The sequence below is a fragment of the Benincasa hispida genome, chromosome 10 (genome assembly GCF_027475165.1).
Source record: "Benincasa hispida cultivar pf3 chromosome 10, pf3_genome.v1.1, whole genome shotgun sequence".
Taxonomy (NCBI): domain Eukaryota; kingdom Viridiplantae; phylum Streptophyta; class Magnoliopsida; order Cucurbitales; family Cucurbitaceae; genus Benincasa; species Benincasa hispida.
The window spans coordinates 14,960,061-15,032,149 of NC_143487.1; the positions used below are offsets into that span (position 1 = coordinate 14,960,061).

At 32.6% G+C, this 72,089-nt stretch overlaps 5 protein-coding genes across 6 annotated transcripts in view; 2 read left to right on the forward strand and 3 right to left on the reverse strand.

Moving 5' to 3' along the window:
- The first annotated feature begins 14,826 nt into the window (after window positions 1–14,826).
- On the forward strand, window positions 14,827–21,821 carry LOC120088323 (Neutral/alkaline non-lysosomal ceramidase). Its single transcript, XM_039045540.2, has 9 exons — window positions 14,827–15,467; window positions 15,874–16,082; window positions 16,366–16,710; window positions 18,173–18,437; window positions 18,512–18,779; window positions 18,863–18,988; window positions 19,206–19,269; window positions 20,021–20,190; window positions 21,139–21,821. Exons 1-9 carry the CDS (start codon window positions 15,127–15,129, stop codon window positions 21,685–21,687), a joined length of 2,337 nt encoding a protein of 778 aa, XP_038901468.1. The 5' UTR covers window positions 14,827–15,126; the 3' UTR covers window positions 21,688–21,821.
- A 1,990-nt stretch (window positions 21,822–23,811) lies between these two features.
- On the reverse strand, window positions 23,812–25,388 carry LOC120088579 (DNA sliding clamp PCNA). Its single transcript, XM_039045975.2, has 4 exons — window positions 24,972–25,388; window positions 24,357–24,509; window positions 24,167–24,264; window positions 23,812–24,064 (listed from the first exon to the last, which is right to left on the reverse strand). The coding sequence occupies exons 1-4, from the start codon at window positions 25,288–25,290 to the stop codon at window positions 23,834–23,836; spliced, it is 801 nt and encodes a 266-aa protein (XP_038901903.1). The 5' UTR covers window positions 25,291–25,388; the 3' UTR covers window positions 23,812–23,833.
- A 13,839-nt stretch (window positions 25,389–39,227) lies between these two features.
- LOC120088061 (mitochondrial uncoupling protein 2-like) lies at window positions 39,228–43,274 on the forward strand. 2 transcript variants are annotated; one of them, XM_039045094.2, is made up of 9 exons: window positions 39,228–39,951; window positions 40,136–40,354; window positions 40,446–40,524; window positions 40,636–40,769; window positions 40,840–40,938; window positions 41,046–41,150; window positions 41,790–41,906; window positions 42,226–42,312; window positions 43,097–43,274. In XM_039045094.2, exons 1-9 carry the CDS (start codon window positions 39,871–39,873, stop codon window positions 43,118–43,120), a joined length of 945 nt encoding a protein of 314 aa, XP_038901022.1. In that variant the 5' UTR covers window positions 39,228–39,870; the 3' UTR covers window positions 43,121–43,274. The 2 variants fall into 2 exon arrangements, with proteins under 2 accessions (XP_038901022.1, XP_038901023.1); XM_039045095.2 differs by having other exon boundaries at window positions 41,832–41,906.
- A 200-nt stretch (window positions 43,275–43,474) lies between these two features.
- On the reverse strand, window positions 43,475–48,418 carry GIL1 (glucose-6-phosphate isomerase, putative (DUF641)). The gene is made up of 4 exons (XM_039045092.2): window positions 48,241–48,418; window positions 47,892–48,038; window positions 44,881–45,608; window positions 43,475–44,585 (listed from the first exon to the last, which is right to left on the reverse strand). Exons 1-4 carry the CDS (start codon window positions 48,285–48,287, stop codon window positions 43,819–43,821), a joined length of 1,689 nt encoding a protein of 562 aa, XP_038901020.1. The 5' UTR covers window positions 48,288–48,418; the 3' UTR covers window positions 43,475–43,818.
- Window positions 48,419–68,292: 19,874 nt separating this feature from the next.
- PHS2 (alpha-glucan phosphorylase 2) overlaps window positions 68,293–72,089 on the reverse strand; it is a 9,983-nt gene continuing 6,186 nt past the window's right edge. Inside the window, exons 12-16 of the mRNA XM_039045461.2 lie at window positions 71,913–72,089; window positions 71,078–71,236; window positions 70,269–70,532; window positions 69,245–69,435; window positions 68,293–68,634 (exon numbers count right to left, since the gene is read on the reverse strand). The exon at window positions 71,913–72,089 is cut by the window's right edge and continues 27 nt beyond it. Of these exons, the coding sequence (XP_038901389.1) occupies window positions 68,508–68,634; window positions 69,245–69,435; window positions 70,269–70,532; window positions 71,078–71,236; window positions 71,913–72,089 (918 nt within the window). The 3' untranslated portion in view covers window positions 68,293–68,507. The remainder of the gene's footprint in view (window positions 68,635–69,244; window positions 69,436–70,268; window positions 70,533–71,077; window positions 71,237–71,912) is intronic.

Consider the following 72,089-nt stretch of genomic DNA (forward strand, 5'->3'; position numbering starts at 1 on the left):
TCGCTTGTTTCTTCAATTAATTTCTAACTCCAGTGACTTCAAATAAATTACAGACTCTTGCTAATATATAAAAGCTCATCAAACAAGAGCCAATTATAAATTTAATTGAGAAATTAAAGAGAATTAAAATGCCAAAACAGAGAAAACCATAGTAATGCATCAGTTTCATATATCTCATGAAAAAAACACCCATCTTGCCAAAATTAGACCAAATTGAAAGCTTAAAAGATGCTCTGATGCCAATTGAAAGAGTTAAACAACATGCAGCGGAAGTATCAAGGATCCAAAAGCATTTTAATTCACTAATTTTGGCAAAAACTAAAGCATGCTCTTCTTAAAAAGTGGGTTTTCAGAAGATACCTTTGATGAACTCTCCAAGAAAATGTCTGTTCAGCTGCTGTCTTCACTTAATATCAATGTGAACCACCTCAAAGTCTTTCCTACTATACTCTTGGAGCTTTAGGCAGAGTTATGGGACTCAAGAACAGCTTGAAGATGTGAAGAAACAAGAAAAACTCACAGCAGCCCAACTGAAGAAGACAATTTCTTCTTCATAAAATTTTCTCTCAAATTTTGTATCTCTTCTTCTCCAACAACTCCAATCTTCTTTATATATAATAGATGAACATGCAAAGATATGGAGTGCATGGCTTGCAGCTCATGCTTGGAGAATCAAAGTAGAGAAGATAATGCCTTTTGTGTGAGCATAAAGATGATGGTAATGGAGAAAAATCATTTTCCATTTTGTGCAACCATGCAAATAATTTTTCCATTTTCTTTTTAAAACATAAAATGATTTAAAACCATTTTTCAAAAATTGATTTTCTTAAATTAATTTCATAAATTAATTTTTTTAAAAAAATAATTAATTTAATATCAAATATTAAATTAATTTTTGCATAATAATCATCTTTATATATTTAATCATATTTAAATATTTATTCTCTTGTTCCATTTAATTTAAACGTTTCAAATTAATTTCTCAAGCTACCCTAAAGCTTATCCATTTACGAGCTAGAAGGGGAACCTCGCAGACCTACAGATCATGGGCTCCAACGATTCGAGATTAATCGACTAAACTCATTAGTCTGATCTAACCCCATTCATTAACTAATGGGACACTCCACTATAGCCCATAGTTGAACTCCCCTCACTGTAGATATATTATGTCCACTTAATAACCATAATCAATAAATCGATCCTTCACAGGTTGTTTGTAATCACAGCTAGGTAAAAAATACCATTTTACTCCTATGACTACATCTTGTTTCTTAAGTTCTTACTGATCCTCTAATGAACAATTCTGATTCATAATCTCTATGAATCAAATCATTTCTCTATCATGAGAAGGCGGGGCCCCGATTGTTCAAGACCTATAGTCAGTACTTAAGAGAACAACCTATCTGCTAACCCTAAATAGGGTAGAAGTGAATTCCATCTTGCAAGGCTATGTCCCCAGCTATTCATTCGGTCTTATCCCCAAAATGGTAAGCTTATTGAGCAGTGTTGTTGAACTACTCTCACCGTTTGCAGATCAAAGGATAATCCCGAACAAACAGGAGTTCATAGCTAGCTCAGGATTAAGATCGAGTTAACCTAGGTTATATAATAAATGAAATAGTCAATTTTAACAGTAAACAGTCGTTATAAAGAAAAGTGACTATTTTCGTGGTCCAATCTATATGCAAACTCATTGCATAGGATGCTTCCACTCTCATGTCTCAACATGAATGATTTATGGATCACATCGTTTGTAGCACCTTACAACTTCTTGTAACAACTACAAAGTGGGCCGCATCCAATAGTGTTACTAGGATGAGATACCCAATTTCATCCATATACTCATTACACCATTTAGGCTATATACTATCAACTTGATCCTGTTTATGTCACTACATAAAGTTACAACATTCAGACTATATCCAAGGATGCATTTATTGGATTTTCATAATAAGATGCAAAATCAACAAGTCATTGTTATTGATAAAATAGAATGTTTAACACGAACTGCGAGTTCTAGGACATTCCCAACATCTAATCCTTTTCGTACGCTTGCAGTTTGATTAATTCGAGCGGTTTGGGTCCGGTTCGGAGGCTGGATAGTTTGGTTCGAGTGGTTCAAGACCTAGTTCGCTTGTTTTGAACCGGTTGAGCAATATTTATGTAATAGATAATTATTTTGATTAATTAAATTAATATAAGTATTATATTAATTTAATTAATTTTTAAATTTTCCAATCCTGATCCATTAATTGTTTTAAATTATGCATATGATGTATGATTTTTTTTATTATATATGTGTCATAATGTATGAATATAGTATAAAATCCCACCATAGATTCTGCATTTAATTTCATGCATCATTTATATTATAAGTGTTATAATATATATAGTTGCATGATTTAATTTGTATAGCATGCTCATGTATCATATAATATAAATGTTATAGTATATATTTGCATGCATTAATAATATTGCCATGCATCATTTATATAATAAGTATTATAATATATAGTTTTATGTTTGTATGGATGAATGTTATTAATTATTTCAGTACCTTGTTATATAAGTGTTATATATAGTTAGTAAGGAAATGGAATTGCATGAAGTATGACACTACCTTAGATAATTTATAATTGTTATAATTTACTAAGTCTGTCAATGAATGCAACTGTATGATTTTAATTTATTTCATTTATTTTATAAAAATCTATAATTAAACGAATTTGAAATTAAAATCAACAATTCAGAATTGTATGCAAACCCTTAAGTTAAAATCATTTTTTAAAATAGTTTTAAAATATCATTCACATAGACCTAAGATCACTTTTCTAATAAGATTAGAAATTAAATTTAATCCTTTAATCATTTTAATAGGACTAAATTAATTCTTAATTAAAATATTAAATTTGTAACAAATGTATCTATAAGGAACCTTTTGTCTAAGGTCAGTTATGTCTAGGCTGAGGTATTTAAGTTGATGAAAACGTAATACCCCTACCTGGGAACTTACCTGGAAAGGTAAATTAGATAGATTTGTTACAAGCATGCAATGGTTGAGTGAAGTTTATTAAAGTGTTTAATAAACATTAATCAAAGTTGTTTAACTATCCAAAGTAAGTGTTACTTTTGGGCAAATTAAATAAACACTTAGTTAAAAATCAGTAGTTGGATTTTTCTAAGTTAAATAACCCTAGGTATAACACTCAATGGGAGGAAATGGGTATATGATACTTCATTTTACCTTTTCACGTTTCTCCCTAAAAGTTCACACCGTGAGATGAGATCTATACTCGGCATCGAGGCACCTTTGTTTGTGCCCCCTACGGATGGTGTTTATATAGGTCAATATCAAGGTGACTGAAGAGAGTGTTTATAGTAAGTGGGAGTGGGACGTGTGTCAACATATCCTACGATCTCTCTCATTAGTTGATAGTAAAGTTTCATGCTCAGTCTCGAGGCACCTTTGCTTGTGTCCCCCTACGGATGGCATTTGTTTGATTCTTTACCTTCGATTTTTCCCTATGGTTGGCTCATTGGGGCGGAAATCTAGAATCTAAAATGAGGGGTTACACTTACAAGAAATGTTAAGCGAGTTTAACAATTTCTGGACCGAGCAATGGTGACTGATAGTTACAGTAACAAGGAGTTGTTCTATCTATTGGTTGAGATAGTCTCATTTCAGTGAAGGGGCACCTGATCACCCTACAGTGGCTTTTGTCCTGTCTCACTGAAACATCATTGGAAAATAGATGTCACTTAGGGTGCAATAGATTATTTTGCTAAATTTGATTGGTTTTTCCAAATGGGTTAATGCACAATATACTAATATAAATAATTTGTATGGTTTCAACAATTTATTAATCATGACTTCTGCGACTTTAAATTTGCTCGCTACCGAAAAACTTACGAGCAAAAATTATACAACATGGAAAAATACAATCAACACAATACTGATCATCGATGCCTGCATTTTGTCCTTGTAGAGGATTGTCCCCCTGTTCTTGCTCAAAATGCCCCTTAAAATGTTCGAGAGGTACACGAGTGCTGGACACAGGTAAACGAGAAGGCCGAGCATATATCTTGGAAAACCTTTCAGAAGTATTGGCCAAGAAGCATTAACCCATGATCATTACCCGTGAGATCATGGAATCCCTACGGGGGATGTTCGGACAACCGTCCGCACAACTCAGGCACGACACTCTAAAACACATCTTCAATACCCATATGCAAGATGAGGCATCTATTAGCGAACACGTTCTCAACATGATGGTCCACCTCAACGTGGCGAAGATGAATGAGTCAGTCATTGATGAAGCCAGTCAGGTTAGCTTCATTTTGGAATCTTTACCTGAAAGTTTCCAACAATTCCATAGCAATGTTGTTATGAACAGGATTGATTGTAACTTGACCATCTTGATCAATGAGCTTCAGACTTTTCAATCCTTAATGAAAAGCAAGGAATAAATGGGAGAAGCAAATGTTGCCTCGTCCTCAAAGAAATTCATCTCATCTGAGAGATTGTGCATTGAAGGGACGTGATCGTCACGGATAGCTTCAGAGCACAACATTGCTGATCCATTTACAAAGACCCTCACAGCTAAGGTGTTTGAGGGTCACCTGCAGAGTATGGGTCTACGAGAAAAGCCACATTTAGTCTAGGGCAAGTGAGTGATTTTGTACTGGGCACGTTTTATGCCCTAGTTTATTGATTTGTGTACTTGTTGAATGAACTCATTTACAAGAGCTCCATGAGCGGAAGCAGATCGTCCAAATCCCATTTCGATTGAAAACCCAAGTTTACAGTAAATTACAACATGCTTTTAAACTAGAAAAAGAGTTCGGAGATTATACCTTTGAAGAACTCTTCTTAGTGTAAATCCCTCCTATCACGAACTCTTCGAACAGTCACGAACCCCTCAAACAGAAACAGAACTCAAACCAAAAGAGGAAGACACAACCATTGGTATCCTTAGTATTCTTAGGGTGAGAACCCAGGAGTGGTAGGCTCTGACTATTTTGGTTAGGAGGGAGCTTGTGAGTTTGTAGGAGGAAGACGATTGAAGAAGAAAGCACTATCGTATAGAGTCTCTGCTTAATCATTTAGCAAAAGAGTCTATCGTATATGCTCTGTGTGAATCGTGTAGATCACTCTCAAAACGTGTAATTTAGATATGGAATAATAAAATAATATTTTATTTATTCCATTTTGCCATGAAAACCACCCACTAAGGTGGCTAGAGAGAAAAAGGGATTAATTATCCAAATAATTACTAATATGATAACTAACTTATCATATTATATTTATAACCTATAGTTTTAATATTACATCATATACAATATAAACTATAGTTTTTTTTCTCTATTTTATGGCATTTAATATAAATTATATTTATATTAAATTTAACAACTATGAATCTCATTCATAGAAAATATAATCGAATCACATTCAAATATTTATTCCTCCAATTAAACTATAATGTATCAAATACATTATGTCAATTATATCATATATAATTGAATTAATTTAATTATATCACATATAATTAAATTCCCGCTTATTAATTTGGACATTTCAAAATAATCCAAAAATTGATTTTCAACTAAATCTTTTTGAGCTACAAGGGGACCTTATGGACTTGTAACTTGAAGCTCCAACGGTACGTGAACAATTAATAAATAAACTCTTTAATTACATTATCCACCATTCGTTAACAGTCAGGCACTCCATTAAAGACCGACAACTGTACTCTTCGCACTACAAATATATTTCTGTGTCCATTGGATATAACTAGTCAACAGTACGATGACCTCTCACAAATTGCTCATAAGTACAGCTAGGCCAAATTACCGTTTAGCCCCTATAGTTACATCTAACTCCTTAAGTACTACTGATTCCTCTAGTGAACAATAGATCATAGTCCCACTATGACTAAACCTCTCCCGAGCTAGGAGAGGATGTGGCGCCACATTGTTCAAGACCGGGAATCAGTCCTTTCAAGATCCACAAGATCCCAAACTAAATTGAAGTACATAGACTCCATTTCGAGATCCATGGCTTTGATCCATTCATCTTTGTCAACATCCTCCATTGCCTTCTTGTAAGACAATGGATCCTCAACCTCGCTATCAGCTACCATAGCTAAGATTTCAGTTAAACTCATATAGCAAATAGGTGGGTTCATAACCCTCCTACTACGTCGAGGTTCCCTCAACAGTTGAGATGGATTTGACCTACTAGATGAACCTACTTCAACAACTCTTATTGAGGTACCAGGCTCTTCAACAACTCTTGTTGAAGATTTAGTAATTTCTTTAGAAAGCTCATTCAACACGATTTTGCTTCTAGGTTTGTGCTCCCTTATATGATCCTCCTCAAGAATAGTAGCATTTGTCGATACAAATACTTTGTTTTCTTTAGAATCATAGAAATAACCACACCTCTTTCCCTTGGAGAAGCCTACAAATAGGCACAACCTTAAACGTGGTTCCAGTTTCTTAGGATTAGCCTCAAGTACATTTGCTGGGCAATCCTAGATTCTAAAATAACACAAACTAGCTTTACGACCATTCTACTACTCCAAAGGTATTCTAGCAACACTCTTGGAGGGAACACAGTACAGGATATAAGCTGCAGTTTCTACTGCATAACCCCAAAACGAGTCAGGTAAGAAAACGTAACTCATCATAGACCGAACCATGTCCAACAGGGTTCGATTTCTCCTCTCTGATACACCATTTTGCTGAGATGTACTAGGTGCTGAGAATTGGAAAACTATTCCATGTTCTATCAAATAATTCTGGAAAGATGAATCCAAAAACTCTCCACCTCGATTAGATCAAAGTGTTTTAATCATTCTATTTAATACGTTTTCAACTTCAGCCTTGAATTTTTTACCTTTTCAAAAGACTCAGACTTCTGCTGAATTAAATAAATGTACCTATACCTCGAATAATCATCAATGAAGGTGGTGAAATATTCATAACCTCCCCTGGCTCTTACATTCATCAGACCATAAAAGTCTGAATGCATTAGCTCTAGAGGTTTTTTTGGCCCTATGACCTTTTCCAATAAAAGGCCTTTTAGTCATTTTGCCTTCAAGGCATGACTCACACATAGGTAAAGAATTTTCTTCTAACTCGCTTAGAATTCCATTCTTTACCAACCTCTCAATCCTATTGAGATTAATGTATCCTAATCTTAGGTGCCAAAGTTGGGCATTTTCTTTAGGATAAATTTTAAGTTGCTTATTTTGAGTTACAACAGTTTTAAACATCTCTATGTTATGGAGGACATTTATTGCTAACGGCCTTAGCACATACAAATTACTTTCCAGTTCAGCAGAATATATATCAACACCATTCTTAGTAATAAACACTTTATTAAAAGAAAATTATAGTTGATATTTACATTCTAGCAAACACTTTACAAAAACTAAGTTCCTCTTTAAATCAGGAACTACAAATACATCATTCAAAATGAGAAATTTGTTATGTAAAGTTAACCGGAGACCTCCCACTGTCACAGTTGAGACTACGTGCCCGGTTCCAACTTACATCATCATCTCACCAGCACCAAGCTTCCGCCAAGAACTAATTCACTGAAATGAAGAATAAACATGGTTAATGGTCTCAGAGTCAATAATCCAAGCAGAATCATCATTCTCCACTAAACAAAGTCTCTAAAACAAGCAAATCACATTTACCTGTTTGGCCTTCTTCATTTTTCCAAATATCTGGGGCAGTTTCTCTTCTAGTGCCCATTCTAGTTGCAATGGAAACACTTTCCCTTGTCAACCCTTCTAGTTCCCCTTACCACCCTTCTTCTTCTTCCACTTTTTGGTGCAAGAAGAAGAAGGTGCAGACTTAGTTCCAGAGGTCAAACCTTTATGGAACTTTTTAGATGATGAAGCAACATTTGCTTCACCCTTCTTCTTCTTGCTTTTCAGCAAAAATTGGAAAGTCTGCAACTCGTTAAGTAGAGTTGTAAGGTTGTAGTCAACCCTGTTCAGAACAGCATTGCTAACGAAATGAAGGAAGCTATCTGACAAGGATTCCAAAATAATACTAACCCGGTTGGCCTCATTGATGCTAGACCCATTCATCTCAGCCACGTTGAAGTGGATCATCATGTTGAGAACATGTTCCCAAACAGATGACCATTCTTTCATCCATGAGTTGAAGATGTACGTAAAAGTGTCATGCCTGAGTTACATGGATGGTTGTCTAAACATCCCCTCCAAGGACTCCATGATCTCGCGTGCAATGGCCATGGGCTTATGCTTATTGGCCAAAACTTCGTTAAGGCTAGCCAAGATGTACGCTCGGGCCTTCTCGTTCGCCTATGTCCAACGTTCATACGCGTCTCGAATGTTTCAAGCAGTAGTAGAAGGTGGAATAGGAGGACATTCCTCCGTAAGGACGAAGGGAGATCATCGATGATCAAAATCGTGTTAATGGTATTTTTCCAACTAGCGTAATTTTTGCCAGTTAACTTATCAACGACAAGTAAACTTAAGGTCACGGTAGCCATATTTAAATTAATGAAAAATGAACAAACTTAATTAAGTTTACTTGCATTAAATCACTTTTAGAAAACCAATCAAGTTTTAGCAAAATAGTCTAGTGTACCCTAAGTGACATCTATTTTGCAATGATGCTTCAGTGAAGTAAGACAAAAGTCATCGTAGGGTGATCGAGTGCTCCTTCACTGAAATGAGACATTCTCAACCATTAAATTTGCAACTCCTTGTAACTGAATCTAATAATCACCATTTTTCGGTTCATAATTTGTTAACATCCTTAACAATTCTATGTAAGTGTAACCCCTCATTTTAGGTCCTAGAGTCCTGCCCTAATGAGCCAACCTTAGGGAAAAGTCGATTAGGACAAGAGACTAAAGCAACCCTATCAATATCTGGAAATCAAATAAAGAGTTATGCAAAACTGCCATCCTTTAGGGGGATGCCCACGATGCCACGAGGCGATGCACAAAAACTTTATCCAACCTAATAAGAGAGACCGAGGGATATGTTGTCACACGTCTCGCTCTTACTCTCTCCATTCACCTTGGTATTGACCCACCCAAATGCCACCCGTAGGGGGACACCCATGGTGCCTTGAGGCCAAGGATAGATCTCACGGTGTGAACTTTTAGGGAGAAACATGTAGAGGTTAAAGTGAAGTATCATATACCCCATTTGCCCCTGTAGTTACATCTAATTCCTTAAGTACCATTGATTCCTCTAATGAACAATAGATCATAGTCTCACTACTGGTTCCAAGGTTCACTAACTATTTATGACTAAACCTCTCTCGAGTTAAGAGAGGGTGTGGCACCACATTGTTCAAGACCCAGAATCAGCCCTTAAGGGAGCAATTTTAGCTACTTACCCTTGCGTCGGGGAAGGAGTAAATTCCATCTTATTTAGCTGAGTTCTCAGCTCCCCAATCAGACGAATCCCCAAAATGGTAGGCTTGTTGAGTCGGCGATCTGGCTACTTTCACCCATACAAATCAAAAGACCGCCCTCATAGGCAGAAGTTTCAAGATTAAGGTCATGTTACCCATGGTCATCCTAGTGAAATGAAAGTTTCTATTATGAATGGTGTTACATAACGATACTAAGCATTTCGTGGTCCAGTCTTATACAAACTCTTTTGTATAGAATATCTCCACTCGCATGTCTAATACATGAATGATCAGAATCAGATCATTTAGCGGGCCATACTCGTAGTGTTACCAAGATAAGGTACCGAGCTTTATCCATATACTACAGACCATTTAGGTTATCACTTAAACATGATCCACTTATATGTCTCTACATACATGTTTAAGTTACAAGATAACCTTGGATGTTAGTTTATTGGTTAGTGGTTAATACAACAAAAAGATTAAATAAAATATCATATATTTTATTAAATATACAATGAGTTTGTTCAATACATTTACAAACTATAGGACCCTACGAGATTTAGGGCTTCAACCCCTAAAATTCCGTCGTAACTTGCTTTACCACTAATTATGAATCACTCAAAATTAAAAAGTTAGAAATACCTATCTCTTTGGCAATTTTTAATCCTGCAATGAGTGCTTCATATTTTGCCTCATTATTTGATGCTCAAAAATTGAATCTAAGGGCGTACTCGTACCGTTTACCATCGAGGGATACCAACAAAATCCTTGCACCACACCCTTTTATGTTTGATAATCCATCGATAGAAAGGGTCCATTGAGGGTCAAAACTCATGGAATGTAATGAATAGACCTTTGCTTTACTCCCACCTGGTCGACCCTAAGCTCAACCTTGGCCTCAACATTAGCCAGTGTCAATTCCACTAAGAAGTATACCACTACTTTTCCTTTTATTGAAGTCCTTGATTTGTAGTGAATATCATGTTCGCTTAGTTATATTGCCCATTTCATTAATTGTCCTGACGTCTTGGATTTTTGCAATAATTTCTTTTAGGGAAAGTTAGTTAAAACAATAATTCTATGTACTTGAAAGTAGGGGCATAGCCTCCTTGTTGAGACAATTAGTGCAAGCACAAGTTTTTCTACGTGTGGATATCTAGTTTCAACTCTACCATTATTATACTTGTATAGTAAATTGGGAGTTGATTCCCTTTTTCCTCCTTGATCAGGATTGAGCTCACCATTGTATTGAATGCTACTAATAGAAAAGTAGTTTGTCCCCTCGAACAGGCTTGGCAAGAAGTGGAACCTTACTCAAGTATGCCTTCAATTCTGGAAAGGCTTTGTCATATTCTTTTGTCCATTTGAACTAAGATCCCTTTTTTAAAATCTTAAAAAAGGGTAGACACATGTTGGTTGCTCTGCTGATAAATCTATTTAAGGCTATTATCTTGTCATTAAGATATCGAAGTTGCTTGAGATTGGTTGGAGAGGACATATCGATGATTGCTTGAATGTTTTTTTTTTGGTTGACTTCTATTCCTCTCTGATGAACCATAAAGCCTAAGAACTTCCCTGTTGTTGCCCTAAAAGTACATTTGGTAGGATTTAACTTCATATTATACATGTGAAGGATTTGGAATGCTTTTTCAAGGTCAGCTTCATGTTGACTAGCTTTAATACTTTCCACCAATATATCATCTATGTACACTTCCATGTTTTTTCCAATAAGCGGAGAAAACATGTTATTTACCAATCTTTGATATGTAGCTCCTGCATTCTTAAGCCCAAATGGCATGATCGTATAGCAGTATGTTCTTTTATTTGTAATAAAGGAAGTTTTATCTTGGTCTGGTCCATTCATCTTATTATAGTTGTATTCCGAATATACATCCATGAAACTCAACATCTTGTGACCACCTGTTGTATCTACTAATTGATCTATCACAGGAAGAGGAAAATTGTCCTTTGGACAAGCTTTATTAAGATCAATAAAGTTTATACACATTTGCCACTTACCAGCTGCTTTTTCCACCAAAACTTCATTAGACAACCATTAAGGGTAATGGATCTCTCTAATGAATTTGGCTTTCAACAAATCATCTATCTGGCTTGTTATACTTTTGTTCGGCTCTTGATTAAACATTCATCATTTTTATTGTACTGGTTTGAAATTTTTATCCACATTAAGGCAATGCACTATTATGATAGGATCAATTCCAGGCATATCCTAATGTGACCAAGTAAATATGCCAGCATTCTTCCTCAGAAATCTAATCAAGCTTTCTCTTTTCTTTGCTCCTATTTTGGTTCCGATATTTACCTTTTTATCCTCTGTGGTGATTGAGATTGATTTCAAAGTTCCTACCAACTGGTTTCCTTGATTGGCCTCAATGTCGACCTTGACCTCTCCCCTTCGATTAGGGAATTGATTATTCATTTTTTCTTTTGAGGATTTGAGATTTCTTTCTGATCGGGGTCTTTCTTCCTTGGAACTCCAAGGGTCAGCCTCAGCCTTTTTATCTTGGTTGGGAGATTGAGTATTTCCTTTTTCTTTTGAAGGCTCGAGGACCCCTTTCGACCCATGCTCTCTCCTCTTGAAACTCCAAGAGGCCTCGACCGAACAAGCTTTTTTTTTAATCCACTTTGTTCCCTTCACTGTCTTTTTTGTCCATTGCTTTGGCACGTAGATTCGAAAGCTTCAATTCCTCTAGTTTAAGGCCGTGGGATCTAATTCGTTCTTAGGTTTTAAACGTTTCCTTAGGTCGACCCTTATTTGGTCAAGGCCGAGGAGACTCTTCACCTTGGATGCTCAACAAGTGATGATCTTGATCGATACTATTTTTACATTGGTTGATACCTTCCATTCTTTTATTTATTCCTTTAGGGAATCCAATGGCAAATTTGATGTATGATATTTTCTTCTCCACAGACGATGTCAACTGTTGATGTCAAATTTTGGCCAAGAGAAAAAACACTTGATCTCCACATAACAACAATAGTACATTTTTATTTTTCGGAGAAGAAAGATTGCCTATAAAAGAATAGAAAATTGCACACCGGTAGGGTGTAGGCTACACACGCTCCGATGCTTAAGTCAGAAAGAGTTAGAAGGTTTTCGGTCTAAGTTTTATTCAATTGATTAGCTTACCTTGCTTCTTTCCCTTCTTTTCTATTTATAAGCTCCTACCCTCATCCTTTTCCTTCTTCCTTTTCTAATCACCTCTTCCTTATTCTTTTAGGATTCTACTTCGGATTAAGTCTGTACAAATCATGCCCGGATCGAGGTCAATCTACTCAGTATTCCTCCCTGGTTAGTCTGATCTTCTTCCTTGTAGTTTTGGCCTTTTGGGTTTCCGACCAATGGGTCTACCTTAGTGGCTCACCATCGACTTGAATAAGGTCGACCGGACCCATTTGATTTCCAAACCATTTCTTTAATCTTTCTTTCTTACCTGATTGACGCTTTTGTCCTTGGCTCTAGAATCCACCTATGACAGTTTCAATTTATATTCTTAAAATTTAGGTAAATTTCAATTATGCTCATATTGTAGATTTAAATTGGTTTCAAAACAACTACTTCATTAACTTATTAGTTACACTTAAGATGGATATATAATTTGAGAGTGGAGAAAGAATTTGGAAATTATAGTAAAGTATTGTTTTTCTCTTTGAGGATCAAAATCATTTGGGATTAACAAAATTTTGAGGATATAAGTTCAATACACAACAAAAATTTAGAACACTTTTCATTGATCGACTAATAATAAGGTAATGGCACGAGTGAAGAAATGAAAGAGAGTAAAAAAAAACTCGAGATAACCAGGCTTAGACTTAGTTTGTGATTGTTATAGATTTTAAAATAATTGCTAGCCACTGTCCTTTTAGAAAAATTAGTAAAATAGTGTTCGACAAATTTTAATTTTAAATTAAAAAAACAAGTTATGATGTTTGGTAAATGAATACTAAATTGGTGTATTTTAGTTACATGAATCAAAGTAAGCTTATTATTTTAATCATTTTTGTATTAATAGTTAATTTATAGTTTAATATAATATTTTTTTTATATATATATGATTTGGATTTAAATTAATTTTGTTTAATCTAAATCATTTGATAAAAATTTAAGAAAAGAAAGTTGTCATAACAAAAATTGAACCAATTGAAATTTGAAAATAGATGTGACAAAATATATTGTTATGGGAGGATGATAATTTTAGGAAAGTTAAATCTAAGCGTTAGTATTTATGTTTGTTAAAATATATATATATATAAAAAAAAAAGTGATTATAGTAAATTAATAAATACTTTTTTTAACCAAATGAGGTACGTAGTTAAGTTTAAGAGAGAAATTTTTTAGTATTATTGATAATATGAAAAATTTGTCATACAACCTTAATTCATTACTTACCAATAAAATATAAGTTAAGAAGGAAAAAATTTAGGTGTAGTTCAATCTGAATAACACCCAATAGAAATATGTCACTTGATATTTTTTTTAATAGTTTTCTTTTCATTTCTCTCTGTATGTGAAGGAGATTGAGAAAATGTTGCACCTAATCATTACTCATTTAAAATTTATGTGGAATCCATGAAATAAATGAATAATAATATATTATATAATGACGTATCAAATTATGAACGAAAGTAGTAAGTATTATCGTAATATTGAAAATTTTTGCATAGTGAAATTTTTCCAAAATCACTTTTATCATTTTCTTTCATGTCCAACCCACTCATCCACTCTACTTTTTTTTTCAAACATATTTCTCTTAAGAGGCTCTCTCTTTTTTAATTGTTTTGACGCTTGTTTTTTGAAGTTATTGATTTAGTCTTACATACCTATCCTTATTTTGTTGTTTCATTATTTAACTCATTTTAAAGGTTAAAAAAACTTGAGATTTAAACATCTAATCTCTTGTTTGAGAGTTTATACCTAATCAATTGATCTTAAATATATTAATATACTCTCTTCATCCTTAGGTTTCAAGATTTATGTATGTTATTATTAATTTTTCACTCAATACGCACATAAAGTAATAGATGTTTGTGTGTATCGATTAATTTAAAAGAGTTAAATTACTTACAATTAAATTAGTCTCCACTTATTTTTCAATTTAGATTCTTAGAGTTAATATCTACTAAAAAGTCACTTTTTTTCATTCAACAAAGAGCAAATACAAGATTTGAAGCTTTTGTCTTTTGATCGAGAATACATACTTTAAACTTAATAAGTCATAGTGGTTTTTGCATTTTTCTCCTTTACCAATTGCAATCGAACCCAATTTTCATAAGTGTTTATGTTGACGTTATCATAATATATAACGAGTAATGATTAAATGTAGTCTAGACGATGTGCTCCCACTCTCTCCCAAAAAAAAAAAAACAATTATTGCACACTCTCCACCGAGAAAGAGCATTTTATTAGATCATACATAGACGCAGAAAATAGATACATACATCCAATCGATCACCCCAAGTTTCCTCCTCGTTCTCCCCCGAGTTCACTCGAGAGCAGAATTTTGTATATGCTCATGAGAAATTTGTATTCAGTGCGCATGCCGAACCGTGTCTCGAGCGTCTTTGAATTCCCTTTTCATGTAAATTTCGTTTGATTTCAGTTTCAAAGTATGGACATATCGATGAAGAACAACGGAAAAAAGGATTAAAGAATTCGTTGATGTCTATTTCTACCTGATTCAATCGACAGCTATGGAGTTCGCTTCTCTGTTTAATTTCAGTATTCAGAGACCATGTGAAGCTCTGTTTTGGATTTGTGCCTTTCTATTGGTGCAGAATAGTGAAGGCTCCTCGTCGGATTCCAATTATTTGATCGGACTTGGAAGCTATGACATCACTGGACCGGCGGCGGATGTCAATATGATGGGATATGCTAATATGGAGCAGACTGCGTCTGGAGTTCACTTCAGATTGCGAGCTCGTACATTTATTGTTGCGGAGCCACAAGGAGAAAGGGTTGTATTTGTTAATCTAGATGCTTGCATGGCCTCGCAGCTGGTCACAATCAAGGTGCTTCAGAGGTTGAAGGCAAGGTATTTGAAACATTGCCTTTCGACCTATAACTAAGTTTATGTAAGTTAAGATACTAGCTAGAAAGCTGTTTGTATCATTGAAATAGAAATGTTAAGATATCTGCTGTTTTACGGAAGCATCATGAGTTGACCTAGTGAGAAGTAAAGAGTACGAGTTTGATAAAGGACTCAAAGTGAATGAGTTCATTCAGGGTGGCAACCTATTTATGATTTAATATCCTACGAGTTTTTTAACACCCAAATGTTGTAGTTGTCATGTGAGATTAGTCAATGTATATGTAAGTTGGTTTTAGACACTCATGTATATCAAAAGAAAATATGTTGTTTTACTGATAAAATTGGTGTAATAAGGGAAGGAGATATTGTTTGAACTTTGGATTCATCTCCTAATGTTGTTCATTTTCAGGTATGGAGACCTTTACACTGAAAAGAATGTAGCTATTAGTGGAATTCATACACATGCTGGACCAGGTGGTTATCTCCAGTATATTATATACATAGTAACATCTCTAGGATTTGTGCGACAGTCATTTGATGTCCTTGTAAATGGTATTGAGAACAGCATTATACAGGCTCATGAGAACCTGCGCCCAGGATCTATTTTCATAAACAAGGGTAAGGTATAGGACTCTTATTCATTTCACTTTATTAAGTTGAAGAGCTACATTTTTTTTTTCTCTCTTTCTCTTCCTTGGTGATTTAATCTTGTTGCAAAGAGATGCACAAATTTTTGCGATGACATAGACCAGATTTCGAATGTTGGGTAGAATGCTTTTGTTTGTATTTACGACATATGGATTGGATCTGATGACTGCATGAAGCAATCTATTGCACAACTGGATCCTTTTGCGAGTAAGAAATATGAATTGCCTACTGTTTTTGGTTTCTCAACTTGCAGGGAAGCTTTTAGATGCAGGTGTGAACCGCAGCCCTAGTGCATATCTCAATAACCCTGCAGCAGAGCGCAGGAAATACAAATACAATGTTGACAAGGAGATGACACTACTGAAATTTGTGGATCTAGAATGGGGCCCTATTGGGAGCTTTAGTTGGTTTGCAACTCATGGAACTTCTATGAGTCGTACAAACTCATTGATTAGTGGGGATAACAAAGGTGCCGCTGCACGATTCATGGAGGACTGGTTTGAGAAGAAAGGTGGGATCGGCTCAGGTTTTGATATATCTGTAGATGACAGAATCCCTCGAAGAGTTTCAAACATAATACCTAACCTTTTCACCAATCGTAAGTTATTTGGCTTTACATTGAAGCACTGTTTCGATAATTCAACTCTCTAAAACTGATCGGCTAGGGCAGGTAATGTGGATGCATGTTTAGTATGGCTACAACTTAAGTTCTGTCTTTGCTATAGCTGCTTGTCCTTAAATCTGTATCAAATAGCCTTGACAAATCTATCTACATATCAAGTGAGTTCAAAAAAGAATATATATACATATATCAACTCTTCAATAATTTCTTTATCAACATCGATGGAGCCAGAAAATCAGTAAAGGTTTGAACAGCCTGTTTTTGTTCAATCGTTTCTTCTGACTATATTATGTTAGGCGAGTAATATATTTTTGAGTTACAAGTAGTAGATGCAAGACCACTATGTTTCTCGACGGATTTTAAACATATATTTTAGTTGGTAATCTCTTTTCCTCAGATACTTTATATGTAGGGACAAGTTGTTAACCTCTCACAAATTTTTCAACATCACACAAGCAATTGGGTCTACTACTCTCTTGCCTGAATTTACATTGCCCGTAAAAGTCACATCAACCAACTTCCAATGCCCATACCATCGTTCCATGGTATAGGCATTGGAAGCTGGTTGAGGTGAATTTTAGAACTTTTGTGGTGCATTTGGAAAGAAAGGAATAGTAGAACTTTTGAAGATAAGCCTGTTTCTTTTATTCTTTTTGGACTGTTGTTCAGCATACAGCTTCGTGGTGGTACACAAACTGCACCAAATTCTTTTGTAATTATAGTCTTTCTATGATTTATAACAATTGGAAGGCTCTTATTCACTAGCTCTTTGGGGGTAGCCTTGACCCCTGCCCTTAGGATGTTCTTCTTTGATCTCCAATGAATATGTGATTCTGTTTCTTGTAAAAAAAGAAAAAAGCCTATAACATTGTTCCAATATTCTATCTCAACCAGTGAATTAAAAAAATTGTTCATTAAAATTATCGCCACATAAAATTATAAACCACCTTAAAACAAGATCCAAATAATTATTCTACAGCTTTATGTAACATGCATTTATTTGACTTTTGTCAATTTCTTCATTCCTCTTCTGGTCAAGCTGTTTGGCAAAACTAAAACATTGCTGCGACTGAGATTGTTGTTAGAGTACTCGATGATTTACATGATTTGATCAACTTCTTATAATATTTCATCCAGCGTGTCTATCCTGGTTTTCAATGAAGTATTGACCTGCAGAAAATAGTTTATAACTGCAGTAGAAGGTGTAAATATATTTAAATGAGTTTGGTTGTCAATTCAAATGTCAAATATGCATGTTGCATATAGTTTTGATGACAGAATACTTGGTCAAGCTGCGTACATGGAGCAGTTATTTGTAAAGTCGATAATGTGAATTTGTTTTTTTTTTATAATAAATAAATAATTTTAAAAAAAAAAACCCGGAATGTTGAGAAAGCAAACAAATCATTCTTAATTTCCTGGTATTTTTTTGACACAGATCATGAGTTACTTGAGCTTGCTGCATCTTTCCAGCGTCCTTCTGGTACATCAGCAACCAGGATTCTAAGCTCTTCAAGACGTGTCAGGGGTGCCCTCACGAATGCTGATAAACCTCAATTTGTGTCCGCATTTTGTCAATCAAACTGTGGTGATGTTAGCCCAAATGTTCTTGGAGCCTTCTGTGTAGATACTGGACTTCCATGTGATTTTAATCACAGTACCTGTGATGGGAAGAATGAACTATGCTATGGCCGAGGACCAGGGTAAGTGTCCTGCCCTTGAAGATCCTTACATAATTTCAGAGAAGCTATAATTAATTGTGGCGTCAACATGCCAGTTATCCTGATGAATTTGAAAGCACACGGATCATAGGAAAGAGACAATTCAGAAAAGCAGTTGATCTATTTAATAATGCATCAGAGCAGTTAAAAGGAAAGGTTGACTACCGTCACTCATATGTTGACTTCTCTAAGCTTGAGGTCACTCTTGAACGTGGAGGAACTACTCAAGTGGTGCAAACATGTCCTGCTGCAATGGGGTACTCATTTGCTGCTGGAACCACTGATGGACCCGGTGCTTTTGATTTTAAGCAAGGAGATGACAAGGTAATAATTACATTAATAGGAAATGTTAAACCCATCTCATTGACTCTCGCCATACCTCAACCTTAATGATATTAATTTATCAGGGAAATCCTTTTTGGAGGCTCATACGTAATTTTTTAAAGAAACCAAAGAAGGAACAAATTGATTGTCAACATCCGAAGCCCATCTTACTGGATACTGGTGAAATGACAAAACCATATGATTGGGCAGTAAGTTTCAAACTCCAATTACATGCGCGTAATGAGCTTTCTTAGTAATGATAAATTATTTTGCCCCATTATATTAGAACTATCTAAAATTTGAAAATACAGTATACTGTATAGTTATTTTCCCGGTTAATATAGATGTAAGTGTATCTTCCATATTACATCTACTTATCCGACCCTGTCCATGTATTATGGAATTCATTTTTCATTATTTCTACAGCCTTCAATACTTCCCATCCAAATCCTCCGAGTAGGGCAGCTAATCATTCTTGGAGTGCCAGGAGGTATCAGCTTTCCTTATTGCTTCTACTTTCTCAGCCAGCTTATATTTTGCACATATTGAGAAATTCACCTTCATTTTGCACATCCATATTAAAGCCGTCTTAAAATTTTATATGAGAAACTGTACATGTTGCTTTCAGATCTTTTTATTTGCACATGCAGAAATTGCTTGTTGAAGTTGTTAGATTTGTCCATTTAAACAAAATCGTCTTCGACTGTGTGCAAACCTCAAGCGTGACTGGAGTATGTAGGTCATACTATGCATTTATTATTATGTCTGAAGTGCATTGCATTGTTGTATGTAGTTGCAAAGAAATTGACGAATTTTTCAGAACGATGGAAGACCAGTGGTAACACTGGGAAGATATTTGAGACCTCGGAATTTTTGTTGCTTCCTCGTAGTTTATCTTCAATCTTCCTCTTTTTCTTTATTTCCTTATTTATTATTATGTCTTTTCGGTTGCAAAAAGCAACTCTCTTTCTTCTGGTAATTTTGTTTAACCATTGACATTGCACCGTTCTAAATTGCCAAGTTACATCAAGCAAACTGTAGATCCAGTTTAAGAGTGCTTCTGTTTGGTTATGGGGAACAATTAGCTGGTTGATGTTCATTTTATGTTCGCAATCTTTCAGTTTTCTAGAATATTTATATATCTGCTTACAGAGCCGCTAACAATTCCGGAAAAAGTGTAATTTCATTATCACGTTTGTTGCATTCACTTTGAACATCTTTTGGAATTCTTTTGCTACCAGAATTTTCAACAATGGCTGGGAGGCAACTTCGTGATGCTGTAAAAACAGTGCTAACTGATGGAGGTAAAAGTGAATTGAGTGGCGACATTCATGTTGTTATTGCTGGATTGACAAATTCTTATTCACAGTATGTCACCACTTTTGAAGAGTACCAAGTGCAGAGATATGAGGTTAGTTCTCCATGTAGAGAGTTGCTTTGTGGAATTGAGTTCCTTCTAGGCGATCTAGGAGATCTTTAAAAGAATGGAGAAATATTTAGTCACAGTAAATAAATAAATAAACAAATAGTAAGGTAAAAGAGTGATGGCAAGTTACCCAGTAGTTCGGTTGCAAATGCTGAGGGTCATTACCATTACTTTTATTTCATACCTGCAAACATACACACACACAAAAGAAAAGGAAAAAAAAGTGATGGAAAATGAGAAGTATGCATAACAATCTGTTCCATTTTCTTCTAATACTGTATATGAATCTGTGAGTAGGGTACTCCAACCCATACAGAGTTTTTATTTTCATCTACCTGAAACTTGTAAACGCTGTAAATCTTAATACTGCTATTTGGAACTCGATGAACACATATTCATTTAGGTACTATTGAAGGCTTCTACATTTCCTCTTTAGAGAAAAACAACTAATGACATGTTTGAGAGTGATTTTGATATGGTTAAAATTACTACTGAGATGTATATTTAATCATTCAAAATCAAATTTGATTGTACAAAAACCGAGTTTACTAGTCTAAAATAGATTATTAAATTGCTTTTGAATGATTAAGGTTTGGGCATTTTAAGCCTGATTACATGTCAAAAATTATTTTAATTTTTTCAAAATATAGTAGTGATTTTGAAAGGATTAAAATTATTTTTATAATGTTCAAATCACTCTCAAACATTAATTCTTCAAAACCAATTTTGATGGTATAAAAATAACGTCGAAAAGTGTTAACTAACAATTTAAATGACTAAAAGCATGTACCAGAGTGATTTTGAACCTAAAAATGTGATTTTCAAAATCTTTCACAAAACTCAAAAGCAGTGTCCAGACTTGAATGGCTTTAGTGATGCTATAGCAAGAATTATGTATTTTCTAACTTACCAACATAAAATCTTGGTTTTCAGGGTGCTTCTACTTTATACGGTCCTCATACTCTAAGTGCCTACATTCAAGAGTTTAAGAAGCTTGCCCGCGCGCTCGTCGACGGCCAAGCAGTTGCCGCAGGGCCACAACCTCCAGATTTACTGGATAAGCAGCTAAGCTTACTACCATCTGTTGTGATGGATACAACTCCACATTCAGTAAAATTTGGGGATGTAAAATCTGATGTTCCCAAGAATTCCACCTTCAAGAGAGGCGATATGGTAACGGTTACCTTCTGGTCGGCCTGTCCTCGGAACGATCTTTTGACCGAAGGTACATTTGCACTGGTGGAGATACTCCATGACAAAAAGCTGTGGGTTCCAGCCTACGACGATGACGATTTCTGCCTGCGTTTTAAGTGGTCGAGACCGTTCAAGCTTAGCAGTCGAAGCCACGCAACCATAGAATGGAGAATTCCTAAAACTGCAAGCGCAGGAGTGTACAGAATAACACACTTTGGGGCAGCAAAAAGGCTTTTTGGATCAATACACCATTTCACAGGCTCATCAAGTGCTTTTTGTGTAATGTAGGGAATGTATGTACCACGTAGTTAAATAAATTGCTGTTTAACTAAGGTTCGCCTTCAAATCCAAAAGTTGCTTTACGGGTTTGTTTACATCAATCTTACAGAAATATACAACCAACATGGGCGGTATTTTCTGAATTTTAAAGAATCTTGGCCCATTCACGTTAGGATTTCAACTTGTCTGCCATGCATGTTCTAAGGACGGTTACCTTCTTGTGGATCTACCAAAATTCAATCGTAAATTGCTCTTCCTCATAATAACTCATCAGTTATGAAGCAAAGTCCGCATGCAAATACAAGATACGGTGATACGTCAATTTCTAAAAAGGAAAAGAAAATATAGGTATTGAAGATACTTCTAAAAAAAAAAAAAAAAATCTAAGATATAGGTAAATTTAACATAAATATATTAAATGTAATCCATTAAATATACGAAAAATCATAAAATATCAAGTTAATGAAAATAATACAAAATACAATACAAAAAGTAACATTAGAGATATTGAAGTGCAATAATCAATAGAATACAATAGAAAAAAAAAATCAAATTGATCAAGGAAGAAGATTAGATGGAGAAATATGAAAATAAACAAAGAACTTTGTTGAATTATTGAAAATATTCAAATAGGTTATATTTTGATGAAGATGAAGATTAAATGATTCTAGAATTTAATCTTTTATAATTATTTTCTTTTCTTTTAGTTTTGGATTAGGGTAATAAACTTTTTAAATATGTTGTTTAGTTTTGGGTTGAAAAAGATTAGATGAGTTACTTTTTTTAATTAAAAAAAAAAGACAATGTAAAAACAAATACATACAAATCATTTAGAGTGGGTATTACACCAACCAAAAATTTCCAAATCATGTATCAAATACGAATCTAGAAAGTATCTACTAGTATCAATATCCGACATGTATCTAATATAGATTTTTTGCCTCACATAAAGTATATGTACTTCATAACTCATAAACATTATTAATATTATTTTTATGACAATAATTGCTATTTTGAAATACAACAAATGTGGAATATTAAAAATTTAAACCTCTAATATCAAATGAAGCACTACACATCAATTACCATGAAACTAAACCTATTGAACTATATTTGTTTGTTACTAATGTCAATGTGAAGTAAAGTGGATCTCTTTATAATTACAATATGTAAGTATTCCACGAGAACAATTATGATAAAAGATTGTTCTGGCACTATAAGATCCTATAAATTTTGTAGTCATTATTTGCCTTTGTTAAAATTTTGCACATTTATAAAATAACTCTATCTTCCCCACTTTTTCTATTTATTGAACTCCATCTTCTCTTAATTTATTTTTTTATAGTTATAGAAAAACTCCATCTTACAACTGTACATCTCAAACAAAAACTAACTCCACGGCCAAACCCTAAACTGCAACAACTTACCGTTTGCCAACCAAACATTAATTTATCCCTATTATGCTATTCCGATACTGATAAGGTTTTACCCGATGGGCCCAAGTTACACAGCACAATCCCGAGGATTGCAACTTTTAGAAATGAATCAAAACCAAGGTAAAATGGATCGAAAATTCTGTCTGCATAAATTATGAATATTTAAGAGTTGTATTCTACCACAAGACTCTTCATCGCTTGTGGTAAATCATAATATTGCCCTAAACATTCAATTTCAGTCCTTCCAACTTTCCTAAATATCAAAATCAAATGATGACAAGGGAAAAAAATCAAAATTTTAAGCTCAGGAACAGAGAAGTACATATTGGACAATATAAAAACTCCTAAATTACAACTCACAACTGCTATACTACAGATTAGGGGGGGGGGGGGGGGGGGGGGGGGGGGGGGGGGGGGGGGGGGGGGGGAGGGGGGGGGGGGGGGGGGGGGGGGGGGGGCGGGGGGGGGGGGGGGGGGGTGGGGGGGGGGCGGGGGGGGGGGGGGGGGGGGGGGGGGGGGGCGGGGGGGGGGGGCGGGGGGGGGGGGGGGGGGGGGGGGGGGGGGAGGGGGGGGGGGGGGGGAGGGGGGGGGGGGGGGGCGGGGGGAGGGGGGGGGGGGGGGGGGGGAGGGGGGGGGGGGGGGGAGGGGGGGGGGGGGAAGAAAAGAAAGGTTAGGAAACATCCTAAAACAGATCTATAGAACAAACGGTAACGTAATATTTAGGCCTGAGGCTTTGTCTCGTCCTCATCTTCTTCTATTTTGGGAGCCAAGTAAAACCTTACATATCCCATCTCTGCTATTTTGTACTCAACAACAACGGGTAGGTCAGAAGACAAGCTGATTGTAACCGTGTTAGAAAGGGGCGTTGCCTTAGTAAACGAATTCATATACCTTAGAGCAAATGTCAAAGAAACTGGCTCATTCATCTCTATCACTGTTGCTTCTTCAGGCTGCATTGCCCAAAAATGGAAAGACAAAAATCAATATTCAGAATTCAAAAACAGGTTAAGTAAAGCAATTTAGAACCCTGTAATATAAACACAGATGCAGACCTTGTCTACGGTAGTATTCTGCCTGCAAACAATATTGGCAGATCCAATATCACCTCTTGTTGAGAACTTGACACCTTCCTTTGTCACAGAAATTACAACTGCAAGAATTGGTGTTAATTAAACTCTTATAATTCAATAATTTATGATATACGATAATCAATGAAAAATCAAAAGATAACAAAATTTATACCAGTATCACCAATGCTGCTGAGATCTTTGCATATTCTAGCAAACTCAACAGAAGGCATCCTAACAATAGCATGATACTCTGCATCAGGAATTCCAAGATGCTCACTGTCGATGTCCATCAATTTCATCTCAAAATCGGAAATCTTATCTTGGGCTGAATCATGCATAGGACGGACAAAGGGTAAGAAAGAAAGCGTCAGTTACCAGATCCAGAGAAGGCATGTAAAATTGGAATTGAAAAAAATAAGACAACTTGCAACAGATTGAAGTTTTAGCCAATCGACAAAACGTTAGACCAAGGATAAAGAACATGGACTCAATAAAGTAGAGACAGAGATGTCAAAATTCCCGATTTCTGTGACTTCATAGATACAGAGTTCAACAGTTTCAGATGTACTTAACAACCTCTTAAGACGGATCAAATAATCATGCTAAATTAACGAGCCAAAAAAGAACTGACATGTCAATACGGTATCCTAAAATTAACAGATCAAAAGACTTCGAGTAGACGAGAAGTGGACTGATAAACCAAGCACTAAATAACTACAAGAACGAGCAACAGGAATCTAAAATAATTCAAATAACTGAAGAAAAAAAGGCAAGAACAAGATCTTACTAGGGCTTTCAAACATGAAAGTGACAGTATCGCTGCCGTCATCGGCCTTGATTGTAATGATATCATCGTTGCCAGCGCACTTGAGCATTTTCGACATGTTGTTCAAGTTCATTCCCATGGAAATGTTTCTATCACAGCGATAATGCTCGAAGCCCTCCGCTCGAAGAAGAAGAGCCACAAGGGCGACATGGCTCGAATCCATGGCCTGAAGCGAGAATCCAGTGGCCGAACAGTCGAAGTTGGCATCGTTCACCAAGTCCTTGATCGATTCCAAAACCTTCTTGAGGAGCGAACCCTGAACAAGACGAAGTTCCAACATTTTTTTAGAGAAATTGCAGAGCTAGGGCTGGGGATGGGGATGGGGATGGGGCTGGGGCTGGTTAGGGTTTTGAGAAAGAGCGCGAGATGAAGAAGTGGGAAATGAAATTCGAGTTTAGGTTTTTATAGTGAAATTATTTGGGAACGCAATTTGAAATGTGGAGAGTTCGCTTTGGCGGGTCGGGTAATTTTGCCATTCCCGCCACGCTTTTTGAACGAGGCGGGATTGTCGGCCGTTTTTCAACTGTGGGCTTTCGGTTCGGCCCATTTTTCATAACTGTGGGCTTGCCGTTAGGCCCATGAATTTCCGGATTCTAAGCCCACTGATCATGTTTCCACTGTGGGCTTGCTTGTTGGCTATAATTCATCGTTGTCTAATAACCCCAATGGGCTTGCTTGTTTGCCCATGATTCATTTTCGTTTTAGTCGTCTGTCAAGTAGGCCCATGAATTCTGGGCCAAAATATTCTCTCTTTCCCGTAATATCCACTGTGGGCTTGGCTGTCTGGCCATGATTGATTGTAATCGATTTAAAAACACTTTTATCGTTTTCAAAACCACTCTTACATGATTTTAATCATTCGAGAAACTAATTTTGACGATACGAAAATTATATTTAAAAAGTAAAATTCAATATTATATTGATCTTGAGTGATTAGTGTTTTAAAGTGATTTAAACAATTTCGAAATCACTTCCAAATATGTAATCTATTGATCACCTCAATTTAAAAGCCAACTGATTCTAGAGAGTGTTTCTCTCGTGAGATTTTTTTTTTTTTTTTTTTTTGCATGTGTGTTGGGCATTAATAAAGTTATAGAGATGTAGGCGCTAATAAAGTTAGAGAGATATAAATGATTGTGAGTATATAAATATGGTTTATTGGTATGAGACGTTTTTGGTAGTTTATAGTGCCCAAATATACATATTTGAAGGTCAATTTTTAAAGTATAATATTATGGCCAACCTAAATTACTTTTGAGACAAAAAATCGAGGCTTGGGGAAAAAAGTTTTTCTACTAATGTGTTTTAAAAATTTGCACGAATAATCCAAAAATTGGGCCGAAAATATCAAATGACCCAGCTTTTGAAAAAAAAAATGTCGAATAACCCTTTATTGACATCAAATTCGAGTGAACTTACCAAAATATACTCGTGTGCTCGCGGAAAAACATTTGCTCTCGCTCACTCTTGCTGATGATCCATTTGCAAACAACCATGAAACAATGGGTTGTCTTCTTCGCCCTTTGCTCGTCTTTCTATCGTTGGTATCGTTGTTCCTTTCCTCACTCATAAAATCACTATTCTCTCTCGCGTTTGTTGTTGTTCACCCGAGTTGATCATGTTGGAGTTGTTCGTGCAAACTCGCAGTGTTGGAGAAGAAAAAGAAATTACACAGAAGAGAGAGATCAGAGAAGAAGAGACAACGAGTAGAGAGGGAGAAGGGAAAAGGAAAAAGAAAAAAGAAAAAAAAAATAGAGATGTCCAATTTCTCTACAGGGACGGGGATTCCCCGACTAGGCGGAGAATGGGGAGGGAGTGGGTGGAAAAAATTCTCGGACGGAGACGGGGAATGCATTCCCCATCCTGACCCCACCTCGATTAGAAAACATATTTATTTAGTATAGTTATCTAATGTTATGTTATTGTTATTATTATATAAATATTACATTTAAATTTTGATTTATATTTATTTGGAGATGGGATGAAGAATGAAATGGGGAACGGGAATGGAGAAGGGCAACCCCGACCTCGCCAGGGGACATTTCTAAAAAGAAAGGAGCCGGAGAAGAGAGGAAAAAAAATAAAGGACGGACGATATTGTAAAGTGGGTTTTTTTTTTTTTTTTTTTGGTGCAATTTTTCCTTTTCCTCCCTATGAAAGAGTACATTACGATTTCCTTTTTTTCTTTTTTGTGTTCGTCAGTTTGAACCTCAGTGATATCAATTCTTAAATCGACAGGAGAAGAATTTTTCGGAGGATTGTTTAGGCCGCCAATCGCCGATTACTCTCTCCATTCACCTCTCTCTCAATTGTTGTCGGAGTAGACACGCAAATCCCTTCCACCACCGTTTCCTCCGCTAGTTTCGGTCGAGTATGGCTTCATTCACATGCTAAATCATTTCGAGAAGAGTTCGACAGTTGGGATTTTTCTACTTTGGTCGTCGTTTTCCTTTGTTTATTAGCGTTGGTTTATGTGATTTTAAGATGCAAGCAATATAATGGCTACTTCAGTTTTTTGGATTTTTAGATAGCAGGGTGAAAGTTCTTCTCCTCGTAATTTATGTTGCTTTTACTACTTCAGGTTTATATTATTTTGAATTTTTTTTTAGTCTCTAGACTTGTGTGTTGGGGCTCTGTAATGGGTTTTTTTTCTCTCTTCTGTCTTTCTGGATAAGATTTTCATTGTTATTTTAATTATAAAGCTATAATAAAATTTTAAAAAAATATAGGTAGGGATAAAGAAGTTATGAGTTTGGTTCTCATGCATTTTTGGCCAGCCTATTCGGCAGTAAGATGGCAGGAAGATCTTTCCTTGTGATGAACTTCGAAACTTTGGATCACTATTGTTGTTCCTTGGTGTTTTGTTTTAGTTTGTGATTTCTATTTGGTTGTTATTTGTGATTTTTATATAATTGTAATATGATTTTTACTAGATAATAAATAATTCGTGGTTTTTATTTGATTGTCATGTGATTACTATATGAATTCTATCTGATTTTCATGTGATTTCTATCTTATTAATATCATATTTTTATATGATTGTCACATGTGATTTTAATTAGATATTTAAGTACTTTGTGGTATCTATTTTGATTGTCATGTGATTACATCTAATTGTTACGTAAATGTTATATGATTGGTATTTGATTGTCATATGAATGTTACATGATTGCTATCTGATTGCCATGTGATTTTTATTTATATATTAAATACTTCGTGATTTCTATTTAATGTCGTGTGATTGCTATCAGAATGATACCTGATTTCTATTTGATTACCATCATTAGTATTATATTTATATATCAATATGAGTTAAATGTTACCAACCAACGTTTACCAAATTACATTGCTTAATTTTCAAAGAAATAAAAACCAAATTGTTACCAAACATGACCTAGATGGTAACCAAATGGGGTTTTAATATAAGATACACAAATATATACTTTGAGTATATTAGTGGTGTATCAAAACTAAATAAACACTAATCACAACTAATACTTTGTAGCTTTTTAATTTCATTGTTAGTATTATGATCTTCCCTCACAAACTACTTAATATCGTGCCCAGTTTTTTGTCTGACTTGATCGTTAAATGTGTTGGGATGCATTCCCTTAAAACCTCACAGTTAATAAGTTATTTTAAATTATGATTGATTATTTTATATATGCAAGTATCCATTAAGAAAATATCAAAGGTTATTTTATGTAACTTAAACAATATGTATTAGACATACACGTGGATCATGTTCAAGTAATGACTTAAATAGTTTGTAATGTATGGATAAGTTTGGGTGTCTTATCTTTGTGATACTACGGATACGACCAACTTTGTAAAAGTTATCATAGTTGTAAGTGTTACGGATGATTTGATCCAAATTGTTCATGTGGAGGCATGCGAGTGGGGATATTTTATATAAAGAGTTTGTATAAGACTGGACCATGAAATGATTAATCTCTCTTTATAATACCTTTGATAGAAGAGATTAACATTTCATAGAATGATCATAGGTAACTCGACCTCAATCCCGAGTGAGTTATAAACTCTTGTCTACATGGGCAGTCCTTTTATTTGTATAGGTGAGAGTGATCAGTTTCACCGACTCAATATCCATCACATTTTGAAGATTTGTTCAAGTAGGGAGCTAAGAACATAGCTACACAAGATGGACTTCACTCATTCCCGTCTTTAGGTAAGTAGATGAATTGCTCATTTTTTTGGGTTTTATGTCCTAAAACTCGCAGTTTGTAAAATGATAAAAAATTTCTATTATCAATATACTTTTTATTGATCTTATATAAATTGTATGAAAGTCTAAATCCAATAAACTAAGACCTGTGACTATTGTATGAGTACTTGAACTTTATGTGGAGACATAAGAGTGGATCGGGTTCGAGTAAATAGTCAAAATGATCTATGGTACATGAATGAGGTTGGATACCTTATTTTGGTAACACCATTGGATGCAGCCTACTCTGTAGTTGTTACAAAGAGTTGTAAAATGCTACATACGATGTGATCCTAATTCGTACATGTTATGACATGAGGAGTGGGGATGTTCTATGCAATGAGTTTGCATAAGATCAGGACCAAGAAATAAGTCACTCTTACTTTATAACGTCGTTTATTGTTTAAGATTGACTATTTCACCTAGATGACCTAGGTAACTCGATCTTAATCCTGAGCTAACTATAAACTCCTATTTATTCGAGATTGCCTTTAGATTTGCATAGTTGAGAGTTAGCTCAACAAAGTCAACTCAATAAGACTCCTATTTCAAGGGTAACACCGGATAGATAGTTGGGGACATAGGGTGCAAAACGGAGTTCACACCTACCCGATTTAGGGATAGGAGAAAGGTTGTTCTCTCAAATACTGAATTCAGATCTTGAACAAGGGGCCCCACTCTCTCACTGGGCTGAGAGAGTTTGGTTTGGTGATTGGATCACAAACCAGTTGTTCATTAGAGGATCGGTAGGGACTTGAGGAATAAGACGTAATCTTGAGGGTAAAACAGGTATTTGACTCAATCGTTATTACGAATAACCTGTGAAAGGATCGACTTGCTGATTATGGTTAAATCATATGGACATAATATATCTACAGTGAGGGGAGTGCAACTATGGGCTTTAGTGGAGTGACTTATTAGTTAACGAATGGAGATTAATTTGATCTAATGAGTTTAGCCAATTAATCTCAGATCGTTGGAGCCCATGATCTGTAGGTCCGCGAGGTTCCCTACTAGCTCGGACTAGCTTTAGAATAGCGTGATAAGTTAATTTGAAACCTTCAAATTAGAATTGAGGGAATTAGTAATTATATGAGATATAATTATGTTTAATTTTAGAATTAAACGGAATAGGAGAATTTATATATTTAAATATGATTTAAATATATAAAGATGAATATATGTTAAAAATAATTTAATATTTGATATTAAATTAATTAAATTTTATTTAATAATTAATTTATGAAATTAATTAATTTTTCATTTTTAAAATCAAAATAGATTTATTAAATCAAATTTTGATTTTTAGATAAAATTGAAAAAGAAAAAAAAAACACATTTAAATGGAAAAAATGGATTTTTCCATTATCCATCACTTAACTAGCTCACTCATGAAGCAACCATTTGGCCTTGTCTTCTCCAAGCATGAGCTGCAGCTCATGCAACTCTTCTCTTTGCATGTTGATCTGCAATATAATGAGAAGATTGGAGTAAACATCGGGCATGCAATCAAAAGGTTTTTTAGAGAAAAGCTGGTTTGAAGAAAGGTTCTTCAACCTTGTTGCAGCGGTGAGTTTTTCTCTTTCATCCCTTGATTCGAGCTTGTTTTGTGTCCCACAACTCAATTTAGAGTACAAGAGAATAGTGAGAGAGATCTTGAGGTGGTCTACAACAAATGGAGAAGATTGCAGCTGGAGATGGAGCTTTGAAGAAGTTCTTCAAAAGGTATGTCTTGAAACCCATTTTTCTATAGAAGCATGCTTTATATTATACTAAAATTAGTGAATTTGAATGCTTAGATGACCCTTATGCTTCCGCTGCAATTGATACAATCCTACACATTTAAGTGATGATTCTGGGTCTTGAACAATAAGACCTCACCCTCTCGTTGGCACGAGGGGGATTAAGTTTATAGTTGGACTATAAACTAATTATTCCTTAGAGAGATCAACGGTATTTAAGGTGTCAGAGGTAATTATAAGGGTAAAGTAGTAATTTGGCCCAACTATAATTAGGACAATATATGAAGGATTGACTTATTGTTGATTGGTTAGTGAATATTGATTAATTTAACTAAAGAGTTTAATTAATTAATCTTGTATTACTAGAGCTTCTAATCTGTAGTTCTATTAGGTTACATTGCTAGCTCACTAAGGATAAAACAAGAATCACTTAGTTATTTTATTATTATTATTAATTTGAATTCTTCAAATTAAATAAGAGAATATAAATTAATTATTTGAGATGCAATTGATATGATGTATATGGATAAATTATAATATATAGTGGATTTTGAATGAGATTCAAATTTAAACTTTTTAATAAGAGAGAGATATATTTGAATAAGATTCAAATGTTAATTATATGAATGAGATTCATATAAAATTATATGTTAAAATTAATATCAATGAGATTCATATTAAAACTATAAGTTATGAGAGAGAATTATATTTGAATATGATTTAGATATAATTTTACTTAAATATGTGACATTTAAATTAATGATTAATTAAATATTAATTAATTATTATTGTTATTTATTTAGTTATATATTAAGTTAGATTTATTATAAATTAAATAAATAAGTTAAATAAGATAACTTCCATGAGGAGTATAGAGAAATTTTTTTTGAAGTATCCAAAAGTTGGATCCCACCATCTGGTTTTTACCAGAGAATAGCAAGGTAACACTAGTGGTAGTGTCATATTAGATCTTGTTCGAAGGAGAAGTTTGGAGTTCATAGGAGTTTGCATTGAAGGATTTTCATTGAAGACTATATATTCAAAGGTAAGATTTCTTTCCCTAGTAAAAACATGCTTAAGAAATTATGTTTAAATTTCTCTGTATTTTTTGTAAATTCAAAATACAAATTAAAAACACAAGTGAACACTTGCTTCCGCACGGGATTTGATCTCTTCAATTGGTATCAGAGCCAAATTATGCTTTTAATTCTATTTTAGATTAGAGAAGAGAGAAAAAGTGGGGGTTTTTTTTCTGCATAATGTATGTAAATTTGTGTAAAAGATGTTTACAAATATTGACACTTAGATTTACATTTTTTTACTTTGATTTGATCAATGTAATGACCTGGTGTTTTGAATATTTATTCTGTAGATTGAGTCCTTAAGTCCAGCTCATTCGTGACAAAGTGTTTATTGTGAAAAATGTTAGAAACTGAGGTGGAAGACAAAATTCAGAGTGTAGATCCGAGAGGTATTTATATATAACACTGTCGCCCGTTATCTTTTGTCCATTATTAAAAGCTTCTAACTGAAGGCCATCATTGTTTGTGGATCATGGAAAGATGAAATGGCAATTTTCTCCAATCATGAACGTGGCAGTTTTCTTCAAGCACGAAGGTGGAAGTTTTCTTCTAGCAGTTTAAGGCGGTGTTATTATATTTTGAATTAAATGAATCTAATTTAATCTACTATTTTTGTTAGAGTGCCAATATTTGGTCTATTATTGGTACAATATAATTTCAATATGCATGAGATGTATATTTGATTATATTAATTATATGTTGTATATAGTATGTCATATAGTTTAAAATCTTACCTAGGTTAAATATATTCGTGCATCATATCTTAATATAAATGTTATATCATATGATTGCATGTTAATTAAGCATATCATGCGTCATTTTAATATAAGTGTTATATTATTTGATAGCATGTTTATTGTTTTCATTAGTATCAATATAAGAGTTATATAAATTAATGAAAAGGCATGATCATGAAAATCAAAACATCATTTTTTGATTTTGTTGTGAACAAATTCCTCTATTCACCATAATCTCAATTTAGGTATGTTGGGATTGGTGTCCTAATTATCCCGGAGTCTCGTTGTTTTGTAAAGATATGCATTGTTTAATGAATAAAATAAGTGTTATTTGATTCTAGCATTTACTTATATCCAATAAACAAAGCTCCTTGGTTATCTCGTATGAATTTAAGCATGCATATGTGATATACAAGTGGACCGTGCCTTAAGTGATAATCTAAATAGGTATGTAATATAAGGATTAAGGTGGGATACTTGATCCTTGTGATACTACGGATACGATCCGCTTTGTAGAGGTTTGCAAATGTTGTAAACTACTACAGATGTAAATCCTAACCATTCATGTGGAGACGTGCGAGCGGGGGTGTCCTATACAAAGAGTTTTATAAAACCTGAACCATGAAATGACTAGACTCTGTATATAACGCTGTTGATACTAGAGACTTACATCTCACCTAAACGATCATAGGTGACATGACCTCAATTCTGAGTGTTTTAGGAACTTCTGCCTTTGAGGGCGGTCCTTTGATTAATATGGATGAGAGTGGCCAGATTGTCAACTCAACATGCCTACCTTTTTGGGGACTTGTCTGTGTTGGGGTTTGTCCCCTAAAGTCTCGTGTCCAGTAATTTGTAAACAACTTTGTACGAACACTTGTGATGTATAATATAAATGATATTTACTTCACTACTTGACTTTGCATATTTAGATTTTACCACAAATCAATAAATATAAAATCCCTGGTTATCTGTATATGACTCAAGCATGTATGTGGTGACATATAAGTGGATCATGTCTTGAGTGATAACCAAAATGGTCTATAGTATATGGATATAGAAAGGAAACCTTATCCTGATAACACTACAGATGTGGCCCGCTTTGTAGACTGGTCACAAATGTTGTGACTTGCCACAGATGATCTGATCTTGATCATTCGTGTAGGGGACATCCAAGCGGGGGCGTCCTATACAAAGAATTTGTATAAAACCTGACCACAAAGTGTTAACGTCTCATTATATAACACCGTTCATAACTGAGACTTCACTTCACTAGGATGACCATAGGTAACATGACCTAAATCCTGAGTGAGTTGGAAACTCTGCCATTGAGGGCGGTCCTTTGATTTGCATGGGTGCAAGTGGCCAGAACGCCAACTCAAACCTACCATTTTAGGGATTCGTCTGATTTGGGAGCTGAAAACTCAGCTACACAAGATGGAATTTACTCCTTCCCCGAGGTAGGGGTAAGTAGATAGATACCTTCCTTAAGGGCTGATTCCAGAGCTTGAACAATGTGGCCCACACACCTTCTCATGGCCTGAGAGGTGTTCACACCTAGTAGGACTATATTGTATTGTTCATTAGAGGGATCAGTGGAACTTAAGGAGGAAGATGTAATTACAGGAGCAAAATGGTAAATTGGCCTGCTGTAATTACGAGCATCTGTGAAGGGTCATCGTACTGATGATTGATTATATCCAATGGACATAAAAATACATCTATGGCAAGAAGATTTCAACTATCAGTCTTTAGTGGAATACCTGGCAGCTAACGGATGGTGGATATCGTGACTAAAGAATTTAGTCAGCTATTCACGTACCGTTAGAATTTCAAGCCATAGGTCCATAAGGTCCCCTTGGTAACTTTGATACAAGTTGAGAGCCAGTTTTTGGGTCAATTTGAAATGTTCAAATTGACAAGAGGGAGTTCGATTATATATGATATAATTGAACGAGTTAATTAAATATGATATATTTAACTTTACGTATGAGATACATTAATTTGGAGGAAATTGGATATAAATATGATTTATATATAGTAGAGGAAAAAATATTATAATTAATATTTTATATTAATTTATAAGTTATGGATGTGATAAGATCACATTAATTGGAAAGTTATAAAGGAAATGGGAAGGCGCCTCTTCGTTTAAAATAACGGATAAGTGCATTATAAATAGCAGACTGTATGTTGATCTCGGTGTGCGTTGGTATTGTGAAAAAAGATAGTGTCACCGCTTAGAAAATCAGTGTTTATACGATAGGATTGCACGATCACTTACATATACAATATTACTTACATATACAATATTGCTAAGCGATCGCATACTGATTACACTATCGCGCGCTATTATATAAATGATCGTTTACCTTTTTACTGAGCGATTGTTTAGCTCCCGGTATTTAATAAACGATCGTATAGACGGTCGCTTAGTTTTTCCTACGCGATCGTTTTGGACGATCGCTCACCCTTTTCCTACACGATCGTATAGATGATTGTTTATCTTTTCCTACACGATCGTTCAAACGATCGCTTACTTTTACTACACGATCGTACATTTTACCCAAACGATCAGGCATATTGTTTATGCGATAGACGACCGCATCTCCCACTTGCTTGATTGTTGTGTACGGACCCTCTTCCCCTTTCCCTCTACCAAATCCAAATAAAGCCCACACTTTGGATTCTCATTTCAAGAATACTGAGGGCTCTAAGTGGTGTTTTCTTCTCCGATTCCTTCTGTTCGAGTGGTGACTGTTCGAGGTAGACGGTTGGGCTTCAGACTCGAGAAATCTTCATCTGGTATGATTTTTTGTTCCCTTTAGCATTATGAAAGTATGTTTGAATGTATATGCAGTAATTCTGTTACAATAAATTGGAAGGATCCGCTTCCACTTGTAGGTACTCTTGAGTAAGAGTTCCTTCAGTCTGATCTAGGAGTTGGGAACTCAATCCATAAGATGGAATTCACTTCTTTCTCGAAGTAGGGATGAGTAGAGAGATTGCTCTTTTAAGGGCTGATTCCGGGGCTTGAACATAGTGGCCACAGCTTCTCTTTGGAAGAGAGGACTCAGTCGTAGTAGGACTATGACTTATGTTCATTAGAGGGATCAGTGGTACTTAAGGAGTTAGATGTAACTACAGAGGCATAAAGATTATTGGTCAAGCTGTACTTACGAGCGATTTGTGGAGGGTTGTCGCACTTCTGATTAGTTAAGATGGACACATAATATATCTATGGTAAGGAGAGTTCAACTATCGGTCTTTAGTGGAGTGCCTGTCAGTTAACAAATGGTGGATCCCGCGACTAAAGAGTTTAGTTAGTTATTCACGTACCGTTGGAGCTTCGAACTACAGGTCCATGAGGCCCCCTTGGTAGCTCGTTGAATTTAGTTGAGGATCAGTTCTTGGTGTTAATTTGAAATGTTCAAACTGACAAGAGGTATTTTGATTATATGTGATATAATCAGTATGATGTATGAGATATATCTAGTGGAGGATTTATGTAAATGAGATTTACATTAAGTACCATGGAATAGAAAAAAGAACTATGGTTTATATGTTTCATGAGATAAAATATTAAAACTATAGGTTATAAATATAATATGATAAGTTATCATTTATATTTATAATAATATTTATTATTGGATAATTAAATCTTTTTCTTTAATAACCAATTGAGTGGGAGGTTATTGGTGGTTTATGGTAACCGTGAGTTAAAAGAAAAATTGTTTTCCTAATTTTATTAAGTTTTTACAAAAGATCAATTATTTTTTTTTTTTTTTTTTTTTTTTTTTAGATTTCTCACTTGAAAAATAAATTCAAGGAAGCTATCAAGTAAATACAGATTTACTAAGCGACAGCTTTAGCGAAGTAAATGATCGTGTAGTGTTTTGTAGGCGATAGACACTAAGCTAAACGACGAGCTAAACGATTGCTTAGCTTTTGCTAGACGATTGCCTAGCTTTAGCTAAACGATTGGGCATCAACCTATGTGATGGGTTTCTGTCTTCTCCCACTTGCCCAATCGTGTACACGATTTTTTATTGCTCCTTCTTCTATCTCAATCTAAGTCCGAACATAGCCCATCTTCTGGATTCTCACACTGAGAATACCAAGGTATCCTTCTTGGTGGTGTCTTACTCAACTCGACACTGTCGAGGTTCTGTGGAGGCCGTTCGTGTTATTGCTAGAGAGTTTGTGATCGATGTGATTGCTGAGGAAGAGCGCGAAATGTTCGTGCAGTGTTGTGATCGTGTTGTTCAAGCGTTCGAGGTTGCTGCGTTCGAGTGTTCGTAAGCAAAGAGCTTGGAGACGAGTCTACGAATGTTTGTAGCTTTTGCCTTGTTCATTTGTAGTTCATGCTGTAATTTCTGTATTGATTGTATAACCACATGTTTTGTTAACGACTGTAATTTGTAATGTTCATTCATGATTGTAATCTCAATTCGACACTGTCGAGGTTCTGTGGAGGCCGTTCGTGTTCTTGCATGTAACGACCCGTGTTGAGGAGGGGTACATGAATTAATTGATATCACATCTGAATGAGAGAGATCCCGAGGACATGAAAGTATGGTTAAGAAAGGCTTAAAAGAATTAAAAGTTACTACCTATACCAACAAGGACCCGTGGACATAGTTAGGTCGCAGAAGACGTAAGGGAATGTCGGGGCCATCAGGGGCCGAATCCGGATTCCGAATCCTGGTCTGAATCCTGGGCCTGGGGCATTACAAATGGTAAATTAAGCGAAAGCTGGTGGGCATGAGTTACTAACAGGTGCCTTCTAGGAATCTATGGCTCGACATGAGGTGACACGAACAACTTGGGATAAATCGATGGTGCGGACGATGTGGAATGAGTCGACGGTGATAGATTGAGCAAATTCAGTCGACGGGACGATCAAATCCGGTTGACGACGACAGAGAGAGATCCGTGACGGTCATGGCTGAAGAAGAAGAGATGAAGATGGAGAGTTATGTATTATAAACCTTATATGAAGATACTTTATTTTTTATTGTTTTTTTATATATACTGTGATATATATGTATTTTTTTTTGCTTTTGTAGGAAATTTGATATACACTGTGGTGTATGTATTCTTTTATTTGATATGAACGAGTGTTTTTTTTTTTTTAGACTTATTGTATTATGATATATATATTGTGGTGTAAATAAAATTTATGAAGATTTATATACTGTAGTATATTTCATATATTGGTTTATACTGTGATCTATGTAAAGCATTGAGTAAATCTCTATTTTATAAACGGTATATATTTCATATATTGGTGAAAATACCTAATAAAATGTTCTAAGGTATATTTAAAATAATCATGAATCCGTCAAAATATTCTAAGATATATTTAAAATAGCTACTAATCCGTAAAAAAAAAAAAATCGAATAAATTGATATGTACAAATAAACAATAAAATATATTACATGTACAAGTGAACATACAATGAAATATTTCACATAATAACAAAAATCAACATGAAAAACGAAATAGAAAATAAAATTATATTAAATGTCATTTTTTCTTTCCAAATGAAAATGAAAAAATATATCAAATGCATTTTATCTCTACAATCAAAAAAGGAAAAAAATCATAATAAATACATTTTATCTCTCTATAATAAATACATTATAGCAATTTATGTCAAACATTAAATTTATATACTGTGATATATTTCATATATCGATTAAAATATTTTCAAATTTCTAACAAAAATGTTCTGAGGTATATTTTAAATAAGCATGATTATGCAAAAAAAAAGAAAAAAAAAACGTGAAACCAATGAAAATCATTAAATGTATTTGCTCTCTCCAAATAAATTAAATAAACGAAAAAATCTCAACAAATAAATGCATTTTATCTCTCCATTTGAAAATATAGAAAAGTTCATAACACATTAAGTTTGTCCAAAAATAATATCAAAAGCTTTCTTGAAAATAAATTCAAATTTAAAGACATTTTTTAAAATATAGGACCTAAAAATGATTTTTTTTGTATAAAAATCTCTTTAAAAGATCTATAAACATGGGCCATATACATAATTTTAAAAAATATTTTTCACATTTCTGCAACTGTCTTTTTGGTAACTTTGATGTATCCCAAACTATATATATATATATTCTTTTTTGCATTTAATCAAATTGTCCATCATAAAGATTGACCTAGGGGTAGTGGCAATATCAAAAGAAGGCCAAAGGACTAAGTGATCATGGATTTAATCTATGGTGACCACCTATTTAGAATTTAATATCTTATGAATTCTTTTGATATCTAAATGTTGTAGAAGGATTGTCTTATGAGATTAGTCCATGACTCAAACACTCACAATCATTAAAAAAAAAAAAAAAAAAAAATCAAATATTTTAATTATTATATTTTCTTTTGTATATGATGAGAGAATGAAGAGATGTATTTTGGGATACACACGTTGCTCTTTTGTAATTTTCACACCACAATTATAATATTTATTTATAAAGGAAAAAAAAACAAAAACAAAAAGTTGAATATGGAGATAATCCAAAAAGTACTTGATAAATTGATTGTTGTCCGTTTTCCTGTTCGTGCGTCCCCTCATACGAATTAGGAACCGCCATCCACACCGTATTACAATTTTCAAGTACGAGGACCATGTGATGTGATTCGCCCAGATCGAAACGTAGCTCAAACTTCCTTTCGCCGTCGGAGGAAGCTGCTGGTGGCGGGCCTTCCCATTCCGGAGCTTATCGCCGGCGGTGGTATTGTTCTTTTCATGTTCATCTTCTACAATATCGATCTAATTTTCAGATGTTCGAGTATTACTGGATTTAATACTCAAGGGAATACTTCAAAGTACAGCTACCGTTGAGGAAATAGCTAGGATTTGGATTTGAAAAGGCCGTCAATGGTGGCCATCTTAGCCGGATTTATCGACGTACCTTTGCTTCTTTATTACGTTTCGAGTTCCATTATTTATTTTCAACCCTAATTTCACTACTCTACTCCATCTGAGCATTATTCACGTGGTCGTTCACCTTGCCATTTGCAATTCCCGTTCTCTAGCTCTGTTTTTCCGTCCTGAAATGGCAGATCCTCAGTCCCAGACCGACTTTTCATTCTTTCAGACATTTCTATGTAGTGCTTTCGCCGCTTGCATTGCCGAGGTGACTGTATGAATCGATTTGTATCCATCTCTTTTATTTGCTCTCGATTGATAATTAACTCGACAAGATCACTGCACACTGCCACTATTGAATTTTATCTGCTTTATTCCAGGAGTTACTTGAATTATGCTGATCTGATTCTCGAGCCAACAAATTGGTCGTTTTGTTGTTTGTAATCGTGCAGCTCTGTACTATTCCTTTGGACGTTGCAAAAGTAAGGCTTCAGCTGCAGAAGAGAGCAGCTGCTGCAGATGGGGCGGGTCAGTCGAAATATAGGGGACTAATGGGAACTATTACCACCATTGCTAGGGAAGAAGGTTTACCAGCCCTTTGGAAGGGAGTTATTGCAGGATTACATCGTCAGTGTATTTATGGCGGCCTAAGGATTGGGCTATATGATCCTGTGAGTGCAGTGTTTTTGCAAATTGATGGATATAAATGACCATTCTCTGCTCTTTATATGGTATACTAACTATGAATTATACACTAACCAGGTTAAACTATATTTAGTCGGCAATAATTTTGTTGGAGATATACCTCTTCATCAGAAGATACTTGCTGCTTTGTTTACTGGTGAGTAGATCTTTCATCTTAAACCCATTTCATTGTGAAAGAGAATTTCATTGTTACGAATATTTTTCCTGTCAAATCTGCTGAGAATGATTTGATTCCTTATTTTGGCAGGTGCCTTAGCAATTTCCGTGGCAAATCCAACTGATCTTGTCAAGGTTCGTCTTCAAGCTGAAGGAAAGTTGCCAGCTGGGGTACCTAGACGTTATTCTGGCACTTTAGATGCATATTTTACTATCATAAGACAGGTTAGTCATCTTTTTGTGTTGTATCTGATGTCCTATAATTAGGTAGTTTACTGAAATATTTTTAATGCAGGAAGGATTGATGGCCTTGTGGACGGGCATTGGTCCAAACATAGCAAGGAATGCTATTATTAATGCTGCAGAACTAGCAAGTTATGACCAAGTGAAGCAGGTATGCAGATATTGTCTCGTGAATTCGTGTTATGATTTTACAAGTAAATTGCAATTTATAGTTGGGTTATGTGAATCCTAGTAATATATTATTTTATACTCACGCAGATGATTTTGAACATTCCAGGATTCCTGGACAATATTTTTACTCACCTCCTAGCTGGTCTAGGTGCAGGTTTCTTTGCGGTTTGCATTGGTTCCCCAGTTGATGTGGTAGGCATTCTTCTCCATTTTGGAACCTGATGTTTAGTCCTACAGTTATCTTTCTTTTTGTCATATTTAAATGTTTTCATGGTTCTCAGCAGAGTGTAGTCGATTCAAATCATAATTGTTTGTAATGCTAATGCTACCCTAGTAATGACCTTTCATCAAGCCATATTGGAATTATTCGTGATACTATAAGACAAACACAAACCTTGGAGACATGAAAAAAGTGAATGGCTATAAAGTGTACTGCCTAACGCTCAAATGTTTGGTTAGGCTTTGAAACAATCCTTCTTTCTATAGTATGATATCTAGCATCTTGTGAAGTAACCAAGCAAATAATTAGTCATAGCCTTTCTTAGTCAATAAACGTTCCTTTTTTTCCCAGATTCTGCTGCACTGATATCTTTCAACTGCTATGATTAGTGATGTGATGAATATATCATACTAAGTTGTTTGATTTAATTGGCAATTTAAACCCTCTATAATTACACTATTTCTACTGGTCTCTGCATTCTCTCTTTTCATCTTGCTACTTATGCAATTAAAAGTTGTAGAATTACCCCACAATTTGTTGATGCAGTCTCTTGTGAGTGGATGCTAGTAGATCCTAATTAAGTTTGTACAGTTTTATTGTAATTTAAGTAGTCTGTCAATGTTGGCTTCGATGCCATGGTTTTTCCTTTCCAGATCAAATCAAGAATGATGGGAGATTCAACCTACAAAAATACCATTGATTGCTTCGTTAAAACCTTAAAGAATGAGGTATGCCTGTATCTTTCTGTTTCTATGGTGCTTGATCTAGTTGCATAATATCTAGATTTCAAAACTACCATCTAGCAAATTCTGGCTTGTGAACTCTACAATGAATCCTAAAATTCTGAGGAACCATGCTACACTGCATATTATTAACTTTTTTTCCATATTAAATCCAAAATGGCTTCTGAAAGCATATATGTCGATGGTGAAATAACTACGCAAAGTAAACTAGGAAGTCACAGCCACCAATACCCACTGTCTTTTTAATTTTTGCTGAAAATTCTGCGGTGCAATCTTATGCCATTTTGCAACAAATCTACCACAGGGGCCTTTTGCCTTCTATAAAGGATTTCTTCCAAATTTTGGTCGGCTTGGATCTTGGAATGTGGTCATGTTTCTGACCCTTGAGCAAGTAAGATTTTCAAATTATTAGTTGTTCTTATTACTGCTTACTCACCCAAAAAAAAATAAATAAATAAAAAAAAATAAAGCTTTTTATAGAATTTATGAAGATTGGGAGAAACATTAAACATCTTCTGGACTGACCATCATACATTTAAACGATTCCTTTGATTAGAATTTCCATGCTTGCCTTTTTAGCTTCCCTATATGCTAAAAGCCCTTATTTTTGGACAAAAGCAACTTGAGTTTGGTAGGGTAATGGGTTTCTAACTTTTGACAAATTCTTTAAAACTTGTTGCACATATGCTACTAAAAGTTTCTTTAATTTGGATTTAAATACCAAAATCTTTAAATATATTCATTCTAATCCTTGAACTTTTAAAAAGTGACTATTTTAGACCCTTCACTTTAAATATATTCATACTGATATTTGAACTTTTAAAAAGTGACTATTTTAGTTTCTTCATTTTTATTTTTATTTCATATTGAAGGACTAAAATGATTACTTTTTAAAAGTTTAATGATCAAAATGAACCACAGTTACCATGACTAAAACAAACATTATTGAACCAAAATTGAAAGTTTATGAACGAAAAATGATATTTTAAAAAATATAAAAATCAGAATGAATCAAATTCAAAATTGAAAGGTTTTTGCTTCAATTTGTAAATAATTTTCCTTCTGCTTTTTGTTGACTACTATACTCAATGTGGCACTCATGAGTTATGAATGACAGACCATCTGAGCTATAACGTTGTCAGTCCTTTTTTATGTATTTGTTTGATATGTGGCAGGCAAAGAAGCTTTTCGGCCTATGAAAACCATTTGCTGGAAAACTGCTTCTTTGGGGCGCACCCAAGGACCTTTTTTTTTTTTCCTTCAATGATGGCCCCCCACGTTTTTCTCCGGATTCAATCCAATGTATAATAATAATATGTTTATTTCTAATCATTGAAGAGAGTTTTTACCACACTCCAGAATTCTTATATTTAAATTGCCCTATGCTTTTCGGAACTATCTCGATATCAAGGATGCTTTTAGCACCATGCCAATCTTCCCTCACACACGCCCAAACAAGAACTTTCATCTTCGTAGGTGCTGAAATTATAAGTTTGTTGCCCTTCAATAGTCTAATATGCCACTAAAGTATTCACATGTTAATTGGAGGGAAGTTGATAACTTACTATAATTTTATACAGAAAGAGAGATTGTTTCATATGTATTGTCACAATAGTGCACCCATAACCTTCAACTCAAGAGAGATGCATAATCATACAATTCTATGAACATGAATGACCAATCAAAGTCATTCTTTTAAATCACTACATTACAAATAAGAAGGGATTTAAACTTACAACTCAAAGAAAAAGGTGGAGCAATGATGATTGCTTACTATGATCATTGTTCTACCATCCATGTCAATTATTATCCTTGTTTTTTCTTTTAGCCAAACTATGAGGCAAGCAAATAACATGTAAGTTTTGGGTAAGCAATACGGTAACTCCACAAAAATACCTCAACTCCTGGAAACTAAGAAAACTCTGGCTTTGATGACAGAACCATTACCCAACTTGAACCCAGGACTAACTGGAAATCCCACAATCAGAGAAGTTGATACCCGTCCACATGAGAATTTCACCACACTTTCCATATACTGTGCATGGAATTCAGCTCCTCTACTCGCCTCGAATTGACTCGGAGCTGGATCGAGCGAGAACGCCAGCAAATGAAGCAGCCAAACTGCCTTGGCCATCCCCAAGAACTCAGCATAGAACTGACTCCTTGGGTGGTTACCAGCCAAGATTTGTCGACGCTGCTCCGAGTCTCCAAACAAGGACTCCTCCATTTTAGGGTGAACAATGGAAAGATACTTCTTGGAGCAGAATTTGCCAAAATGGCAACTTGGTAAGATTCCAAGAAGCTCAGCAGGGTCCATGGCCTTCATGTCACGATATTGGGTGAAACAATCCCGCCGAAACTGCTCGGGATTGAGCAGCGAGGAGAGACTACCGTCCATGTAGAAAGTCTCATGATCGAAACCGTGGAAAATCTTGCGGGAAATGTAAGATTCAAGAGCAAACTTGGCATGGTGGGTGGTAGCAACAGTATCAAGGTAGGCGTTGTCACTCTCAGCAATGGCTGATTCTATTGAACGGACTGCAGCTGCAATGTCCCAGTGAGCAGAGCGCATAAGGGAAAGCAAGAGCGATGTGAAGGCTTTTGAAGCTTCTTTGACTTGGCTCATTGTGGCCTCGAACAGCTCAGGAACAGGGGATGCCGCCACTGCCATAAATTGGCCCCAAAGATTCAATCAACTAAAAAGGGTAAAAGTTTACCTTCAACTCCCTTAACTATGAATAGGGTTCGTTGCTAAGTTCTTTCCTGTTGTATTATTGTACCAGTATAGCAAAAATCAAGTAATTCACTTCAAAATCCTAAACCTAACACCATTTAATGCACCATTAAATCATTATGATTATGCAATGCGAGTTATTGTAGATCCAAGAATCTAAACAGAGGGATTCCTAATGTTTATGATTATGATTAGACATGAAGAATAGGAATGGTTATCTCATACCTTGACCAAAACTACAGCTGACTTTCCTCTTTGATTGGGATCTTCCTTTCTTGCCGCCATAGCTGTTGCCCTTAGCAAGTGCCATAGAGTTCTTAAGCTTCTCCTTAAGATTCTCAACCTCCACATCTCTGGCTTTCACCTCCTTCTTGAGCTCCTCCATGGCCGCCTCATACGGAGCAACAACCTCCTTCAGCATTCCAACTACGCCATTCCTCCTCCGTCCCCGTCCACCGCCTCCAGAGCCATGAACAATCAAACTCCGGCGAAACCTCTCCCTTAAAACCCCTAGCCTCCGCAGCTCAGCCACAACTGCTACATCGGCTACCCTCATTCTCTCCGGGTCCCAAGGGCAATGCGCATCTTGTAGGTTCACATACGCCTTTTTCATGGCCGAGACGACATCGAAAACTTCGTTCATCAGAATCTCCATCTCCACCAGTTTATCCACTCCAACTAACTCTCCCTTCGGCACTTGCCGTGCCCTAATCCCTTCTCTACTCCACTCCTCATGTGCTTCCTCCTGTGCTTCCTCATCCTCCTCAAGCTCGTCGGAATCGTAACCTACCTCGTTTCCATTGCGATTCTTGGCGGCGATCTCGCCGGAATCTTGACGGACGGCGGCGAGTGGATGAAGGAGACAAGAAGCTGTGACTCGTTGAATCAGATCGGAGAAATTGGAGACCTTGTTAGCCATTTCCCCTTTCTTCTTCTCCTTGAAAGTGGTGCCTCTGGAAGAAGAAGACGAAGAATGAGAGAAACTGAGAAGTTTTAAGAGAGGATGTTTAAGAAGTGATGACTGATAATGAAAACTTCTGACATATGAATAAAGACACCACAAGGGCCTTCCACTTTCAAGTTACACCCTCCTTTTCTTAATCACATATATTCTAAATTGAGCATTTTATTTATTTATTTTTCTATTTTGTTCTAGACTTTATCTTTTGTGTAATTCACTTTTTAATATTAAATTTTCATAGTTACGTTAATAGTTCTATGGATTTTTTCATATTTACATAAGTTATAATATTCACACGAGGAGAGTGGATCCATATTTTTATTATATTTTAAGAAAATTTATGAAACATCAACAAAATAGACGACAAATTGTTACCAATATGAATATAATATAAATAATTAACATTTTAATTTATTTAAAAAGCGTTGAATATTTATTTACTAATTTTTTAATATTTTTTTTAATATTTTTTTAAGAAGTATCAATTTGACCTTCATGTTTTTTTTTCTCTTTGTAAAATTGAGATCTCGACATTCTATTGACTTGATATTGAGCGAATTGTACAAAAATGTGCGAGAAAACAATTAAAGTAGGTTTCTTTTAAACTATTCGACAATGTTACAAGAAAAAGGAAATAAGAGAGATAATTTATTTGAACTTATTTTTTAAAAAGTTATAGCCAAACTTAATTCTTACACTAGTTGATGAACTTTATCTAATTTGGCCAAAATTTTAAAAGGTCTATTTTAATCTTTTATTTTTTTTTCCCAAAAAATATAATTTTGGTTAAATTTAATTTTAATTTTATAATATTTATTTTAGCTCTTAAGCTTTTAAAGAATAATCATATGATGGAACACGTGATTGGTCAAGTGTATAGCAATAGCATTATCAAGTGGTCATTTTATATAGGTGTCATATTAAGGGGATCTTTACTACCATGATGAGAACTTTTTCTCTTTTCATTGTATCGTTTTGCCACTTAAAAAAAATTACTTACTCGATACTCCACTTCAACAAATTTAGTTTAAATGGATAAAATTATTAATTTAAAATTTTAATTCATACAAATTCCAAAATTTAAAGATTTCAATTGATTTATTTTCCTTCTATTTAATTATTTTTTCAATTCAACATAAAAAAGTGAAGAATTTAAACTTCAAACATGATGTTTAGTCAAGTGGGTGCATACTTTATTTGATAATTGATTACAAGTCGAGATATCTCACTTATAGGAAAGTCTTAAATTATTAGTTATAATTTTATATTTTTCTAATTAGAAGTTGTTTATTTTAAGTAGTATTTTTAAGTTTAACAAAGTAGGGGAGAAATTCAAATTTAACCTATGTTCAAGTTAGTATAATAAAAATGATTTAGTATAATAGGTTACTCTATTTGTAGAAAATAACACATTATATTCTCAATATAAGCATATCTCCGGTGGTTTAAACATATATCACTCACTCATTTATTGAATTAAAAAATACATAAGCTATTGAGTGAGCTTAGCTCAAGTGGCATAAGGTACATGTTCACAACTAAAATATTAAATTACAAATTTGGTCCCTATAGTTTGGAGAATGCTAGTTCCTATAATTTTAAAAGTTATAATTCGATATGATAAAACCTTATAAATAGTCTCTATGGTTTGATAAAGTTCTCATAAATAGATACATTTATGAATAATTTATCAATATGGGACTAAATTTTAACTATAGAACACATGGATAATTTTCTAAATAGTATAGACCAAGTTTACATTTAACTGGTTTTATTTTATTTAAAAAAAAAAAGAAAAAGAAAAAGCAAACTTCGAAGATTTTAAATGATGTTTTGCTTTTATTTAGTTATTTTTCCAATTCAACATGAAAGTGAAGAATTTGAACTTCAAACCTTTTAATCAAGGTACACATTTTATTTGTTAACCGATTATAAATTAAGGTACCAATCTGTTCATAATTAAAGAGGTTTGTGATTTGCAGGTTGAATTAAAAATTTGATCCCAAATTTATTTATAGATTTTTATTATATCATAAAGACTAAATTATTATTATAAAATAAAGAAACTAAATTTTAACTTTTGTAAGTGATTTGTATCTCTCGCTCCCTACATTTATTTTCATATTAAGTTATTAAAAAAGAAAAAAAAAAAAACCCTCTAAAATATAATGAAATAAAGAAGCAAATAAAGAATTTAAATGAGATGAATGCGAGGGAAAAAAGTGAATGGGGGAAATAATGAAAGAAAAAAGTAAGAGAGACGAAAGGTACGTACCTGCAGCAGGAGTAATCAGAACGCAGAGAAAATCTGGATTGCTTCTCCAATGGATCTCGCTGAAAAGGAACTGAAAATGGCGATTGCAATTGTTCATCTTCAAATTCACTGTTCTTCCTCACAACTCCATTCTTCTTCTTCTTTTTCCTGCAATTAATTTACATTTATCGCCATTACAATCAACTTAAATTCCGATCGCCTTATCTCTTAGCTTTCCTTCTAATCTAAAACTACTTTTCCTAATTACAAACTCAAATACAGAACCGATCAAAATGCAACCCTAATTTGTTCGATCGTAAGAAACAGAGACGATTGAGATGCAATTTAAGCGTAAAGTGAAGAGAATTACCTGGAATTGTCGAGACGATGAGAACAGAGCAGGAGATTGGGGAACATGATTCGATCAGTTTGTGAAATCCAGCGGAACAGAGGAGAGAGGAAATGTAGATATGAATTTAGAGAGAGAGAGAGAAAGTAATAAGGAGCGATGAACAGAGGAATTGGAAAGTGGCGCCCAGTGGAATTATGAATTGAATTGTGAAGAGGAAGAAGAAAATGATATATAGAGAGATAATGAATTAAGTTCTCGCTAAAAAGACAAGTGAAAGCTGTTGGATTCATGAAGGTGAGCAATAGTTCTTCGCCCCTACTCGTATTTTAACTTAATGATGTTGATCGCAAATGTAATTTAATTACTTTTTAATCATGTTTATCGTTAGTTTTGATATGCGATCAGATTGATCATTATTCGAAACTCAATTGGATTGCATTCTTCCATTATCGACTTGAAAGTGGGCTTCACATTTTAAAAACATATAAACAACAACAAATGTAATCAAATGAGATTCTATTCTCATGTTGCCATTGATTTATTATGTTTCCTATGAGTAAATGTGGCCTTATTACTACAATCATTTATGTCAATTAGAACTAGGGATATTCAAAAACCGGATGACCCGAAAAAAACTGATCAACTCAACCCAACTCGTGCGGTTTGAGTTAGGTTATCAACTCATTTGGGTTAGGTTGGATTCAAATATGTGAAAATTTTATGAATTGAGTTGGTTCATGAGTTCACCTATCCAACCCGAATTTATTATTAACTATCCAACCCGAATTTATTATTAACTATAATATATATATATATTGTTACTTATAACACAATTATTTATACATATATTAGTTTTAGTTTTATTTAATTCTAATATTTTTCGAATAATTTATTTTTCAACAACTCTTAAAAGTAGTTTTTTTTTGCATTTTAGAAAGAAAACTTTCACTATATAAATTGAAATTGAGTAGTTAATCTTAATTCAATATATGAAAATAATTAAATTAAATTTTTACATATTTACGTTTTGCTTCTTTTTAGAACAAAATTTTAAATGATTGTTTCGATTAACCTGAACCATCCCAACCCAAATATTTCATGGTTGGGTTGAGTTGAGTTCATTTTTTAATAAAGGTTATTTGGGTTGAAGAAATTTATAATTCGAACAATTGAGTTGGGTCTAAAATTTTTTTCAACCAAATCTAACTCAACCCATGAACGTCCCTAATTAGAACTAAGTTAGAGATAAATATGTTAAGTTTAAAATATTGTTGGCTTCTTATACTTTGAAGTTTGTCCGATCATCACGTACTTTAAATAATTTAAAATATCGTTAGGTTTTTATACTTTGAAGTTTGTCCAATCATCATGTACTTTAAATAAATCTTAAATTTAGCTATTATTATTTTTCTTTTTATTGAAACTGGCTACATAATAACAAATATTTTTCATGCAATGATATGCAATATGTGAATATTTTTTTTTCAAAATTTATAATAAAAATTGCTAATAAATAACGATAGTAATGAGGACTAAGGCTCTGTTTGGGATTATATTTACAATAGTAAAAAGTGATTAAGGGGAAATCTTAATGGTCTATCCTGTTGAATAAGACAACTTATTTATTAATTTGCCAAAATCACTTTTAAATTCAACTTATTTATTAATTTGCCAAAATCACTTTTAAATTTTAACTAACATATAGACTTATAAATACTAGTTTTTAGATTAGTTTTCCTAAAAATTTGTTACCTTCTGAACCATTTAAATAAGTATATTGTAATAATATCATTCTATATTAATATATTTTGTCACATCTATTTTCAAGACTTTTTTATAACAATTATTTTTCTTAAACTTTTATAGAATAATCTAGATTAAAATAAAATTATTGAAATCCAAATCATACAAAATTTTAAATAAAAATATTATAATAAATCTTAAATTAATGATCAATATGACAATAATTAAAATAATAAGTTACTTTGGTTCACATAACTAAATTACACTAATTTAATATTAGTTTACCAATTATTTTAATTACTTTATTCTAGTTCAAAATTAAAATTTACTAAACACTATTTTACTTCTATTCACAATTGATTTTTAAAAAAACACAGTTTTCAACCCTTATTTTAAAAGTTACCACAATCTCAAATCGAAGTGTAATTTGAAATACATGAGTAAAATTAAATAAACTTCAAAATATAAAAACTAATATTGTATTTTAACCAAACATTAATGGTCTTGAAGCCACCTTATAACTGTTGTATTAAAGTGATTTGGTGCAAGAGCTATAAAACTTTTTCAGAACAACAAAGGTAGGATATAAGATTTAAATTTTCGATCTCAAATGAATGAATCTATATTAATTACGGTTGAAATATATTCATATTGAAAAAAGAATTAAAGGTTGGTTTTAGTTTGAAATAACTTCAAAACTAATCCACATGTACTTTTTTTAACTTTTATAATTTTTATTTTAGTTTATGAAACTTTAAGTTTGTGATATTTTGGTCCTCGACTTTTAAAAGGTCTTGTTTTATTATATATTTTCTTATTTATAAATATGGTTATTAAGATATTAATGTGAGCATCTATAGAGTCAAAAGATAAAATTTAATTTTGTATGTAATAAACAAATTAGTTTTGAAAAATATATTTAAATATATCAAAAAATTATTAAACATAAATTAAAAGGATCATTAGACCATTTTTAAATTTATGAAAAGAATTAAAGTCCATAGATCTATTAAAAGTTTTTTTTTCCAGAGTTCATGAACTTTTTAAACAATATTTAAAAGTTTGAAAATTAAATTTATAATTTCTAAAAAAACTAAATTTATAATTTATTTATTATTTAAAATCTTATCGACTTTGGAAATGAATCATAATAATCTCTTAAATATAATTTTAAAACCATTTTAGTTATCATTAAAATTAAAATTATTGTCAAAATGAACATAACTCAATTGATCTAGTGTTACTATCAATCTCGAAATCAGAGATTCGATTCTCCACTCCACATATTGTAAAAAAAAAAAAGAAGAAAAAAATTAATTTTATAATATATATATATAGAGAGATAGAGAGATAGAGAGAGAGAGAAATTATTTCAAATGGTAAAACTTTTGAAGATATTTACAAAATATAGCAAAATTTTAGAACTATCAATGATAGACATTGATAGACACTGATAGACTTCTATCTGTGTCTATCAATGTCACTGATAGACATTGATAGAAGTCTATCAGTGTCTATCAACGTCTATCATTGATAGTTATAAAATTTTGTTATATTTTGTAAATATCTTGATTATTTTTTTATATTTAAAAACAACTCATATATATATATATATATATATATATGAAAATTAATTATTTTTTTAAAAAATTATTTCCATTTTAAAACTTTTCGCTGTATAGTGGATAATGTTATAGAGGTTTCTTTTTTAAAAGAAAATTGTAATTAATATTACTTAATCTAAATATCAATGCATTTATTATTATTTTAACATAAATGTTAAAGTATAAATTTAGTTCTTAATCTTTTAAAATTGTGTTCAATAAAAATTTAAATTTTTAATTTTGTGTCTTATAATTTTTTTTTAAAATATTTAATCGATCAATGAGCATGTTTAAAATTTTGAAAAATTAATTATTTTAGTGGACATAAAGTTTACTTTCGTATTTAATGGAGCCTTGATTTTAAATTTTATAACTAACACATACATTGATTTTTTAAAAATGTCAAATAAAATTTATTACACAACATCAAAATATATTTATGATAATATTTAATATATATATATATATATATATATATATATATTTACCTATTAGATGTAAAATTGAAATTTAAGAATCTATTTCGTAGATAATTTAAAATTTAGAAACATATAAAATACAAGAGCAGTATATAGTCACAAATATAGAAGTTCCATGAACTAAATTTCTAACCTATATAAATAAATTTGTGCCCGAAGTATGAAGTTCTAATCTGAAGCCTATATATCAAACAAAACAATCTCTAATGAACATTTTTTCTTATTGGAAATTATAAAAAGAAAATCCTATATGATAAAAAGAAAAGGTCTTACAATCGAGCAAATGACACATTTAATTAGAGATGTTCAATTCCTCCACAGAGATGAGACTCTTTTATAAAATCCTATATGATGAAAAAGAAAAGGTGTTACAATTGAGCAAATGGCACATCTAAATAGAGATGTCCAATTTCTATACGGAGACGGCCCCCACGAGGCCCCGCCTCGTTCCCCGTTCTTGTCCCGATTAACTTCTACATATTTATTTAGTATAGTTATCTAATGTTATATTGTTATTATTATTAATATATAAATATTACATTTAAATTTCAAATTTGATTACTTATTGGGAAAGATAATGAATATGTTTAAATTGAATATTTAAATTTAGATTATATATGTGAATAATTTGATTTATATTTATTTCTTTCTACTAAAAAAACTAATTAGCTTTTTTAGACTAAAATTTGAGTAATTTATCTTTAAATTCAAATTGTCATGTAAAACTAACCATAATAAACAATTTAGTAATGAAACTAATTATTTAATTAAAATTTGCCTACATTAGAGATTTAAATAATTTGGCTTTTTACAAAGAGGAAAAAAAGATGATGGGAAAAAATTGCCCACGGTAACCCAATCCCCACAAATTCTCCACGGGGAATCTCCGCCCCAATCTCCATGGGAAATTTCATGAGGATGTGTAATGAAATGGGAAGCGGGGATGGGGATGGGGATGGGGAATGATATCCCCACCCCGCCCCGTGAACATCTCTACATCTAAACCATTTTAGAGGCCCAAGATAATAAATGCCCCACCTTTTAAAAGCATTATTAATTGACCTTCTATTGATGTCATACACATATGAAATTATTGATTTGCCCTACTTAAAAAATTCCATCATGTGTTTTCTCGTTTTTCTTTTTCTCTTTTCTCTTTCTTCTTCTTCGTTCTTCTTCTTCTCCTTCTCCAGCGAGTGCTGAGATCTATTCTCCCTCTCTCTTATTCTTCGTTCTTCTTCTCTAGATTACGAGGTCATTCTTCAACGAACAAGATCGTACTTAGATTTTGTGATGTTGCAGTATGATACAGACGTTAGAGAGCAAGATTGTTAGAGGATAGCGAACGAGAGGAGAGCGAGACTAAGAAAAGGGAGAGATGTGAGCGGTATGTAAGTGAGCGAAGAGATAGGAGAACGAGATAGAAGAGAGTGAGAGAGCCAAGAGCAAGAGCGAGATTGGCCATTCATGTGCATGCAAGGGTTTTGTTTGCTAATTTCACCCGTAGTTGATGTTAGCAAAGGGTCAAAAGAAACCCTCATTTTAAATAAAGAGGACAAATCTTGTTTTTGCCTTTCAATTTGGATTATCCGTAAAAAAATCTCTTTAAAATGAAAGGAGAAAAACACAACATAATAATTGTGCAAAAATAACTATATACATACTACAACTATAACAATCAATAAAATGGACCATTGCAAAGTACATTGTTCAAATAGTTCTATTATTTAGTATTTTGGCCGAAGTATTTGGAATCTTTGATTATAAACTCTTTTTATTTCCATTCTTAAAAGAAGGAAAATATATGTCAAAATGAGTATGACTCAATTAATATAGTGTTTATATCAATTAATTCAGATATGAAAGCTTCAAATTTTCACTCCACATATGGTAAAAAAAAATATATATTTTATGTTTAAAATTAACCGTTTTAGTCTTCGAATTTTCAAATATAGGATTAATAGGTCATTCTAATAAAAAATAATTAAATTTTTTTAAAAAATTGACTAGATATATAGGTCGATGTGGCAACATGACTTGCCAAAAAATCATATTTTTATTTTTTTTCCTCATTTCACTTCTTTCTCACTTCTCTCTCTTTTCTTCTCACTTGAAAAATATCTCTCGAGTCTTTCAGATTTTTGGTCTAATTTTCCTCTTCATTTCAAAATGTTACATTTTTAATATTTAAATTTTTAATTTGATTTCAATTTAGTACATAAGTTTTAATCATTACAATTTTACCTTTGAAATTCCCACAAATTACAAGATTTACACTTTTAACCTCAAATTTTCACTAAATATTCATTTAAGTTTTTGGCGTTAGTATCTATTAATCAACTAAAAATAATTAGAAAGTAAAATTTTAAAATTAATTGTGTGATAGTGATGAAAAAGTTAGTGAAACTCAATTAATGACAATTCTTTTAAACTAAATAATAGATATTCACACAATATATTAACACTAGAGACTAGAACTGATTATTGAATGAAAAATCAAAGTTAAAAGTATAAATTTTAAAATCTAAAGGTAAAATTAAAACCGAACTCAAACTTTAAAAATAAAATTGTTATTTTTGAAACAAAAATTAAAAATTTAAATAGTAACATTTTAAAACCTATAATCAAACAATTATATTTAAAAAAAAAAAAAAAATCAATTTCTACACACTTTCTTTTAGCAATGATATGGGTAGAACAGAAAAATGACACAAAACCAACTCATCAATTTTGTCCCTACAAGATTATCCTCAATGGTAATATATAAACTTAAAATCAATTAAAAGCATTTTTTGTTTCAAAATTTTCTAAGTATATTATTATAACAAGAGTAATTTAAAGAAATCTGAATATACTTAAAAGCCACTTATATATATATATATTGTTTTTTCCCAGAAGTACTCATTTTCTTAATCAAAATCATTCCAAATTAGAGTTTAGGTCCCTATAATTTAAAGTCTATTTAATTGAATATCTTTAGTTTCAATTATTCATTTTTAGTCTTTATACAGTTATACTTTCAATCCATCTTAAAATCAGTCCTTTGAAATTATTTTTTTTGAAATTGGTTAAATGATAATAATAATTTTCAGGCAAATAAATACAATATATGAATATGTCATCAAAATTTATGGTAAAAATGCTAATAGATAACAATTTTTTTTAAAGATCAATAATAAACTTACAATGGAGACTAAATTTAAGATATATTGAAAGTATATCTGGTAACCATTTTATTTTTTAAAATTAAACCTATGGATACTATTTCCAAGTTTTTCTTTTGTTATTTACTTTTCGCTAATGGTTTAAAAAAACCAAGACAAGTTTTGAGAACTAAGAAAAAAATATCTTTTATAAAGTTGTTTTTGTTTTTAGAATTTGACTAAGAATTCAACTATTGCACTTAAAAAGATGCAAATAATTGTGAGAAATATGGAGGGAATATGCTTACTTTTCAAAAACAAAAAATGATTATGAAATGGTTACCGAGTGGGGCTTAAAATTGCATAATTGAAAGTTCAAGGACAAAAATTGAACAATCTTTAAAATATAGGGTCCATAATAATAATATTTAAACCATAAATTTAAATCAATCTACCTACATCATTTACTTCATATAAAAATATTTTATTTCAAGATTTATTATAGATAGTTTAGTATTCACACGTTCTCCTTTTAAGGTTGGAGATTCAAATTTTTATATGTCATTAAAAAAAATCATATAAAATGGAGCAAAAAAGCTTATATAAAATTTTTAAAACTAATTTAATAGAATATGAAAGTTGGAGAGCAATTGAATCTTAAAGTCACTATCAATTTAGGTATGATTTATTTCTATAAGATAATGTTTTCTCCAAATGAGAGGATAATTAAAAACATAAAGTCATCTATATCAATTTATGTAACAAAGATTGTGTGCACAAGTCAATAAATACAGTTCCTAAATAATTAGCATTTTTATTAATTAAATATAATATCAATAAATAAATAATAAATAGTTATTCAAAGGAGAGAAAGCTACCCACAACAAATTGTGTAGTGGACTAGTAGTCAATAATTGAACAAAATTTGAAGTTTACATAAATTACATTTAATAATTGCTAAGCACACAACAAATTTTATATATCTGAGTCCTAAAAAATAACTCTTACCGATACATATATATATCATTCATTTATGATTTTTGTTACGCTTCCAACAATTCTCTCTCAAAACAAAAAATATCGTTTGGCCTCTCCTAAAAATATTATTTCTTCATCCACCTTAGACTAACGACAAGAGATCGCTCTAATCCAAAACTAGCAATAGATTCAAATAGAGTACAATTACATACAGAATGCATTTATGTGATATACTTACTGTCGGCCACTGTTCATTCATAATATCGTATGATATAAGAACTTACTGCTTTTTGTTCGAAGTCTAAGAATTTCACTAACATTATTAAGTTTAACTGTTTCAATATCACTTAAAGGATAACTGACTTTTCTCATATCTTTACATTTATGTAATATTGTTCATTTTGAACTTAAAACATTCATAATTTTATTTTAAATTTAATTCAAAAGATCTCATTATCAATAAAGATAATTATTGTCACATATATATTATATATCGTTCCATTCCTTTGGGACTTTGATGTTGCATTCCTAACACCAATTTTAATGACATTTTTAATCAAGTAGAAATAAACCATAATAAAAAAAAGAAAAAAGAAAAATGAAAATCTCGAGCAATTGGAGAGAGGGATATGAATGGAGTGATGCCTATCACGTGCTTTTGTTAGCTATGTGAAGAAAATATTGAGGGTAAGACAACCATAATGGACATAAAATGATTGAATGAAAATCCTTTACTTTTAATTACTTATTTTTATTGTTAACAAAGTAGTAAAATTGGAATATTACTTTACTTTTAATTACTTATTTTATTTATTATAGTTTTCACGTAAATAACATGAAATTTCATTTCAAAATCAATTGATAATAAAAAGAGTAATCTATACCTCTTATAAAAATTGTGAATTTCTTTGATCTTTTTAATTAAGATATGAAATTCACTTTTCATATAAATAAGTAATTTCCATTTTTTAGAAAAAAAATCTAGGTACCGTCTTTGTGCAGTTCAAATTGGTCCTAGCAATTTTTTAATTAATTATTTTTATTTTTCTACTATATATATAGAAAATGATGCATGAGATTAGATGCAACTGAATCATTAGTATAATTTATTTTTAGTACATTTGCCATTATTTCTACCATGAATGAATCTATCATCTAATGGTAATGCACATGCACTAAGGGGCCGGGGTCATGCCCCAGCCCGTTCTTCTTGCCTTTGGCTCTTTCTTTATTCCTTTTCTTTTTTTCTTTCACTTTTATATTTGAATTTATATTTTTCTCCTAAATATTGAAATTAATGAGTTAGTCTGTACTTTTTTAGTTGTATCTAATTTAATGTTTAATACTTCATTTAGCATATTCGATATTTTAAAAAGTTAATGAATCCATTAAGCATAAAATTAAAACTATATATTTAGTGTGTTGCGTTAGTTGGGTTCGATGCATCGGGTGGTTAGTTGGGATGAAGAGTTGAGTTGGTTGTGCCGAGTGGAGTCGGGTAAAGGAGTACGTAGTAAGTTGTTCCGTGTTTTCTGGTATGCATCCATATACTACATCTGGCAGGAGCGTAATCGGCGGCTGCATGGAGGTCGACCGAGGTCGGTGTCTGCTCTGGTTTACCTTATGGTCTCTATGGTTCGTGCTCGTGTTACTTCCTGATGAGTTGACCTTCTTGGATTTATCTAGCGTGTGTACGGATGTTTTTTCCTTTTGAACTTCACGTTGTTCTCTGTTTTGATGTAGCCCCTAGTTTGTGGGGTTTTGGGTTCTTTTCTCTGCCTTTCTTTCTAGTGGTTTGCGAGTTTGCGTTTATGTGTTGGTTTTGTTCTGGTCTTATCCTGTTGACTTTGTTTTGGTTTTGTTGCACTGTCTTTGCTCGTGCTTTGTTTGATGCCTTGATCTCAGGCTGTGGGATCCACCTTGTTGTTGTATAATAATATCCCCTATTCTAAAAAAAAAAAAAAAAAAACTATGTATCTAACGAGTCTTTGAGCTTTCATTTTATATCTATAAATTCATGAATTTTAAAAAATGTTGAATATGTCAATGATCTATTAGATACAAAATTGAAAGTTTAAAGATTTACTAGATACGAAATCGGAAGTTAAGGACTTAAGAGACACAATACTTTTTAAAGTTTGGTACCCATTAGATGTAGAATTGAATGGTTTAAGCATATATATACTATTGTCCAAAATGTAAAAGGTTCAAATCTCTTATTGACAGTGAAAGTATTAGGGGTGTACTTGAGTTGGGTTGAGTTGAAAGTATCTTTTGGACCAATCTGAAAATTCGGGTTAGTTTGATTGGCAATCCAAACGATTGAAATAAAGTTTCCAACCCAACCCAACTCTTAAAATTCGGGTTGGGTTGTCGGGTTATAACTTATATTTTTTTTTTGTATTTTTAATGAAAAATATGTAAATTTATATACAACACATGTCTAATAACTAAAATCTCATAAAATTAAGATGCTAAATACCAAATATCTATGATATTTATTGTAAACTTTAAACAAAGACAAATATCATAACAATTTTAAAATAAAAATATTAAAAATTCAAAAATTAATCAATACAAAGAAATCAAACTTTAAATACACACTTTTATATATATATATATATATATATATATATATATATATATATATATATATATATATATAAAATTCGGGTTGGATTGGGTCAACCCATATATTTTTTAAGCCAACCCAACCCAAGAACAAAACTAATCCAACCCAACCCTTACATTTTGGGTTGGGTAGTTTTGGGTTGTCGGGTTATTTGAACACTATTATTATTATTACATTTTAGATATGGCCACCCCATTTAGTAGCTATGAAGTCGAATAAACTTAAGAAAAAAATGTTTTTCAAAAAGTTTATTTTTATTTAAACACTTCTGATAAAAAAAATCCTTACTAAAATACACTTGTAAAGTTATTTTGAGTGGTTGCCAAACACTTCAATTTTTTTTTTCCAAAATGACTTATTTTTTAAATAAATACTTGAAAATTTATTCCAAACATATCTTTTTGTTTTGTTTTTTTTTAACGAAATAAACTGAATTAAGACTTTAGAGATGTGTCTTTGAAAGATTGAGAGGTACTTGATTTGGGATAAGTACACTTACAAAACTATTTTGAATGATTGTCGAACACTTTAACTTCTTTCAAAATGATTTATTTTTTAAAATTAAACACTAAAAAAATATATTTCAAATATACCTTTATTGTTTTTGAAAACTGAAATAAAGTGAGTTAAAAGACTTAAAAGAAGCCTTCGAACTAAGTACTTGACTTAGAGTGCCCATTTTATCAAAAAAGAATAATTTTGTTTATTTTTAGGATTAAATTGTAATTTTAAGATCAAAATTGACTCAAGTAATCCTAGTAAGCTAACTATGAGGATAAAAAGTGAAGTAAAATTCTAAGTTAACTCTGATGATCTAATATGTGCACTAATTATTAGAGGTGTACATGGATTGAGTTAGATTGAGGGTGTATTTTGAACCAATCCAAAAATTCAGGTTGGTTGGATTGGCAACCCAAAGAATCTAAATAAAGTCAATTCGGGTTGGGTTAGGTTGGGCTGGGTTGTTGGATTATAATTTATTTTTCTATTTTTAATTAAAAATATGTAAATTTATATATAATATATGACTAATAACTAAAATCTTATCAAATTCAAATACTAAATGCCAATTATATGTAAGATATTTATTGCAAACTTCAAATAAAGACAAATATCAAAACAATTTTAAAATAAAAATATTTAAAATTCACAAATTAATCAATACAAAGTAATCAAATTTTAAACAAAGAGAAATATATATAGTATATTTTATTTATATATATATAATTCGGGTTAGGTTGGGTCAAATCAAATTTTTTTAAGCCAACCCAAGACCCAACTCAACCCAACCAAAATAGAAAAAGTTTAACTCAACCCAACCCAAAAACAAAACTAACCCAACCCAACCCTTATATTTTGGGTGGGTAGTCCGGATTATTCAAATTGTCGGGTTATTTGAACACCCCTACTAATTATATAACAATGGATGACAAGACCTATTATGGATAATTACAGCCATAAAAAAAGAAGACAAATATCAATTTATATCTCTGATTTTAAATGTTGCATCAATTTAAACCATAAACTTTGGGGATTGTATCAACTTAAATTCCAGACTAATAATTATATCAATTTAAACCCTGAACTTTTATAAGTGTATCAATTTAAATTTTGAACTTTCATAATTGTATCAATTTAAACCATCCATTATGTTTTATTTTCACACACTTATGAAAGTTCGAATATAAATTGATATAATTATGAAGGCTCAAAGTTTAATTTGATATACTTATGAAAGTTTAGGGTTTAAATTAATACACTTATAAAAGTTTAGGATTTAAATTAGTTTGATGTTTAAATTGATACAACCCCAAAAGTTTAATGTTTAAATTGATATAATTCTTAGTTTGGGGATTAAATTGACAGAATCTCTAAAGTTTAGGGGTATAAATTGATATTTATCCTAAAAAGATTAAAAGAAGTCAAAGTTTGTGGATAAAGTTAGGAAAAGTTGTTTCATCCCAAATGGACTCATGACGAACAAAAAAACAAATTAAAAAAAGGTACAATTGGAGAGTAGGTGAGATGATTAGATCATAACTCCATATTAGACAATTAATTTTCTTCTAAAATTGACTAAGTATCGAAGTGTGCATAGTAAATACCACAATGATGTATTATTTTGATTGTTTTGTAGATGGTCTCTTTTTAAAAATACGAATTTACTATTGTTGCCCACATGAAGACCATGTTTTTTTTCCCCAATAAAGTCAATATACGATATTTGAGTCCCTATCATTCTCCCCACTCGAATATCATATTAAATTAAGATAAAATAACAAAAGAATGAAAAATTTAATCTATTATATATTTTTTAATAATCAATAACTGTTGGAAAAAATTGGAGGATTTTCAAAAATAAAAAAGGGGAACTATTTATATAAATAGTAAAATTTAATCTTCTTTTATAGAAGCCGATAAAAGTCTATTAGTATTTATCAGTGACAAAAATTGATAGAAGTCTATCACTAATAGACGTTGATAGAAGTCTATCTATGACTATTAGTATTTTTTTTTTTTTTTTTTACTAATTTTGCAATTAATTTGACATTTTTTTGAATTCGTGAAATTTTCTAAAAAATAAAATCGATAAAGGAGAACATGAAATAATTAGGAACAACTACTGTTATTTTATTGAATATCGAAGTAATTGATTCACTTTACAAAGAAATATAGTAATGAGTTTATATACAAATAAAGATAACACAAAAAGAAAGTGGGCACAATTTAAGGCTTAATTGAATCTAATTGACAACTCATAAACATAAATAATGCTAATACCCTTCTTCAAATTTAAGGTGGTAGAGTGAAGATAACTTGATCAGTTTATGTGAAACAACTAAGTAAAGCGATCAGATGATAAAATTTAATTTTGTGAAATTACGAATACATAGATGAGCATGGCATCGTAGATTGGTTAAAAACAAAGATTAGATACTGTTAATAATGACGAAATTTGAAATATGAAATTGGCAACTAGACTAAAAGAAAACCCTAAACTCGACGAGTTTCTATGTAATTTTATTAAATATTAAGTAATTGATTCACTTTAAAACAAAAAATCCAATAATGAGTTTATATACAAATAAATACAACACAAAAAGAAAAAGTTGGCACTACCTAATTGAATCTAATTAGCAACTTATGAACATAATTTACGTTAACAACGGTCATTTAAATATCTATAATAGTGTGATCATATTGTCCAAGTTGGAAATAAGTTCTCGTAATTTTATTTTTTGTTTTACCAATTTTTTTTATTCATGAATATATTGTCTCACACTTATATATCCATTTTTTTTATCAACATCAATCTCATTTCAACATAAATAATATTTTTTAAAAAAAAGAAAATTAAATATCTAAAGATACTTGAAATAAATTATCTATAAAGTAATAACCACAATGCAATGCAACCAACATGGAAAGCCACGTGTTAAGTTCTCAAACATAAGTTTGAAGGAGGCCCCTACGTAGTTATGGCCTCACCCATTTTTGAATGAACGCTTTGAAATTGGATTGGATTGAACTCAATGGGCCATTGTTTTGAATGTGGAAGAAAAAAAAAAATGTTGATGTTATGAATAAAATTCAATAATCCCAACTTGATGTGTTTTTTTGTAGTCATCTAAGTAGCCATTAGCCTTATAGACAAAGAGATAAATGTGGCATTTTCCCAATTACATCTTTCCATCATTTTGTCTTTGATCTTTTGGCACAATCTACTTGGAATGTTGCTTTATCATTTTAAATTCCATAGGGTTAAATGTTTCTTAAAGGCTAAGATACCGCCGTCGTCCTAAATAAGTATTCTTATTAGTTTAAGTCTCGTTTGATAACTATTTTGTTTTTTGTTTTTGTTTTTTTTTTTGAAAATTTAGCATATTTTCTCTTCATTTCTTACAATGATCTGCATCTTTCTTGAGTATAATGATTGAATTCTTAGTCAAATTCAAAAAACAAAAATAAGTTTTGAAAATTAGCTACGTTTTTTTAGTTTTTAAAATTTGGCTTGATTTTTTAAACCATTGGTAAGAAGTAGATAAGAAATGAAGAAATTTGGAGGTGGAAGTAGTGTTTATAGGTTTAATTTAAAAAAAAAAAAAAAAACCAAATGGTTACAAAACATGACTAAATTATTAATCATAAGATACCAAAAACACTTTTTTAAGATTTTAAATAGCTTTGATTTTTGAATTTTTCTTACTAATATTATCTTTATCTAGCTACTTTTTGAAAATGTTACACATCCTTGTGCATATGTATGAAAATATCTATGTCATATGTGTGTTTGTGTCCTATACATGATTTTATTATAATGTTAAAGAGTAAAAGATATGGCGAAATATCTAGTCTTACAAAGATGACTCTAAGTGTTCAAAGAGAAGTGAGTTATTTGGCTAAGGATGGAGGCCGACCTACAGGATCGACTTTAACTAGATCAACTCTCATAAGATAGATCAATAAGCACCATGAAGGCCAATCTATAGAGTCGATAATGGAAGTCTAAATAGTACATGAAGGCCGACCCCAAGGGTTGACCATTATAGATAAGACATGCTTAACTGTTTGAACACAACTTCTTAATTTAGGTTCATTAATTCATAACCTTTAAGTAAAATCGCTACTACAGTCAAAATTAAAATTAATTAACCAAATGACAGTTACAAAATCATTTTTTTTTTTTTTATATATAATCATAAAGGACTCGAGACAATTGAGGTACGCTATGACAACACTCTGAGTTCGTCATTTTTCTCACGGCTCTAAATTATTATTGATTTGATTATCGAAGTGTTGGTGACCACACACCATCTTGGTGCAAGGTTTTTTAAGATTGTGCAGAGCGATTATTTGATTCATCCCAAATATAAAAAGTTTACTATTGACATCAAATTTTGACATGAACGCATATAATTACGAAAGAATTATAGCATCTTAAAAATATATGTTTCTTTAATAAAGATATTCTATTAAAGTTGCTAGTGTAATATAACGAGAGATAAATATAAATTAAAACATGATATACATGACCTAATTTTAGGTAATGATTTAACTAGAAATTTGTCTGTCCTTTGATTAAAAAGATGAACGATTTACTTTATTTCCCGACTTTGGTTGAAAGCCGTATGGTAAAAAAGAGAGAGAAAAAGTTGCAAATAATTTTAGCCACAAGTGCAAATAGCTACCAGACTCTTGCATTCTAATAGTAATTAGAGAAACACATAATTAGAAAATATTATAAGATTTCAAACTTGAAGGTTAAAGGACAATCCATTTATCAAATAAGTTCATGAAAAAGTGTCCATTAATTTCAAAATTTTCAGTTTTAACCAAATTGATCTATGTAAAATGTCTTTTTATCTCTTTCCTTAAAATGTCAGAAACAAAATTTGATAACTTGAGTAGATTTGATTGGTTTCATGAGCCACTACCGCAACCTAATAACTATTACATACAAGTGAAGAAAGTTAGTGTAATTTCAATTTTTGTTCTATGAGTGAAATTGACCTATAGTAGACCAATTTTGAGTTGAAAGTATTCAATAAACAAACTTAAAAGTTTGGAGATGTATAAGTTACTTCGAAAAGTTAGAAATTTTTTTTATTAAATATAAACTTTAATGGTTTAGAAAATAACTAGTATTTTAGCCATAATATGGAAGAAGTTTCAATCTAACCTATAGTTCATATGTAAACTGTCAAACCTTTGTTACGAAACAAACCAAACTATTTTATGTCTAAAATCAAGGGATTATGAAGAGATTGGGACGTGGATATTTTGTATTTAGGAGAGAAATATTAGAATTATTAACTTCACTCATTATTTGATTTGATAAATTATCGTTGTGAGTTTCAAGATATATTGACATACATTTCACATCATATTAATTTTTTATACTATTAATTCTAAGATTAAACAACATTACTTTTGGTTTAAAAACGACTTAAAAAGATGATAAGAAATTGAATTAAATGACATTGTTTAATCAAGACAAGACAACACATGTACCTACCAACCAACTTGGCGACAATCCTCACAACCTGGAGTTGACGAGACTTATAAAAAAGTGTCATTTTCATTTTGTCGCTAAATAATTGGTTATCTCACTTAGAGGAAAGGCAGCTGCCATTTCCATCTCCTCTATGGACCATGCATGGCCATGACAACAAACAAACGACATGTCGAAACTAATATATATATATATATATATATATATATATTCAAATTCATATATTTGTGGTGCAATGAATTAGACGTTCAAGACCAAGACGTGGATTAATTAAGACACACACGATAATATAATTTTATAGCTTTGGAGTTGGTGAAATGATATGTTCGCCATGTTGAGGTTTAGGTCACGTTGTAATACTTTAGTAAAATTCTACAGACATCAAAGTTTTATATCTTGTGTTGATATGCCATTCTAGAGGAGGATGAGTAACTATAACCCAAATGAGGTAAATTATTAAATTGGAGTTTGAAGTGAATTCATGTCGCTAGTTCAAAACACCGCAGAACCTCGTACATTTAATGTGATGTTCGACCACATAGACTTTGAAGCTTAATTTAGTATTATGTTTAAATTTTGGTCCCGATACAAGCTTGAGTTTAGATTGCATAGACCTTAAGCCCTTGAGGTATTTTAATCGCGTCTCTCCCTTTAAGAAGATGACGTCTTTTCCTTTCATAGGGAGTAAGTGTTGAAACCTTTTTATTGTGTATAATAGTCTGTACTTAATCAACACTAGGTTTTTTGTCGATGATGTTTTTGCTACATTCAGACAAGTTGGCTGGTCATGCTCACAATAGGATGGTTTTGTACCTCGACATTGCTAGGCCTTCGCTTCGCTATAATTCAGACAGGAGCGTAGCCACATGTCCTCCAATAGCTGAACCACGTGGCAAACCTTCATTTTATCGTTAACATATTTATTACAAGAATGTTAATGTTTGATAGAATTTTAAGATCTTATTTAACTAAAGGACAATGAGGTTGCACCTAATTTAATACTCTTTTTTTTTACATAGTAAAAACAAAATTAAAAAATCATTTCAAAAAATAAAAATAAAATTAAAAATTGCCATTTTTTTTAGCTTAGGGCTAGACAAAAGATGAGTCCAATTATACCCAAGTTTTCTTTTTCCCTCTTAATTAGAAAGGAAAAGCAAGTGTACCCTCTATTTTCAAGGCAGGTATCAAAGTTGAGAGAGATCGAAAAAGAAATAAATTACATTTAAAAGAGCCTCCCGGTTTAGGCACCTAATTTGACTATTTTGTAATTTTTCCCACTCACCAAGGTCAGTTATTAATTATACGTCAAATATTTTACCTGCAAAGCAATTCAATTTTTGTTTATCATTTTTTATAAATGTTGCCAAAATTGTGTGAAATTTTTTAAAACAATCAAGTTTTCATGTTTACATTTGTAGTTTTCAAAACATAAATGAAAGTATTGTTCACTTTTTGCTTCTAAAATGCATGAAAAATATCTAAGAATAAGTACAACATAATTTTTTTTTATATTTAATTTTAAATACTTATTTCCATGTAGAATTTTTACCAAAAAAAAAAAAAAAAAAAAGAGAAAAAAGAGATTTTTTCCAAACGTTGTCGTTATTATTATTATTGAAAAAGAAATATATATTAGACATAATTCTATTTTTCTTTATTAAAAAAGAGAGAACAAGAAACAAAAAAAGATTTTCAAAAGGGTTGTTTTTAAATAGAGAAAAATAAATCAAAATATTTATAAAATATAGCAAAATATTAGAATTATAAATGATAGACGGCGATAGACACTGATAGACTTCTATCAGTATCTATTATTGATAGACACTGATATAGTTCTAAAATTTTGCTATATCTTGTAAATATTTTCAACAGTTTTACCATTGAAATAATTTCCCTTTTCAAAAATAGAAAAGTAAGAGAAACTATGTACATAAAAATTAAAATAACAAAATTTATTCTTCTTTGATAGAGGCAGTGTCTATAGTATTTTTTTTTTTTTTTTACTATTAAGTAAATAGTTTAACATTTTTTCTATTTATAAAAATTTTCCAAAATAAAAAGTAAAAATGTTACCAAACAATCCTTAAATAATTTAAAAATTTGCATGCAAGACACACAACACATGCCACCATAAGAGTTGGTTCCCATCTCCTGCACTCTTTCCCTTGGAAGAGCATAGAACTTTTTGTGAACTTTTTTTCCTTTTAAAAAATTGATCATTTAAATAATCCATTACCTATTTTCCTGAAATTATTTTTTCTCACAATTTTAACTATGCCAGATAAAATTTAGATTAACAACTCTTATTAAAGAGTTCAAACCAACTACAGAAATTAACATAATAGTTGGCAAAAACTAACTACAGCAATTAACATAATGGTTGGCGACTATTCTACTTCAAAATACGAGGAGAATTTTTAGAGAGCAAGTCAATCGATCAGATATATTTATTATCTTCTTTGAAGGTAAAGGTTGAATCTAAACCTCCCTTCGCTGTTAAAAAAAGAAAAAAGAAGTTCGATGTGTACCATTATATTACCTTCCTTGATCGTAAAAGTTCAAATCTCACCTCCAATTTTTGAACTATTAAAAAAAAGAAATGTACCGTGAGTACCATTAGCAATACAATGCCATGCGTGACATGACATCCCACCTTTCAACACCCAGATTTGAAAAATACCTCATTTATTTCAACACCAAGAGTTTGCAGCACCAACTTTGAATAAATCAGTCGGCTGCCAAAAATTGAGAATCTAAGCTTATAATTTTTACTAATAATGCAGGGTATTAGCCGTGGATTCCATCTATCAATTTATTCAGTCTTCAATTCAGATGTGGATAACTTCATATATATATGTTTTTTTCCTTTCAAATGTTGTGTATAATTATGTACTACAGATTATTAGAATTTAAAACTAAACAAAATTGTTTCTCACCTACTTGGGGAGCTTGGTGGCTGATCTATCGCTCTGAAAATCCAATCATCCGATCAATCAATTGATTGATTTGTCAAATGAAAAGCCATCTCGTCCCTGAATTCCCTCTGTGATAGAGATATCGATTGCACAATAAGTCAACAATTCATCATATCAAAATGCAACGAGTCGTAGTCTAAGAGGCAAAAGAAATTCTTACCCACTCTATGGATCATACTCCTTTTTATAGCAAGCCAATCAAAGATGAGTCCCTTGAGAATAGTGCACTGATGCTACAGTCTCTTTAGGTTTAAGCAAATGGATTATCGTTCAAAAAATGACTTATAGCCTTACAGAAGTCATCAGTGGGGCAAGAGTTTTACATTGCATTTTGTCGAACTGACGTCCTTTGAAGTAGATCAGTGTTTTCCTTGATCTACTTGAAGGTCGAGTACGGACGCCTGCTAACGGTGAGGTACAAGTACAATATATTATCCGTAACAGTTTTTAGTAGAGACCATGGAATCTACAAACCAACTTCTAATCTAAAAGAGCCTCACTTACAAACTGAATTTTTATTGCTTCGAAGCAACAAGCATTTATATATCACAATAAGATAATACATGAAAAGTTCTATACTGTACTCCGCTAGTGCTACTGGTGCCAGCCAGCAAGAAGTAGAGAATTAAAGCAGAGAGATAATTGGGAATACCTAGCGTCATACAGAATTCTTATTTCCTTTAATTTAAGACAAGGTGGACCTAGAATGTTGAAATTATGGTACACGGCACTCCTGTATATTCCATATTTCTTTGGCATACTGGGCAATTGTTCGGTCACTGCTGAATTTTCCACTCCCAGCTGTGCTCAATATCGACATCTTCAGCCACAATTGTCGGTCCCTGCAGAAACACAAATGTTGTTAGGAAAATCTTGTTTTTTACTTTGATGGTTTAATATCGATCTTTAATCAACAAGCAGCAGTAAAACAAACCCAAAAGCCATTAACTCGACTTTGATTGTTGGAAGGCATGCTTTCAATGAATCTTACAACTTCGTTGAAGTTTACAAAGACTCAAAATATGGAGGCTTAGTCAATTATTAATTATATTGGACATGATGACTAACCATCAATCTAGTTGAAGCTGAATGTATCATATTATATAATAAGAATACCCACGTTATCTTCTATGGAGAAAGAAATAGTGCCTAACTAGCTATCAAAGAACAAATCTCTCCCTACTCGCACTCACTCAAGCTATTTATTTAACCCACCAAAAATTTGATAAGTAGCAATCCAATCCAGCAGTAGGACCACCTGAGAAAACATAATCATCTAGAAAAAAATTCCATGATTGAGAAACAACCATTTTCCCTTATGCTTACAAGAATGGTTAATCTGTAAAACTAAAATATCTAAGTTATAAATAATTAATAATCTTGCATACTGCAGCATCAGATAATTTAGCATTAGCAGCATCAGTGAATCTAAACCACCAGTCAGTTTCTTACTTGTAAGCTTCATCTACTCTTGCCTGTGCATCCATGTAGGTTGAAAAGTCATGACCAACAAGAAAGTAATCACCACGGCCATAGCCTGAGTTTCCCTCAAGGGAATCCAAGAGAGGGCCATAGTCATAGTTTCCAAATGCACCACTCCTAATCAACTGTTTGGCCTCTTCAAATCGAGGATCTGGCTTAAACTGCATAGTAAAATGAAAAAAGAATTTGAGTATAAATGATAGGAATCTTCAACTTTTAAGGACCAGTAACTTGGATTTGGAAATACAATGGATTTAAGGTCCACATCCTAGTTCCTATGGTAGTAAACCCGCTGTCCACTTTCATCAAGGTCTTCCTCATTCAAACATAAAGTCTTTATAGGCAAAGTATGAAGACCATTACGAGTAGAGCATCAATGCCGTACAAGTTTTAAGTTATAATTTGAAGAGTGTCCAATTTATCCTTTTAAAAAGAAATCTTTCATCAATCACAGTAATATTTGCATCTTGAAGCATAAAAATTTATATATAATATTTTATATAAAGAAATCAAGTAGAATTCATGAAAAAATCCTGTTTTTATTTTAAAGACTTGAGCATTTGCTCGACTTTATTTCAATACTGGAAATTTTATCCTAAAACAATTATGGGTTACTTACAATATTTACTTTTTTAAAGAAAAACTGGGAATTCAAGTACTTAAAAATTCACATGATATAATTGGTAGGGACAGTTGCAAATATAGCAATAAAGCTCAGTTTATTTGTAGATATAGCACAATGCAAACGAATTTGCAGATATAGCAAAATTTAAATTCTGCTTTCAAAGTCTATCTGTGATATTCTATATTGCTAGTAGAGGTCTATCAACAATAGACCATATCGCTGGTAGGTGTTAATATGAGTACTACCAGCAAAGTGAAGCACGAGACTATTGCATCGTGATTTTGACAGTTAAATAGCATATTACCTGCACCAATTTTCAGAAAGAAGACAAAAGAAAATATTGAATGTGTAAAAGTGGAAGGCACACACCTGTCCACGTTCTCTCTCTTTCCGGAGCCTTGGGACATCGTCTGCTGTTGCACCAAATAGGAAAAAGTTCTCCTCTCCAATTTCCTCTCTGATTTCAACGTTAGCCCCATCCAATGTTCCTATTATGAGGCAGCCATTGAGCGCAAACTTCATGTTGCTAGTACCACTCGCTTCCATGCCAGCAGTGCTGATATGCTGTGATAACTCACTTCCTGGGACAAGCTTCTCTGCCACAGACACATTGTAATTTGGGACAAATACAACCTGAAAATATTGCCGTAACAGCTGAGTTAAACAGAAGCAAATGCTTCAAGGAATCCTTATCGCTAATGCTAAGGGTGGGTAATCAATCATTTAGACATAGTTTTATAAATAATTCTCTCTTTTTTTCATCCCTTGTCCGTGTTTCTGAGAGGTGTTATATCTGATAACATTGCTCATTTATGGATTTCAATTCTCAAGAAATATTACCATATATGTGAACGAATTTATAGAAATTAATAACAAGTATAATAACAATAATCAGCAAGAGAAATCACATATTTAGAACAAATAAATCTAAAATCACAAAGCAAAGAGAACATGACAATAAGCATTCTAAATCCAGGGAAAAGTTTAGAATAACAAATTATACTGAAGTCCTTGATACCTTTCTAACTTTATAACATATACCCTCATTTTAAAATTTCTAAGAAAAATGAATGCAACAATTATAGCACCAAGTGAACACTCATTACTTCAAAAAAAAAAAAAAAAAAAAAAAAAAAAGGAACAAAGTGAACATTCAAGTCACTAGAAAACTAACTTACCTTCAAGTAACTATTGACCTCAGGATCAGTGTTGACAACTGCACCAACATCATTTACCAGCTTGACTATTCGCTTAGCATTTGTATATGTAGCAAATGCTTTTCCTCCAATCATAATAGTCCGTGGGGTAGTTTTCTTCCGGTCTTCAGGACTCATTTCCTGACAACAGGTCCCATAAAATGACTAAATATTATTTCTCGAGTGTTACAAAAATAAAGTAACAATCTGAAACAGAAGCAGTTCTTGCTCATACTGGGTCTACATCTTCAAAAGTTAATCAAAGTCCACTTAATTAAACATTACATTCCACTGCTCATGAAAATGGTAACAGCATATGAAGTAGGCAGAACACAACCTAAAAATATATATAAAATGAGCAAATTTAAAAGAACAGCAATGATTTCCTGGCTGTGTTGCAGATAGACTTGAATAAATGATCAAAATCTGAGATATGCTGACAGATGATATTAAATGCTCGTTGTTGTTAAATCACCGATTGACCCAAAAGCTTAAACTGATGGGTAGTATCAACACTTTAACACTCTTCTCACTTGTGGGCTTAAAAATTTATAGAAAATCCAACAATTGGATGTCAATATTAATTGGGGAGAAAATAACATTATAGAGATTTGAACACATGACCTTCTGCTCTGATACCATGTTAAATCGTCGATTGACCCAAAAGCATAAGTTGATGGGGTAAGATAAATTTAATTATATCAACAGAAACAATTATTTTCACCCCACAACTCATGCATCACTTATTTATTTAGTGTAAGAACCAGAAAGAAAATTTGACTATATAGTGGGACGAAACCAAGGTATAATTTTATACCTTTAACTTCTTGTATCGGTAAATTGCACCCAAGATATTCAGCAGTTGCCTTTTATATTCATGTATGCGCTTAACTTGTATGTCAAATAAAGTATTTGGGTCAATGCTAATGCCAGTCACTTGCTCTATATACTGTGCCAACCGCACCTTGCTCGCCATCTTGGCAGATGCCCATTC

Bases quoted from the DNA above. Each gene is read 5' to 3' on its own strand.
- LOC120088323 (XM_039045540.2), top strand. From the start codon at position 15,127: ATGGAGTTCGCTTCTCTGTTTAATTTCAGTATTCAGAGACCATGTGAA. The intron at 15,468-15,873 runs GTATTTGAAACA...GTTCATTTTCAG, and splicing joins CTTCAGAGGTTGAAGGCAAG to GTATGGAGACCTTTACACTG. The intron at 16,083-16,365 runs GTAAGGTATAGG...CTCAACTTGCAG, and splicing joins ATCTATTTTCATAAACAAGG to GGAAGCTTTTAGATGCAGGT.
- LOC120088579 (XM_039045975.2), bottom strand. From the start codon at position 25,290: ATGTTGGAACTTCGTCTTGTTCAGGGTTCGCTCCTCAAGAAGGTTTTG. The intron at 24,265-24,356 runs GTATAAATTTTG...CAATTCTTGCAG, and splicing joins CAGCAGCATTGGTGATACTG to TTGTAATTTCTGTGACAAAG. The intron at 24,065-24,166 runs GTCTGCATCTGT...TGGGCAATGCAG, and splicing joins AGAATACTACCGTAGACAAG to CCTGAAGAAGCAACAGTGAT.
- LOC120088061 (XM_039045094.2), top strand. From the start codon at position 39,871: ATGGCAGATCCTCAGTCCCAGACCGACTTTTCATTCTTTCAGACATTT. The intron at 40,355-40,445 runs GTGAGTGCAGTG...TACACTAACCAG, and splicing joins GGATTGGGCTATATGATCCT to GTTAAACTATATTTAGTCGG. The intron at 40,770-40,839 runs GTTAGTCATCTT...TTTTTAATGCAG, and splicing joins ATTTTACTATCATAAGACAG to GAAGGATTGATGGCCTTGTG.
- GIL1 (XM_039045092.2), bottom strand. From the start codon at position 48,287: ATGTTCCCCAATCTCCTGCTCTGTTCTCATCGTCTCGACAATTCCAG. The intron at 48,039-48,240 runs GTAATTCTCTTC...AATTAATTGCAG, and splicing joins CATCGTCTCGACAATTCCAG to GAAAAAGAAGAAGAAGAATG. The intron at 44,586-44,880 runs GTATGAGATAAC...AATTTATGGCAG, and splicing joins CAGCTGTAGTTTTGGTCAAG to TGGCGGCATCCCCTGTTCCT.